At 43.2% G+C, this 54,755-nt stretch overlaps 1 protein-coding gene and 1 pseudogene across 3 annotated transcripts; one reads left to right on the top strand and one right to left on the bottom strand.

Moving 5' to 3' along the window:
• Positions 1–27,311: 27,311 nt before the first annotated feature.
• Positions 27,312–28,695, top strand: LOC101720188 (proteasomal ATPase-associated factor 1 pseudogene; annotated as a pseudogene).
• Positions 28,696–47,476: 18,781 nt separating this feature from the next.
• On the bottom strand, positions 47,477–54,276 carry Coprs (coordinator of PRMT5 and differentiation stimulator). 3 transcript variants are annotated; one of them, XM_087191506.1, is made up of 5 exons: positions 51,604–51,879; positions 51,390–51,460; positions 48,745–48,938; positions 48,031–48,226; positions 47,477–47,612 (listed from the first exon to the last, which is right to left on the bottom strand). In XM_087191506.1, exons 1-4 carry the CDS (start codon positions 51,742–51,744, stop codon positions 48,057–48,059), a joined length of 576 nt encoding a protein of 191 aa, XP_087047632.1. In that variant the 5' UTR covers positions 51,745–51,879; the 3' UTR covers positions 47,477–47,612; positions 48,031–48,056. The 3 variants fall into 3 exon arrangements, with proteins under 3 accessions (XP_087047632.1, XP_087047633.1, XP_087047631.1); XM_087191507.1 differs by lacking the exons at positions 47,477–47,612; positions 51,604–51,879 and adding an exon at positions 54,124–54,276 and having other exon boundaries at positions 47,795–48,226; XM_087191505.1 differs by lacking the exon at positions 47,477–47,612 and having other exon boundaries at positions 47,795–48,226; positions 51,604–51,877.
• Between the last annotated feature and the right edge of the window lie 479 nt (positions 54,277–54,755).

Genomic DNA, 54,755 nt, shown 5'->3' with positions numbered 1-54,755 from the left:
TTTCTTCAGGTTCTTGTCATGTGGAGTATTGTTTTCTACCTTTTAACTTTCAGTCTATGAGTTTCTTTTTGAATTGTGTTTCTTGTATACAGCATATTGTTGGATCTTGCTTCTTGACCCATTCTGCCAGTCTATTTCTTTTGACTGGTGAATTGAGACCATTAATATTGATGGTTATAACTGATACATATTGACTTATCATTGTCATGACTTTTTCTTTTTATTGGATTCTCCCCCTTTGCATTTAATTTCTTGTCGTGCCCAACGAACTCATTCTGCTGGGTTTCCTGGGGTTGTGATCCTCATTGTCTTTTCCTAGGATATTGTCTAAAATATTTTGGAGTGCTGGTTTGATATTCATGAAGTTCCTAAGGTGCTCTTTGTCATGAAAGTATCTTATTTCTCCATCAATTTTGAAACATAGCTTTGCAGGGTACATCAATCTGGGTTGGAGGCTGTTTTCCTTTAGGGTTTAAAAATACATCACTCCAAGATCTTCTTGCCTTGAGGGTTTCCGTTGAGAAGTCTGCTGTGATTCTGATGGGCTTTCCTTTGTATGCGATTTGTTTCTTTTCTCTAACTGCTTGTAGAATTTTGTTCTTCTGTTGGGTTTCTGGAATCTTAACAATTATATGCCTATGTGTAGATTTTTTTTGATCAAGGCTAGTTGGAGTCCTATGTGCCTCATTTATCTGTATGTCAAGCTCTTTTCCCCTACTTGGGAAGTTTTCTGCCATCATTTCTGTGAACAGTTTTTTTATGTTGTCTGCACTCTTTCCTGTTTCTTCATTGACTCCGATCAGTCTTATGTTATTCTTTGCATCGTCTAGCAGCTGCTGGACTGATTTCTCATGGTCCCTTACTATTTTAAACAATTTTTCTTTTCCTGGTCACTAACTGCAATCTTATCTTCTGTGCCTTAAATTCTGTCCTCACATTGGCTCATTCTCCTCCACACACTTCCAGTGGAGTTTTTAATCTCCTGGAAATCTGTTGGCATCTGTTTTATGGATTCCATTTGTTTCCTATGTTGGGATTTCATCATCAGCTCCTCTATTTTTTTTATCTGTGTTCTCTCTAGACTTATTAATCATGTCTTGCACTATGGGTGCAATCTCTGCTGTTATGTGAGAAATTATTTCTGATTTCATTTTTTCCAGATCCTCTTTTGTTGCCAGTTCAGGGAGTCCAGGTGGTTGAGTATCAGATTGTTCCATCTCATTCCCTTTGGAGTTGCTTTAGGTGATCTGGAAGTCTGGTTTTGACACTTGTTCAAGTGTCTTCTCATTTCCGGGGGCAGGGGGGATGTGTGCTGCTGGCACCTGCATGGCTCACCTCCTCAGCACTGGGGGGGGGGGGGTATGGCGCCCGGGAAGGTTCACCTCCTCTGCACTGGGGTCAGCTCTGCTCAAGCTACATTTTTTTAAATCTCAAAAATGTAGAAATAAAGTAGGCAACATTCTCTAGACACAAAAATAATGCCAATGGTTAAAATAAACATTAGCAACAACAAAAAAGGACATTGTCATTCAGGGACGTTAAACTCCTAAGTAATTCTTGGATTAAAAAAAAAAAAAGAAAGATGGACTTTTTGCTTCTAGGCAAGATGGAATAAGAGACCAGATTTATACTCTGGCCTGAAGCCACTAAAAAGCATACAAAGTATATGACACAAGAGTTTTTAGAATATTAGACACTTAACAAAAGATAATGTGTCCTGAGTTGTGGGAAACCAACAAGCCGGGCTGCCCACCTCAGGCTGGGTCTTCAGCCTTCAGCACGGCTTGGGGAGCCCAGCAGAGCCCTGGATGGAGGAGCCAGAGCCAAGGGTCCAGGAAGACCACAGCACACTGATTCCTAAAGAGGACAGAGCTGCACGGAGCGAGAACCCAGGGATCCTAACTGCTTCTGGACTCCATCTGCTTCTCCCCTTGCACTGCCTAAGCCCAGCCCCTCACCATCCCTGCAACATACACAGGAGACCTAACAACTCTGTGCCAATACACAGCTGAAGACTCTCCCCATTTCCAAACTGTTCAGGAGTGCCCCCTCTCATCAGCACAAATAATGACAGCACAGACTTCACACTTCAGCTTATAAGGCCTCTTATGATCTGACCTCTGCTTATTTATCCAGCTTCTTTCTTTTTTTTTTTTTTTTTTTTGGTACCGGGGATTGAACTTGGGTCCTTGCACTTGCACAGCAGGTGGTAAAAAAACTGAGCTAAATTCCCAGCCCTCCAGCTTCTTTCTTATTCCCACCTCATATCACATTTCACACTCCAGCCAGAGTAAATACTTGCAGTTCCTTGAATTCCCCTGCTCGGTCTTGCCTCGGGGCTTTCACAGATGCAGTTTATTCTACCTGTGTTCTCATCACTTCCCTCCTCCTCTTTGCCTGGCCATTTCTTTCAGATGTAGCCTTAAGTCCACTTCCTCAGGGAAATTTCCTCCACTGCACAAGACTGCACGGGGAACCAAGCTTGGTGGTGCCTATAATTCCAGCACCCTAAGGCAGGAGGATCACAAATTCAAGCCCAGCCTGGGCAAACTAAGAGACTTAGTAAGACTCTATCACAAAAGAAAACATTTTTTCTTTTAGAGTTGGGAATGTGTCTCAATGCAAAAGCCCTGGGTTCAACTCCCAGTAGAAAAAAAAAAAAAAAAGACTGCACCAGGTACCCTTCCTCCCTGCCTGCAGGAGAGAAGTATGTGTGCATCTTTCTACTGGCCAACATGCTCTCTGAGGCCAAGGACTTGATCTTATTCCCTGCTGGGTTCTCAGCACATAGTAGACTACCTTCAATTAACACTTACTGAATTATTGGCCTAAATAAATGACCACTGCCATCTGGCTCTCCTACAGCCATCAGCATAGATACCATCTGCATCCCAAACACACATCCTTGAGTTCCTCCCCAGCACTTGGGCAGGGCTGGAGAGATGGTACCCTTGGCCTGAGCAGACAGGTGCAGTCTGGGAGCTTACTAACAGGCCATGCTCATTGTTTTCTCAGGCAGCCTCCACTTTCATTCCCCTAACACATAGTTTCCAACCATGGCTGCACTTTGAAATCATTCAGAGACCTTTAAAAAACTACTGGTTCCTGGGCCAGGGATTTAGCTCAGTGGTATAGATGCCTGTCTCGCAAGCAAAAGGTCCCGAGCTCGATCCCCGGCACCAAAAAACAAAGAACAGTACTAAAAACTACTGGTTCCTGATCTCATCCCCAGAGGTTCTTATTTAATGGGCTGGAGCGTAGCCTGAGATCCTGAATGTGTTCTAACCATCAGGCATAGCTGATAACACTGGCTTCACCATGAGGAGGCCATGCTTCAGGTGCTACCCCCCTAACAATACATAAAGAAGTTTTGTATCTCTCAGATCAGCCCAGCTTCCCCAATGGTTAAAGATTTGCACCATAATTCCTATTCACCCTTTAAGACCCAGGCCAAAGTCACCTCCTTAGCAAAGCCTTTCCCAAAGCACAGCTGCTCTGTGCGTATCTCCCAATGTGGCACCTATCACACTTCAACTCTAACACCCAGCACATAGAAGGTACTCAACAGAGACTCAGCGAACAACGTGGGAATGAGCCAACTCCTAAATCAGATGCTCTGGCTGAGGTCCTGAATCCCGGTCAGAGGCTGGACATTAATGTGCAGTAAGCAGCAGTCCCTGGAAAGAGCCAGGGAGCCTGAGGTTCCCTCTACACCATGCCAGGCCAGCAGGATGCTGCACTCAGCAGAGACCCAAGAGGCGAGAGGTAATTGCTGCTCCCCCAGAAATGATGGAAACCAAGCCAAAGAGAGGCATGGCCATTAAGCAGCGTTATCTCCTTGGCACTTTCGAAGTGGGGCTGATGGATCTGCTAGGAAACATTGAATAAGTAATGAAATGATGGCTCAGAGAGGGCCTCCAGTGAGGAGGCTCTGCAGCTGTGTCTATTGGACCTGGCAGGTGCACTAAATCCTGACATGGCACTGGGGCTGTGGAGAAGGTTGCACTGAGGTGTCCCAATCTTGAGAAGGTGTCACCCCTCAAGACTCACTGGCCCAGTGCAGCTACACCCCACGGACCTCACCCCTGGCTATCAGTTAGAAAGGTTAAGAAAGTTTCTCCATGGTCCACACAGGTTCTAACTTAACTGGCCTGGGGGACTGGGTGTTAGGAGGTAAAACTCCTCAGGTGCCTGAGGCACAGCCAGCTGTGAGAAGCCCTCATGCACAGGGTGACTCAAAGCACTGGAAACGCCCAGACTGAACTCACCACTAGTCTCGGGGAGGGCTCAATCCAGGGAGCTGGAAGCCGTTCTCAGTCCAAAGTGCATCCCAGCATGACCAGGGAGCTTTTTAGCAACCCAGATACAGGGCCCTGCCCCAGACCGCTGTCACACTCATCAGCAACTCAAAGAGAAGCCAAGGTGGTGATGGCCAGACGACTTCAGGGCACCTCTGGGTGGGTTCCAGAACTATGGGTTTTTCATAAGCACCTAGATCATGCTTACCTCCTGCTAGTGGCCATCTCCAAATTTGCTTAATCATAAGGTTTTCTAGGATGTCAGAGATAGATTCTGGATGGGATCCCACCACAGACCCACTGAATCTGAATCTCTAGGAGCGGGACCCCAGAACCTGGGCTAATGCGCTCCACAGGTTATTCTAGGACATCACATAGATGGGGAAATGCAGCTAAGGTATTGTGAACCCTGAGAGGTCATCTAAAATTAGCCAAGAGATAAATGAGTCATTCTGGTTCCCCATCCTCACAGAGCAAAAAAAATCTTCATTCAGTTGGTTGCTCAGTCAGTCACTCAGTCAGTCAACAAACCTTTTCTTTACATCCTTGCTCCCCAGCAAGGATTGCTAATATCTGAAATACAGATTAATGAGATGCAAGCTCCTGGCTTTCTCTGTCACATGGGCCAGTCCACCTCACTAAGCAGACCACCTCCGGTGCCTAACCTAGAACCCTGGGCAACAACTCTCCTCATCCTCCAAGACCTGACTGGAGAGTAGAACTGGTCTCCACACCTTGTCCCACCACTGTCCTAGACACATATCTGCTGGCCCATTTACAACCCTGCCAGCAATGTCATAGTCTATGCCCAGCTCTTCTGGAAGACTGGGCTGTGGTTGGTTTCTCTTGTAATCCCAGTAGCTTGTACTGGTAGGCACTCAGTGTAGGCTTAGAGATGATCAGCACAGGAAGACCTATAAACAGGTACACAGAGCAAGATACCACACATAAAGAACAGAATGATTTAAATGGGCCAGCAGGTGGTACACACCTATCATCCCAGCACTCTGGGAGGCTGAGGCAGGAGGACCACAAGTTCAAGTCTAGCCTGGGCAATTTAGCAAGTTAGCAAGACTCTTTTATATTAAAATATATTTATAGGGCCGGGGATTTAGCTCAGTAGTTTCGCTGCCTGCTGCCCAAGCGCAAGGACCAAGTTCAATCCCCGGTACAAAAAAAAAATTTTATATTTAAAATATATTTATATTTAATTATATTAAAAAATATAAAAGAAGGATGTAATTCAGTGCAAAGGTTCTGAGTTTGAACCCCAGTACCATGAAAGAAAGAGAAAGAAAGAAAAGAAGAAAGAAAGAAAGAGAGAAAGAGAGAAAGAGGGCCAGACATAGAGGCACACATATGTAATCCCAACTACTCAGGAGGCTGAGACAGGAAGATTGCAAGTTTGAGGCCAGCTTGGGCAACTTAATCAGATCACATCTCACACAATAAATAAATAAAAAGGGCTGTAGCTCAGCTCTCCTTGAGTTCAATCCCCAGTACCACAAAAGGAAAGAAGGAAGGAAGGAAGGGAGGGAGGGAGGGAAGAAGGGAGAGAAGAAGGAAGGAAGGAAGGAAGGAAGGAAGGAAGGAAGGAAGGCCGGCCAGATACACAGAATAGGAACTACTGCGATAGAGGTAAGCCTTAACAAAAATGAAAATGCAGGCATGGGGCCAGGCACTGTGCCTGAGCCTAAGAGGACCCTCCAGGACACAGAGCAGTGGGTCCTGTACCTAGGGGAGGCTCCATCCCAGGGAGCAGGACAGCAACAACCCTTATTCAAGGCCAAAGGGGAGGAGGAGGCAGACACTAGGGAAGCAGAAACAAGGTGTCCCCAAAAGGGACACATCATTTCTGGTTATCAATCAGACTCCTTCAGGCAGTAGTGTTTGCACTTAGACTGAAGGGCAGGCCTTACATATAGTCATGCACCACGTCACAATGGGAACACCTTCTGAGAAATGTGTCACCAGCGAAGCCCACAGAGTGTGCTTACTTGCATATCAAGACAGTCCCAGGCAATACCACCTTGTGGGACCCCTGCATCCATGGTCCATCAGGGCCCAAGAGGCTGCTGTGCAGCCCCTGCCTGCATCTGAAGGAGCAGGTGTGGGCTGGAAAAGCATCCAGGAGAGGGAACACGCAAGCAGAGCCACAGAGGAGGGACACAGAAGTAGGACTGGGGGAGAGACATCATGGCCTGGAGTCCAAGAGCAGAGTGTCTGGGGATGGGAACATCACAGGCAGGAGTCTGAAGAGACCCCCATTCTCTTTCATTTTCATGGCTCCTCAGTGACCACCAATAGGCTGGCCTCCCTTTGCCTGTTATTTCCACATTCTGTAGATTTATATTTCTTAATTAATCCAAACATTCCCAGTATTTGCAACACTTCCCCTGGGCCTCCACAATTTGTCACATGAAAGTTGAGTTATCTGTGTTAAGCAGCAGTTTGACAGTGCTACACATGCAAGGTCAGGGGGTGGCGCGTGGACCCTGCATCTGTTTGTCCACAGGATGCCTTCAAAGCAGGTCACAGGCTCCTGACTGGAAGGGAGCTGCTGCTTTTCCTGCCCTTCTTGCCCAATCCCCAGGCTGAGGTCGACACCTTTCTTCCTGAACAAGCACCAGGTGAGCACCAGGTAACCTGGACCCACATGCCCAGGGCCCGGGATGAAGGCTGGTAGAGGCACTGAGGGACCATGAGGATAGGCAGCCCTGGACCAGAAGAGCTCCAGACGAGGGCCCGGAAGTTTGTTCTTGGAATCCTGGAACCAAGGGAGAAAGAGGCAAGAGCAATAACCAGGACCTGGAGCAGGGGTCAGAGATCTGAGAGTAGCTAATGACCATGGCAATGAGAAAGGACAAAGGTGTAAACAGGCGAGGGCAGGGGCCGGGGTGGTCATTAATGCAGATAAGATGCACATGGGGCATTCACCAGGGGGCTCCTTCCTGGGACTGCAGGGCAGGGACCAAGTCTCCCCCCCACCCCATGCCCTGAGCATGAGGTCCCTGCTCGTGAGCCTCGGAAGAGCTGGGCAGGCTCACAGAAAGCAGCCTGTTGAGGTGGGTGCTGGGCTCATACCTGCTCCATATCATCATCCAGCAGAAATAAAATGCAAGCAACTTACATAATTTTAATTTTTCTAGTAGCCACATTTAAAAAGGTAAAAAATAGCAGGTGAAGTTTATTTTTAAATATGTATTTTAGTTCAAGAAAAATTTAAAAATAAAAAAAAAGAACTAACCTGAAAAGCTCTCAGAAATGTGCTGCTACCTGTCCACAATGACACAGACATCTCTCAGCATCTGCGGGAGAGGAACTGGGCACAGGGGAGGAGTCCTGAGCCTTTTACGCTCCTTAGATTTAGTCTGAGTGTGCATATTACCTACTTAAGGAATAAATAACTAAATAAAACTAGTATGAAAATTTTTTAATGTATCTTAGTTAACTCAATATATCCAAAATAGTATTTCCATATGCTATCAGTATAAACAATATCAATAAGATGTTTGCTTCTTCCCTACCCAAGTCTTCATGTATTTTATATTCCCAGCACATCTCAGTTGGTTCAAGCCACATCTTGGGTACCCAACAGGCGCATGTGGCCCCTGATCCCATGTTGAACAGTACAGCTTTGGAGGGTCTGGTTTGTGGGGTAAATAACCCCTCCCGATCCACGGCTGGGGAGGAAGCGACTGTATGGCCAGCTAGTAAGGTGTCTGTCCCTTTCAGGCCTCACTGCTCCTTCGTGTCCCTTCTGAAGCTACACACGTGACCAAGATGCCCTCTCATTTGCAAGCCTCCAGGTCTGTACAATATTTACAGTATGGAGAAGGCTTTACACAGACAGCTAAAGGTGAGGATATGTTGGTTTGCTATGGCTGCCATTACAAAGTTCCACAGACCGGTACTTTGGGGACTTCAACAAAGATCTATCTCCTCACAGTTCTGAAGGGTGGAAGTCTAAGATCAAGGTGCCAGGCAGGGCTGTGTTCTCCTGAGGCCTCTCTCATTGGCTTGTGTATGACCGTCTTCTCCCTGTGTCTTGGGACTGTCATCCCTCTACCCAGGTCTGTGTCCTAACCCCCTCTTCTTATGAGGATGACAGTCACATTGGTTTAGGCCCATGCTAGTGACATTTGAACTCAATTACCTCTTTAAAGACCCTGTCTCCAAATACTGTCATGGGCTAAGGTACTGGGGTGTGGGACTGCAGTGTAAGAATGGGGTGGAGAGGGGCAGCATTCAGCCCACAGCAGAAGGGAAGTCCAGGAAACAGAGTTTAAACACTAACATAGTTCTTCCCCAGATCCCCAAAACCTTGACTGGCTGAAAATGAGAGGGAATTTGTATTTTCCAACCTCCAAGTTGAATTCACCTCTGAAAGCAGACAGCCTTTTACTTTAGAAAAAGTCCACTGTGTCTCTCTGTTGTGAAGATGTAAAGCAAATGCTCCTGTAGCTATGGATACTGTAGAGACAGCTGAGGCTCCTGGGAACCAAACGAGTGCAGGAGACGCCAAGAGGGGTGATCCATGTAAACATAAAATGCTGCTGTACTAGGCTGGGCTTGAATGGTGCCAGAAAATCATGCAGGAAGATGTGCAGTCTTAAGTAGGCAATGCTCAAGGGGACAAGAAATGGTAGCAGGCCTGGTCTTCACCTCGAGCTGAGAAGAGTCTATGGAAAGAACCTGGGCCAGACTTGGGTATAGCAACACCTACAACACATGGTTAATGTCCCATCAAGGTGATAAGCAGACTGAGGCTGCAGTGGCTGAAGCTGACCGTTGAGTTTGGGAAGAAAAAACATGTTGTGCCCTCAATGCTGAAATACACCAAGAAGGGGACAGGGTCATTCTTCTACAAGGAGTAGATGTCATCATTGTCAGCCTGAGAAAGGGTCACTCTGGAATGTAGACTGAGGCTGCAGGTATCACCTGAAAGGGAAAGAACTCCATCTGCCCTGTGAGTCTGCACAGACAGGAGACACACCAACTGGGCAGATGTTAGCAGGGCTCTGTGACATACCCACTGGCCTACATCCTACTCAGGATTCTGGGATGGCAAATGACAACCAGGACAGAACAGGTGAATGTGTAAGCTTCCCCTAAAGAGTCTCTGAAATAGAGAGAAAACATGCACCATGAGGCTTACAAGACTACAGTATGGATATTAAATCATAAAGTGATCCCTCAGTAGCCTTCAGCTGAGGCCTGAATATGCTTGCTTCTACTGGGCTATGAGTCCTTAAGGCCAAACTGCTTACTCATCTTTGACTCTCTAGGTGATCCTGGCACAGAAAAGGGCCCAATAGGGCTGGGGATTTAGCTCAGTGGTTTCTCCGCCTGCTACACAAGCGCAAAGACCCGAGTTTGATACCTGGTATCAAAATAAATAAATAAATTAATTAAAAAAAGAAAAGGGCCCAATAATCATGTGATGCCTATAATGGGAAGCAGCTCAACCCTGCACAGGAAAAAGTGAGGCACAAAAGGTATTCAGGCCAGTAACGAACCCTGGATAGTCAAGATTTTTTTTTTTTTTTTTTTTACAGGGCCAGGGATTTAGCTCAATGGCACCGTGGCTGCCTCACAAGTGCAAGGTCCTGAGTTCGATCCCCAGTATGAGGTGGGAAGGGGATTGGGGGGGGGGTCTTTCTTTGGTACCTTCAAAAGAAAGAGACCACTCCCTTCCCACCCCACCCCTCCCCCAACTGATCCTCAAATTCTGATTTGCCTACAAGAAAAACCATATTGAAAAACCAACAGAAAGATCTAAGAGAAGATAAACAGAAGCAGTGAGCAGTAAGCATTGTACCAAGCAAATACTCTGTAAATGAAGGAGGCAACAATCAGATGCAAACTCTTGGATAGGTTGACTCCCAGCCCCCTCTTTTCCCCAGCAGTGACCTGAAATCATTTCTGAAAATGATTACTCTCCCAGAACCCCAACAAGAGGGAGGAGCTAATAGCATTGTCCTCCCTGCCTGGGCGAATGTCATGGAATGACAAGGAAGGAGCTAGGGCCTGACCAGTCCATTAGAACAGAGCTCAAGAGAGAAGCCACTCTGTGCACAGCATCCAAAAGCAAGAAGATCCAGGCAAGCTTGGTCTATGCAGTTCTCTCAACAAAAAGGGTTAGTGTAATTCTAGTCCCTGGCTAGCTAGGCAAAAAAAAGAAATTTATTCAAGGACAAACTTGAGATGAAATATCCAAAGGGTAAACCCCATGGCCTAATAAGAAAACTGTCACCAAAGCTTTAAGTGCCAGGAGCATAGCTCATTTCATGTGTACATCAGGAACTTGACCTTGCTACCACAGGCAGCCACCAGCACCAAAAACTGGGAACTTGTTGCAAATGACCTGTTTCACCCTGTGGCTCCCATCTGAATGAGGTCTGCATGGATATATCTGAGTCCCAAGCCTGGTCCCAAGCCAGTGTCCCTGCCCCAGGGCAAGCTGGGAATATGAGTTCTGGCATCTTCATTGCAAAGACATAAGAGGAATTTCCCTGGATGCAGAAAGACAAATGAAAAAAGCAGTGCAAGATGAACAGAGTTCATGGTGTTCTTGGTAGCAAAGAAATGTGAATAGATTTAGTACCACTGAACTACACACTTAATAATTAAGATGATGTATTTTATGTTACGTTTATTTTAACACAAAATTTTATAGCCAAATATGGTAGCACATGCCTGTAATTCCAGCTACTCAAGAGTATGAGGCAGAAGGATTCCAAGTTCAAGGCCAGTCTGAGCAATTTAGTGGGACCCAGTCTCAAAATAAAATAAAAAGGACTGTATGGGGATATAGCTCAGTAGTAAATCACCCCTGGTTCAAGCCCAAATCTGTTTTAAAATAAATTTAACATTGTGGCATTAGGGTGGAGCTTCAACTTGATTGGCTCTAGAATCTCCCTGGGGGATTGATGGAGCGGCCTTCTGGGTATGTCTGGGCTGGTCACAGAGGTGTGGCTTTGAGGTCTATGGTCTTGTGCCCCTTCCTTTCTGGCCTATCCCTCTGTGCTCTGCTTCCCAAAGTCATGAAATAAGCAGCTCTCCTCCACCACACCTTTCTGCTATGTTTCTCCCTTGGAGCCTTCCCATCATGGACTGATTCCCCTGCAACCGTAAGCCCAATGAAACTCTCCTTTATGTGGGTGTCAGATATTGTGACTAAAGCTGACTAGTACAAAAAGTTCACTTAAAAAAAGAAAAAGCCACTAGGCAGCTATGAATAACAATGGCCTCTGCTGATCTCAATAAATGTTTGGTAAATAAATAAAGGTGCTAGGCAGGGATGCTGAACTCCTGGCAGGCAGTCATAGTAAGCAGTCCCTAAATATTTCTCAGCTTACTGAGCACTCTGCGTACTTTGAACTTCCTGCTATCCTAACTCACACCACACAGGATGACTGTTGTTTACATAATTATAGCTAATTTGTGTGTCTACAGTGTGCCTGGTGCTTACACTGGTTCTCTCGATTACTCTTCACTACAACCTGCAGGTAGGTGTTGGTGACCACACTTCTCAGAAAGAGAAGCTCACTGCACTGAATGAGGGGAGGCCATCACAGGAAGTCAAAGGAAATATAAAGTGAAGCTGGTGAATTCAAGATAAAGATCCAGAAAAAAACCTATGGAAAGGCCAGGTATAGTGGTGCATGCCTGTAATCCCAGCACTCAGGAGCCTGAGGCAGGAGGATCACCATGAGTTCAAGGCCAGCCTGAACTACATAGCAAGACCCTGTCTCAAAAAACCAAAAACCAAAATAAAACAGAAAACCTTTCGGAGAAAAAGAAAAGAAGAAGGAAACTAGAACATGTTTATGTTTTTATGACCATGAAAGTGAGGTGCCTGAAATAGATGGAAATTTAAGCAAATAGGGTTAGGACCAGTAAAGGCTAACACAGCATCACACCCTGCACCTGGTAGCCCCAGCAAAAGCCTCCTGCTTTGTAGTACGATATACCAAGAAAAACCATGAGCAAATAACATAGTCACTCCAGTTAGGGCCACATGGAGTCCATGTGGTTCCACCCTAGGGAAAGCTCTGGGGAGGATTTTCAGGGTAGTTTGTGGCACAATATAAGCTGAAGTCAGAGGAGATATCATCTGAAGTGTGTGTAATAAAGGATTAACCTGAACCTGCTCACTCAGGGGAATGTGTGCTTCAGTCAATACCTGTCACTTCTCCCACTGAAGCTGATCAAAGTCTGGATGCCTGCTAGACCACGCACTTGTTTACTCAGACTCACATTCTCCTCCCTGGACCAAATCCCAGCTTGGCAGTGAGTAGAAACTCACTCTTCCGGTTTGGGGTCAGGCAGCTCAACAGTGGCTAAGGACACTACTCTCCTGACCCCTACTACCACCTGAAGGAGCTTTGGAGAAAAAAGAGGATTCCTGGGGTTACCAGAGAGGAGAATGCAAAGTGGAGAGGTTATGTGCCATGCCCAGCACTACCTAGCTAGCAAGAGGTAGAGCTGGGATTTGAACTGTCTAATTCCAGAAGCCCATCAATCACCAAGTGTGACCCTAGCTAGTTACTTTACAGGGATATTAAGAGAATTAGAGATAATGAATTCAAGTCTTATCACAATGCTAGGCTCCAGTTTTGTTTTTGTTTTGTCTTGGGTTTTTTTTTATTTGTTTTGTTTTGTTTTTGAGACAGGGTCTCACTGTGTAGTCCAGCCTGCCTTGAACTCAGTATGCACTCAAGGGTGGCCTCAAACTCGTGGCAATCCTCCTGCCTCAGTTTCCCGAGTGCTGAGATTACACCATACCCAGCTAGGCTCCAGTTTTGAACGAAAGCGCTGTTCTCATTTTCAAACAGAAAGTCTCAGCCTCACAGGAGTTAATGAACATGGTCAGGGTCACGTGGCCATTTGTTATCAAACACAGAGCTTGATCCTGGTAGTTTTTTTACTCCACATCTCGTATCTTTGGCTCATTTGAGGGCTTAGGGGGTGGGACGTGTAGGGAGAATTAAATCTACTGGATCTACATAAGAAATCCTATTTTATTGTTATTGAGGATAAGCCTGTGTGCTTTCTGCTCCACAGAAATTCCTAGGCAGGCACTGAAGAAAGGAACAAGATGTGGATGACCCAAATCTGCCTTCAAGGGCTATGGTGTGGGCAGGGAAACGGGCCTCATGCAAGTCTGTGACAAGCGCTCCTTTCCTTCCTCTTCTTCTCAGGGAGATGGGTTTGGCTAAGCTGGAGGTGCTCATCCTTGGCTCATCACATTATCACCACTTGAGTCACATGAATGGGCTGCCAGGTGGAGAACTCCCAGGCTGGTCAGAGACAAAGTTCTTGGGCCAACAAGGGCATAAGCAGAGGAAAGAATATGACTTGGGACAGGGAAGTAAACGGAACTCCAAGGACAACGCACAGGGCTTTGGACTGTATAGTCCAAGACACATGCCCCGGGGAACTCATGACAGAGCAGCAAGGAGTCCCTGCCTCCCAGCACGGGCTGCACATGTCACAAGCAAGACCTGAGACACCAGGCTGCCAGCAGGATGAAGAGGCTTCCCTCAGCCTGAGTTGCCTGCTTCACTACCAGAACTAGGCCTACATGCAAAAGCAAAGGCTCCGGGGAACCCACGCCGGAGTAGAGCCAGAGTGGCTTCCCTGATCTGGCAAAGCAAGATGCATGGCCACCTGGAAACACATTATTGCCTTTTCGAACACAAAGTCGGATAAATAAAATGCATTATTATTTTATTAGCAGCTCTTAAAAACTCCTGCGGTGGTGTGAGTTACAGCAGACACAGCTACTTCCATATATTTATTTTATGTGTTTAGCACTTAATTCACACTAGCTTGCATTCCGAGACACTCAGCTGTAACACATTTTTACTGTCCTATGATCTTCCACATGAATCAGATTTTATTGATTACTCACAACCAGTATTTTTAAAGGGCATCATCTTGCTCCCAATAGTTCCTCTTCTTTTTCAGTGTTATCTGCCTGTCTCTGTAACTGCAATCCGGATGCTTGGATTGGTTTGTGTTGTAGCCTCTTTCACCTCCAATCTTTCATTAGGGTTTCTTCTTGGGTTTCTCACAGTTCTCTCATACTATTCTACCATTTTTGCACATCTTAAAACATTTTTACACTTGGTTAAGAAACACTCAAAGGAGTGAAGCTCAGCCGGTCCCAGCACCCGAAAGGAAGCTCCCCTGCTGCCATCCCAAGCTCCTAGGGCACAGAAGGTGAGCCACATGGGAACCAGAAGCAGACTCCCCACCCCGTGGAAATGAGAAGACACATAAACAATCCTCAAAAACAGACTTCCAGATCACCTACAGCAACCCCAAAGGGAAACGAGATGGAAGACTGTGATACTCAACCACCTGGACTCTCTGAACTGGCAACAAAAGAGGATCTGGGAAAAATGAAATCAGAAATAATTACTCAGAGAACAGCAAAGATTTTGCTCATGGTGCAAGACATGATTAATAAATCTAGAGAGGACACACTTAAAAAAATAGAGGATCTGAAGAACATGATGGAATCCCAACATAGGAAACAAATGGAATCCATAAAACAGATACAAACAGATTTCCAAGAGATTAAAAACTCCATTGAAAGTCTGCGCAGCAGAATGAACCAATGTGAGGATAGAATTTCACATATAGAAGATAAGATTGCAATTAGTGAGGAGGAAAAGAAAAATTGCTTTAAAATTGTAAGGGAACATGAGAAATCAATCCAGCAGCTGCTAGACGATGCAAAGAAGAATAACATAAGACTGATTGGAGTCAATGAAGAAAGAGGAGAGGGTGCAGATCACGTGAAAAAACTGTTCACAGAAGTGATGGCAGAAAACTTCCCAAAGAGGGGAAAAGAACTTGACATAGGGATAAGTGAGGCATATAGGACTCTAGCTAACCTTAATCAAAAAAAATCTACACATAGGCATATAATAGTTAGGATTCCAGAAATCCAACAGAAGAATAAAATTCTACAAGCAGTGAGAGAAAAGAAACAAATCACATACAAAGGAAAGCCCATCAGAATCACAGCAGACTTCTCAATGCAAACCCTCAAGGTAAGAAGAGCTTGGAGTGATGTATTTCAAGCCCTAAAGGAAAACAGCCTCCAACCCAGATTGATGTACCCTGCAAAACTATCTTTCAAAATTGATGGAGAAATAAGATGCTTTCATGATAAAGAGCACCTCAGGAACTTCATGAATACCAAACCAGCACTCCAAAAAACTTTTAGACAATACCCTAGGAAAAGACAATGAGGATCACAACCCCAGGAAACCCAGCAGAATGAATCCATTGGGTGTGACAAATTAAACGCAAAGGGGGAGAATCCAACAAAAAGAAAAAGTCATGACAAGGCTTTTAAAACTTTTGACTTCATCTCCCTAATGAGTGTATAATTCAATCTTATTATTGTACTGATTAGTATTTTTCTGATTCTAGAATTGCACACCATTCCTTGTGCTATACTGGCTATTTATCATCTTATGCCTACATTTTAATTGGGTTGTCTATTAATGAGCTCTAAGAATTCTTTATATATTCTGCTCATAGGTTATATGCATTGTAAATATGGTCTGTTTAAGGACTACTTTTCATTTTAATGATGTCATTTAAAGTTCTAAATTTTGATGGAATCTCATGAATTTTTTTTCTTTTATACATCATGGTTTTTGTATCCTAGGTAGTTCTTGCCTACCCTGAATTCATAAATATTTTCCCTTATAATTTCTTATTAAAGTTTTATACTTTTAGGCTTTCTTATTTAGGTTCATAGATCCCTTCACATTATTTTCATGTATGGAAAAAAAGGATTGAGGTTAATTTTTTATATACAGATACCAAGTGTTCTAGTGCCGTTTGCTGAAGACACTATCTCTTCCTCGGCTCTTGAATCGAGTTTATATTCTATAAAATGCTAATGTTAAATAATCTTTCAAAACTCAGTGGACCATTTATGTGTGGTTCTATTTCTAGATTCTCTGTTTTGTTCAAATGATCTATATGTCTTTCCTTACACCAACACTGCCTTGATTACTGTAGCTTTAGAAGAAGTCTTAAAATTGGGTGTTAAATGTTTTCCAACACTGTTTTGGTTTTTGTTTTTGGCTTTTCTGGGTCCTTCGTACTCCTACATAACTTTTAAATTTCAATATCCAGTTCTTCATTTATAGCAAGTATACACAGACCTGAATTTTTATATATGCCTTGTGTTTTCTAATCCTGCTAAATTCAAGTACAAGTTCTAGGGGTTCCTAGAGATTTCTTAGTATTTTCTCTGTAGATGATCATTTCATCTACATATAAAGATTTTGCTTCTGCCGTGCCAATCCTATCCTAGTTGTGTCATTTTACTGCCAGGCTATTTTGGTTTAGACCTATGTTTCAAAGTCTAATGGACAGATGAAGAGTAGGCATATCTGCCCTTGTTCCCCACTTTAGGGAGAAAGCATTGTATCGTCTCCATTCATAGAAGGAGTTTTTGTTGGAAGTATGGAGTACATGTCTTTGATCTGTTGAGAAGGTTCTGTTCTACTCCTAGTCTCCTGATAGCTTTTACCATGAACAGCTGTAGAATTTAGTCCAATACTCTTTCTCCAACTAGTGACAGGATCATATGGCTTTCTCCTTTCCTCTGTTAAAATGATGACTTTTGGGGGTGGATCTTCCAATGCTGAACCAACACTGCCATCCCTATAACAAAACCACTTTCTACATACTGCCAGATCTGACTTCTAAGAATTTGTTTTGTTAAACAAATTTCTATCTATGTTCATACTTTTTTCTTCTATTATCTTTATCCAGTTTTAGGATTAGCACAATGTTGATTTCCTGAAATGAGGGGAGAAGTGTTCCTTCTTTTTTCTGCTTTAATTGTTTGATATAATTTATCAGTTAAAATGTTTATGAGCCTGCTGTTGTCATATAGGTAGGTTTTCAAGCTAGGAATATACTTTCTTTAATAGGTGCTATTCAAATTTTATATTTCCTCCAGAGTTAGTTTCATTAATTTGTCTTCTAAGTTACTTCTTAGAAGTTGTCAAATTTATTTCAAAAAAGACTTTTGTAATATGCTTTCTATATCCTTTTAAATTCTGTAAAATCTGTGGTAATGTCTCCTAGATCTTAATATTATAATTTTAAAAATGTATAACTGATATTGTGTAACAGGAAGAAAAGGTCTAAAAGAGCAGGGGAATTGGGAGGGGTAGGGGAAGGGAAAAAAGGGAAAGGAAATAATATGAGAAGAGGAAAAAAATTGATACAAGGTCTTTGCAAATAGGGAAGGGTGGAGGGGGTGAAGGGAGGGCAAGGGAAGGGGAAAAAAAATAAGAACCAAGAGGCTCATGTAATGGTACAAGATCCCAATGATGAATGTAACTGTATTGTATACCTAAAATGTACCAATAAAGTTAATGGGGGGGGGAGAAACACTCAAAGACATAAAATTATCTGATTAAAATATTAAGAAAACACAATTCTTGCAAATATATTTATGCTTGGAATTGAATTCAAAATTGATGATATTACTGAACATTACTTGATGTAGAGATTCTAAGTTAAACTTCCCAAAGATTAAATAAAAACTCAGAAACGTGTAGATCTCATCAATTATCACTCCCTGTGTTGGTCTGAGTCCTCCAGGAAGCAGATGCTGAGCTGGAGTTAACAGTAAAATATTTGTGAGGAGAACACTAATTATAAAAGACAAAGGAGGAGGGACCAGAATGGGCAGACAAAGTTTTCTAAACACAATGGGGATCTGATCCTCTGAAAGAAAGTGGGAAGGAAGAAAAATAAGGCATGGAATGTCTCAGAGCATAAGGTAGATCATTTGGAATATGAATTCCAAGGGACTCGAGCAGATACTTATGAGTGGAGCAAAATCACCTGCTGGAGGAGTCCCATGGTGACCTGAAGCATCAGGTTCCTGTCCCCGCACCACACCCAGCCTCTGGTTTGGGAGCTGCCTTGGAAGGGACAGATCTTGGCTGAAAGGCTACTGCAGAAGCTCCCTAAGGCATTGCCACTGGAGAATGTAGCCTAACCACAGTCCTGGGTTCTGAATGCAAAGTCTTTCCCAGAGGGACATCCAAGCAACACTCCTCATGGCTTCCATGTCACCTCCCATCTCCTGTCAAGGTGGACCTTTGGAAATGAAAAGGCACAGCTTCTTAAGAGCACCAACTTCTAATCTGTTCTTGGCCTGAAGTGACCAACACCATGCCCAGCTAAAGTGTAGGAGAAATGCAATTAAACATTTTAAAGAGACAGATAAGTTTTTGTTTTTGAGACAAGAGCACTATGTAGCCCAGGCTGGCCTCAAACTCATGGCAATCCTCCTGCTTCAGTCTCCCAAGTGCTGGGACTACAGGTGTGCATCACCACACCTGGTGAAAGACAGATAATTGACCAACAATCAGTGGTAGAAATATGGATAATTTTTTAATTTTTGCTTTTCTTTATGTTCCAAATTTGAGGTGATGATTTATCTTTTTTACTGGAAAAGAATGTAAAATTAGTCTCAATAATCACACCTTTTTGATCCAAAATAGTATTCTCCAACAAATTGCTTCCAAGTAAGAGACAGAGAAACGGGCCAAGTTTAGGCTTTGAACTCACTAGACCTGAGCTTGAATCTTGGCCTCTGACTACTCCCCTGGCCATTGGGCAGCTCCTTTCCCCCTCTCAGTTTCTCATCTGGAAAGGAAGACATATACCCTCACTTCTTAGCATTGCTTTATGCACACATAAGCCCCTGAGTTCTATGCCAACACACAGTAAGAAACAAATCTATTTTGCCCATATCCAACATAGCTGCTAGAAATTTCTAAAAATCAAATCTACATTCAAAGGGCGGAGAGTGGTCACAGCTGAGGAAGTTCAAAATAATGACCTGGGCTGGATACATGACAGATACAGAAGGCTGAGGCAGGAAGATGGATAATTTGAGGCTAGCCTGGGAAACTTTGGGAGACCTTGTCTCAAAATTATTTTTTTAAATGGCTGAGGATGTATCTCAATGGTAGCATGTTCCTGGCTTCAGACCACAGTACCACAAAAATAAAATAATAATGACCTGGGAACGTCCCAAAAGTAAGTTCTAAGAAGCTCCTTGGCAGAGATTCCACTTTTAAGTATATTCCGAAAGCATTTAAAATTGAATTCCAACTTGGAATTTGAATTCTGAAGAATTGAAAACAGGGACTTAAACAGATATTTGCACACCAATTTTCTAGTACTGTTATTTACAGTGGTCAAAAGAAACAACCTAACTGGCCATCTATATATGACTAGAGAAAAACAAAATGTGATATATACACACAATAGAATATTATTCAGCCTTAAAAAGGTAATTGATTCAAACACACCCTACAACATGGATGAACCTTGGAGACAGTATGCTAAGAGAAATAAGCCAGAGACAAAGACAAATGGTGTATGCTTCCACTGACATGAGCCACTACAAGGTCAAATACATAGAGACAGAATGTTGGTTACGAGGACTGGGGAGGAGGGGAAGGACACGTACTGTCTAATGGGTAGAGTTTTGATGTGGGATGATGAGAGTTCTACATAGTGGTGATGGTTGCACTACAACGTGAATGCATTTCATGGCACTGAATTATACACTTTAAAATGTTCAAAATCAGGCCGGGGATTTAGCTCAGTGGTTTCGCCGCCTGCTGTGCAAGTGCAAGGACCCAAGTTCGATCCCCGGTACCAAAAAAACCACAAAAGTTCAAAATCATAAAATTTCACATGTAACAAAATTTTTAAAATAAAAATAATTTTGTAAAACCTCCTTGGCAGTGAATATTATTAGAAATACGTGCAGGAGGCAAAGCTGAGCTACCGGCAGGTGTTTCTCACATACAGAAGCAACATACAGCTTGTTCAATTCATTGCATTTTTCATAAATTTTAATTATAAAAGAAAACCATACTACAGAAAAATTTGAAAATAAAATACCTCATAGTCCCATGGTTTTTTTTAACAAGATTATTCTTAAGAGGGCTTGGGTATAGCTCAGAAGCTACCAGGTTTGATCATCAGCAATGCAGAATTTTACTGGGAATCGAACACAGGACCTTGCACTTCCAAGGCAGGCCTGGCACCACTGAGCTAAATCCCCGGCCCAGAATTTTTTTTAAACAGTGTTAGTCATACTGCGTAGATACCATGCATTCTGATGACAAGTCCTAAAATACGGCTTCTAGAAACCTCACTCGTGCTGCACAGGAACAAAATGGACACTATGATTCCTGAGGACACTCGGCTAGGTTTCCCAGGGTGGAAAGAATCCATATGTCTGGTAGATGTGATGGTAGGATTAGGGGGTTGTAATAGAGGGAAAGGAGCATGGGGCTGTTTCCTTTATGTCGGCACCAAGTTTTTGGCCCGCGCACATTCGAACACACAGTCCTCTTCATACTGAGGTTCTGTCACCTATCCGTGGCTCCACTTCCTGTTGGAGTGGGCAAGGAGAAAGAACTGGCTAGAGAGGCAGCCCCAGTCCCTGGGCATGAGAACCAACTGGCTGACAGCCAAGCCCCTCTGCAGGGAGCACAGGACCATGAACCCAGGGAAAATCAAGGCAGAGTTAGGGCCTCCAATTCCAATGCAGTTTGACTCCCACTAGGGCAACAGAGCACAAGTCCAGAGCTGGACACACTTAGGTTTGAGTCTTGGTGCAGCCATAAGCAAGTGACTTCATTTCTTGAGCCTGTTTCCCAAGCTACAAAATGGGAATTATATTCCCTACCTCTTGATGGTGGTATGAGGCGTGAGCGAGGATCCTCCACTAGGGGGAGGCTGTACCAGACACAGCCCTTGTAAGGCCCCGGGAGCAACTTCCTTGATCCAACCAATGAACAAATAGTGAAAACATTCCCACTGTGGGCCTGTTTGTGAACTCATGGGAAAAATGCATGGAAATTATTTTAACATTATGAAGAGACACCTGAAAGACTTAATATAAGGTTTACATAAGTATTTTCCCAAGCCAGATTACCAGTTATTCTCTAACAAATAAACTGACCTGGTTAAAAGAACAAAGTCTATACACTGTTTCTGGTTTTCTCATGAAACTATTATTTGGATTAGGAATTCATGTTTAGCCTCCAGCCCTAGCAAAGAAGGCTATATTAGAGGAACACTACTTGCTATGACGGACTCCAGGATATCAGTGTTTGAATACAATAGAAACTTCTGTCTCATTACCCTAATTTCAATACCCCTAGTAGATGGGCAGCTTTTCTCCCTGTGGGACCTCAGGAACATAGGTTCTTTCCTTGATGGACATAGATACAGACACAAACACTTTTTTTTTTTTTATACCAGGGATCAAACTCAGGACCTTACGAGGCAGGCGGCAGAACCACTGAGCTAAATCCCTGGCCCTGACAAACACTTTTTTAAAAACTGGCAGTGACCAAGTTGACCAAGTTGGAATTATCTCAGGAAGACAAGACTGTTTTAATGCCAGATAACTACTTAATTCATAAACAGATTAAAAGAGAAAAATCATGATATCTCAATAAGTAAACATTTAAAAATAAATCTGACCATTCATGATAAAATAATTATGAATATAAATCATTAGAAATCTAAAATAGAATCTCCTTTATCTCCAAAAGTGTATCAATAGCAAAAATCCCATTTCATGGTGAAATATTGAATGTTTTCCCTTTGAGGACAAAGAAAATAGTGCCTACTTATAGCATTTTCATTCATCATTGTATTAGATGAGAGAAATAAAAGTATAAGGATTGGAAAAGCACAATAAAACATTCATTATTCATATACACTATTGGCTTCATAAAAAACACAAAAATCTATAGAAAAATTATTAATTTTAATAAGAGTTTATTACTGAATTTAAAAAATAAATATACAAAGTCACTGAAGTTCTATAATCAGCAAAAAATTTTTAAAATTTTTTTAAAAAGATAATCATGCCAAAAATATAAATTGAAATAAACCTAACAAAATAGGTAATAACTTTATGAAGAAAATTAAATTTTCTCAAAAAAATTTTGAAAATGAAGAGTTTCATAGACACCTTTTAATTTTAATGTACTTTTTTTTATCAAGAATTAACTTTCTTGGTCCAGGGATTTAGCTCAGTGGTTCTGCCACCTGCCTCGAAAGCACAAGGTCCTGAGTTCGATCCCCGGTACCAAAAAAAAAAATTAACTTTCTGAAAATATATAAAAATTTAATTTTTAATTTTTGTTTTCATTGGTCAAACACTGCTGACCTATCCACAGAGCATCCAGACACATTTAATCATGTTAATCCATGATTAAATTTGGTCATATTTACTATTTTACCAATTTCCATAATAGGAATTATATAGCTTTACCCATTTTTTAAACTCTTGTCACATGAGGGCATATTTGCCAGGGTAGGAGGATGGGATGTTTTATTTAATACCTCATTAGCTTGATTCTTAAGTTTTACGTATTTGGGCAGAGGGCAATAGTGCTTCTCAGAAGCTTGGGGCCACCTGGTATCAGGCTATAGGGTCCTGGATGTGGGCAGGGAGCCATTTCTGGTGCTGCAGACTCCCAAACAGTAACCAGAACGGGAAAGTCAGGATGTCCCATGTGGAAATTCAACCCAACCCCATGAAGCTGGCCCCAGGGAAGAAGATGCTGGGCTCTAAGGACAAACCTAGGCAAGCTGCCAAGAGGGAAGCTTAACCATTTGAGACCACTCCCTATGCTGAGTGAGGGCTGGAAGATGAGCATATTTGGTAGAAAGTTCTAGAGAGGAGGGTAGAGATTGAAGGAGAAAGAAAAGCCATTGTTCCTTTCTTTCTGCACAAGTGACATCTTCAATTCAATCAACAAACACTTCCAGTGTGCTAATCATGATCATCATCATCAATATAGCTAAGATTTATTATGTCCTGGGGCCTGCTGGGGTGACATACATATAACCATACATGATACACATTATATGTGAGAGCCATATGAATTAGGTAGCAATATTTTCCCAATTTTACAGGTGAGAAAATTGAGGCTTGATATCAAGTGACTTGTCTAGGGTCAAATAATCTGCATGTGACAGAGCAGGATTAGAATCTGGAAAAGCTTCAGTGTATCTAGGTTCACATGTTAGACTGTGTGCCAGCATCTATGTTACAGAAGTGAGTCCGTCCTAGTCCTAGCAGGAGGGTCAAACATGCACACAGATATGTTTTGATAATGCAACGTGGATAAAACTTGATACTCAAGTGCTGAAGATTTAGCTCAGTGGTTCCACCGCCTGCCTTGCAAGCGCAAGGTCCTGATTTCAATCTCTGGTACAAAAACAAAACAAAACAAAACCTTGTTACTCAAAAAGGACATCTTGGTGAAGCTGGGCACAACAGGGCATATTCAAAAGGACAGTGAGGGACCTAGTGCACCCTAGAAAGAGGGGTGGGAGTAATCGTGTTAATGCTGGATTGTACAAGATTTCCAGTGCCTACCTAAGGGGTTTGAACTTTATCCTCCAGTTAATGTTAGGAGAAGGGGATGCCACTGCAACCCTGCTTTAGGTCTCATTCATCTCCTGGGTCCTGTGAATGGAGTGCACAAAATACTACTGGCAGGGGACCAGTGGACCAGAAAGGAAGTCCCTAACATGCAAAGATGTGGCCTCAAGGTAGGCCAGTGGGCATCAGAAAGGGAAGAAGCAGACTAGTGGAGTTGGCCAATCAGCCTCTAGTTCTATCAGTTCTTTCATTGCAATCTTCCTTGCAGTCATCACTTCCTCACCATTCCCACTGCCAGCAAGACTCAAGATAAATACAAGACTCAGATAAATACAATAAAGAGCTTTCCCTTCTCGTCTCTGGCTTTGTACTTCCAGACTTGCTTCTCACATTCCCAGCAACCAATTCTTACCTTGCCTCATCCTATCATCTCAAACACCTGAAACGTTTGAAACTGACAATTTATATTTTCTTCTAGTACCAACCCTGACTCCTTCTTCCTAGAACTCTGTGCTCATCTCTTAGACATAAGATCTCAGGCCTCACCAGGGGCACAAGAGCTTTCCCACTGTAAATGCAAACAGAATCCCATTCCAACCCACGCTCAGATGGCTGGTGTGAAGACTGGCATGCGCCCCTCCTTAGTTCCATATTCCCAGCTTTCTATTGCAGGTAGCTTTTTCCACAGGAAGGGACTAAGAATGACAAACAGCTATAAACCTAAATCATCCCAGTGTACCAACCTTCACGGAAATACAGCGAAGATGTCAAATATCCCCGAATTCATGTGTCCAACCCAGGAAGGACCTAGCTGGTAATATTTGGGTCAAGTCCCCACTTGTGAATCAATCACCCTAGCCAAGAGGCAAGGCAAAGCCATGATGCAGTAATTGGCAAGGAGAGAGAAGGCCCTAATACCAGAAGAGGAGAGTGATGTCATGCAGGGAAAAACAAATGTCTTCTCTTTCTTTCTTTTTTTTTTTTTGTACCAGGGATCAAACTCAGGATCTTGTGCTGGTAAGGCAGGCTTTGGAACCACTGAGCTAAATCCCTGGCCCTAAATATCTTCTCTTTCTGGTAACATCTGTTCTGACCCAGCCTAGCACGCAGGACTCCTCCCCGGGGTCTCCTTTACCGATGCTGCCACACCCCAGCAAGTGAATCAGATGGCCCCTTCCTAGGCAGAGCCCAACACCTGTGTGGCCCCACCCGTCCATGGTGATGGGTAACCTTTTCCAATCTGTAATCCAGTAGAGGAGCACTGTAACACTTCTTGGAACAATGGTAATGTTTTTCTTCCATAATGATTCATGCAAACTTGACTGAGGTTTTACAAAGAAAGGAAAAGAGATATTGACGCTGTCAGTGAAGAACTGTAAGGTCTTCTAGAATAAAGTGGGACCTAAATTTGACAGGAAGGCTTTGGTTTACAATAAAAAGGGGAAGCATCTCCTGGCGTTAAAGGTTAGGTTAACACTGGATTAGTGCCCATAATAAATCTACAGAAGTTGCATCCTAGGAGATTTTTTAAATATGGTAAGCCACTGCTGGCAATGGAAAATGAACTGAACACATTTGTATATTGTTGGTGGGGATATAAACTAGTATAAGCCTTCCCAAGAGCAATTTGGCATCATGTCTCTAAAAATATCCTCTGATCTACAAAATCCATTTCCAAGAATCTTTCTAAGCAAACAATCCAAAAAACAAGATTTATGTGTTTTGTTTTTGTTTTTGGTACCAGGGATCGAACTCAGGACCTTGCACTTGTGAGGCAGGCACTGGAACCACTGAGCTAAATCCCCGGCCCCAAAACTGAAGACTTATGCAAAAGATGTTCACTATGGTATTACTAATAGTGAAAATTTAGAGACAGCATAAAAGAATTATTAAATACATTTTAATAAATCCTCTCCGTGGTGGATTTTTCAGCAATTAAAAATTATGCCTAGTTCTTTCCACAGAAAATAAAATTTAAGAGGCTTTGAAAGGTCATCCAGGCTTACTTATAAGAAAAAACTTACTTTAAAACAAAACTAGAGTATCGTTCTTACTTTTCAGTTTGTCAAAGATCAAGTTGATTGTTGAAACTGTTGGCGACAGTTATCATTTGGTTGAGTTTAAATCAGTACAACTTAGGGCTGGGGTTATAGTTCAGTAGCACAGTGCTCACCTAGCATGAACAAGGCCCTGGGTTCAATACGAGCACCTCCCAAAAAAATTAGTACAACTGATAGTGGCTATTGAAATATAAAGTGTACATTTTAAGATCCATCTGCTGACTAGCAAAATATCACTGCTGGAAACAATCCTACAGATATTACTTACATACCCATGAAGGGTAAGACCGTTGCCTGCAACATTGTCTACAGAAACAAAAGCAAGGAACCAATTCTCTTCAATAGGAGTCTGGGTAAGGCATTATGATACAACCATGCAGTATGGACTATTAGCTGTTAAAAAAGGAAGACTAAGGGCCGGGGATTTAGCTCAGCGGTTTCCCCACCTGCAGTGCAAGCACAAGGACCCGAGTTCGAGCCCTGGTACCAAAAAAATTTAATTAATTAATTAATCTAAAAACATAAAAAAGGAAGACTATGCTAAAACCATATGGGCTGTTGTAGGATTTCCAAGACATACTAAGTGAAAAAGACAAAAAAAGAAAAAGGTGTAAAGCAATATATATGGTATTCTATTATTTGTGTAGAAAACCTCTCATGTTTTTATGTCCATAGTATATCTCTGGAAGTACAAGGAAATGATGATGGTGGCCCAAAGGAGGATAATTGAGGTTAAGGGTGGGAAAGAGACTTTGCATTGGACACCCTAAACTATGAGAATTCTTTCCTTTTCCAAAAAACAAAGTCAATAAAAATACATAGGCTAGGGCCAGAGATTTAGCTCAGTGGTTCTGCCACGTGCCCTGCAAGCTCAAGGAACTGAGTTCAATCCCCGGTACCAAAAAAAAAAAAAAAATACATAGGCTATGAAAAGGTTACCTACATATTCTTATAATCATATAAGTACCTATATTTTCTATAATCTTATAGAAAATATCCTATATTCTTATAATTATATAAGAATATATTTTACTATATGTTAAGCAAAAAATTTGAAGATTATCATACAATATTGTATAGCTGCAGTTGTACAAAAGGAGAAAAAATATGGAAAAAAAATTGGAAGAAAATGAAGAAATGAACAAAAATGGGATGACTGTGAATGATTGCTTTTCCCATAGTTTCCAGTTTCCAACATGTTTTTGGTACTGGGGATTAAACCCAGGCCTTCACACTGAGCTGTATCTCCAGCCATTTCTTTTTTTTTTTTTTTCTTTGAGACAGGGTCTCACTAAATTGCTAAATTGTCTAGGCTGGGCTTGAACCTTTGATCCTCATGCCTTAGTCTCCCATAGTGCTGGGGTTATAGGAGTGTATCACCGTATTGGGCTTCTACTCTTACAATAAAAAATAAATTTAAAAATTATGTTAAGAAACTGGGGGGGTTGGGGGGGGCTGGTGGAGGCAGGGTCAAGATGGCAGCGCCTTTGAGGATTCAGAGCAACTGGGCCCAAACCCTCAGGAAAGATGAAGGGGAGGCCTGGCTGAGCTGTCACCCCTCAGGGAAACCATCTTTATATGGCAGCCTAACTTGTCAAGGAATTGGACTAGGTGGCATCCCAGAGGTTTGAGCTTCAGAAGGATTTATTTTGAATGAAATATAAGAAAAGCATTCATATTTCATGTCCAAAGGAAAACGCATCTTCTAAGTTTTTGGCACCATACACAACTTTTTCCAGAGTTCATACAAAGAGTATAACATGCCTGGACATTTCCAGTGGAGGAGGCCTTGGTGTGTCTTCTAGTTCTGATGGGAGCATGAAGATCTGGCAGGCTTCCGATGGAGAACTCAGAAGAGTGTTGGAAGGACATGTATTTGATGTGAATTGTTGTAGGTTTTTCCCATCAGGCCTTGTGGTTCTGAGTGGGGGAATGGATGCTCAGCTGAAGATCTGGTCAGCCGAAGATGCTAGCTGTGTGGCAACCTTCAAAGGCTTGCACAGAGGAGGTATCCTGGATACAGCCATTGTCAACCAAGGGCAGAATGTAGTGTCTGGCTCTTGAGATGGAACAGCCCAACTTTGGGATTGTGGGTGCTCGGCCTGCTTGGGAGTCATTGCAGACTGTGGTTCTTCCATTAATGGAGTGGCAGTAGGTGCTGCTGACAACTCCATCAACCTTGGCTCCCCGGAGCAGATTCCCAGTGAGCGGAAGGTTGGAACAGAAGCGAAAATGTTGCTGGTGGCCCAGGAAGATAAGAAGCTTCAGTGCCTGGGACTACAGAGCAGGCAGCTGGTCTTCCTCTTTATTGGCTCAGATGCCTTCAACTGCTGTACTTTTCTCTCTGGCTTCTTGGTATTGGCTGGAACAAGATGGAAACATTTATCAGCTGGATGTGAGGAGTCCGAGAGCTCCAGTACAAGTCCTCCACAGATCAGGAGCACCAGTTCTGTCCCTGCTGAATTTCAGAGATGGATTCATTGCTAGCCAAGGTGATGGAAGCTGTTTCATTGTTCAACAAGATTTAGACTATGCCATTGAGCTCAGTGGGGCTGACTGTGACCCTGTATACAAGGTAGCCATGTGGGAGAAGCAAATCTACACATGCTGTCGAGATGGTCTCTTGAGACGCTATCAGCTTTCTGACCTCTGACCTCTTGGAAAGTTACTGAAAAGCACTGATCCTGATTTACAATGAGTAGAAATATCATCAGTCCTTCCCAAAGTCTATGGCTCCTTAGTGTCATAGGCACTCCTTGGAAGTCACAGCAAGTGAGCTGAACTGGCCCAGAAGATCTAGCATCTCAAGACCTAATTTGAACTGAGGAAGAAGCACATGTGTACCCGGGCATGGTGCCACTTGCCTGTAATCTCAGCACTGTGGGAGGCTGAGGGAGGATAGTAAGTTTAGTCCTACCCTGGGCAATTTAAAGGCTTAGCAAGACCCTATTTCAAAATAAACAGAATTTTTAAAGAGCTGGAGATGTTGCTCAGTCCAGAGGTTCAATTCCCAGTACCACCAAAAAAAGCAAAACAAAAAAGGAACAAGATGCAGCAGCAGCAGTAGCTACTGCTCGTGTATGCTCACTGCCTTTGCTCTGTCTTCTCCTTATGTAGACCCACCCCACAACATAGGGTAAACATCTGGATGCTTGCAGTTTGTTCTCACACCAAATTGTGTTACATGTTTACAAGGAATAGAGGACTAAAGCCTATTCCCTGGAGAAAATAAATATGTTTGGAAAAACCTGAAAAAAAAAAAAAAAGAAACTGGGAGGGGGTAGCACAGTGGTAGAGGACATGTCGGGGATGCTCGAGGCCCTGGTTCAATTCCCTGCATCACTAAAAATATAAATAAATAAATTATAGTATCTGTCCATTTTTATAGTCCAAATGCAGAAGGTAAGATCTGGGAAAAAAGAAGTAAATACACTGATTAAGGTCTTTTTCAACTTCACCACTCAGCATAATGAAGTTTGTTGTAGGGCCAGGGATTTACCTCAGTGGTTTCACTGCCTGCTGCTCAAGCACAAAGGACCCGAGTTCGATCCCCGGTACCAAAAAAAAAAAAAAGTTTGTTGTGGTTTCTTAACTCCTTTTTCCTTTTTCTGGCTTGGCAACTGCTGCTAATAAAGATGAGACATAGTTCATACATTAGCCCAAAGAAAACTGTATCCATAATACCCAATGTCAACAAATACACAATGCAATGAGCATTATCAGACATGATTGCATTGTGAATTGATACCTCCTTTTTGGAAAACAATTTGCCTATATGAATCCAAAACTACAAAAAGTATGTATACCTTCTGACTCAGTAATTTGACTTCTGGAATCCTTACGAAAAAATGAAAAGTACTGAAGACATTTATGCAGCAAGGTCTTAATTAAGAAAGGTATGCAGCCATAAAAACAAGTAATGACATGAGAAAATGTTTATGAAACAGCATTAAGAGAGAACAAATATAAAACTGTATATGTCCTATAATTATGATCACTTAATAAAATGCATGCAAAAACCCCTGGAAGGAAGTTCATCAACAGGCTGAAGGTGCTTATATTCAGGTGGTGGGATCACAAGACATTTTCTTTTCCTTTTCTCTTTTTCAAAGTGCTTACAATATTTTTATGATTTTTTTAAACATGCTTATGACTATTCAAAAATATGAAGGCTAGCTGGGGATTTAGCTCAGTGGTGTTGCCACCTGCCTCGTAAGCACAAGGTCCCAAGTTTGATCCCCGGTACCAAAAAAAGAAAAAGGCTATTCCATGGGAAATGATTCTCCTCTATGTTAGTTTCTCTCTATTTCTCCTTTTTTTTGGTACCGGGGATCGAACTTGGGTCCTTGTGCTTGCAAGGCAGGCAGTGGAACCACTGAGCTAAATCCCCAGCCCTCCCTCTATTTCTTTTTAGAGAAAATAATGCTTCTGTATCTCATATACCAGTCACTAATATTTATCAAGCAAGTACTTTTTGCCCTTTAGATATTTTAGTTCAATGATCCAAATGAAGTAGAAATATTTATTACCATTTTCCAAATAGAGAAAATCAAGTCTCAGGCTAAATGACACAACTAAGAGGTGACAGTATCAGGATGGAAACCCTGTTATTTCCATGACATCACCATAACCACCCAAAGAATACTTGATGCCCCCCATGCACCAGAAATAATGCTAACACTTTACACACATTGTCTCACTGCATAACCCAGTCAGTGTAGACAGTGTCCAAATGAGGAAAGAGCAGCTAAGGAAGGCCAAGTAAGTAGTAGTATCAGATACTAAAGTTGGGAAGAGGTAGAATTAGGATCCCAAGCTAGGTGCTGGTAGCCATTATGCTACTGTGGTTACCAGGAAAAGGAAAGCCCAGAAACTCTGAGTCCGGGACACATAGTGCCACCTTTGGTGCAGCCACCATCAAAACAAGAAGTGTCTGGCAGGATAGTCCAGTTAACAGGAGGGGCTCAGGCTGTCCTGAACTGGGCAGGGCCAGGCTCTGCACACTGGCACCTGAGGCCTCAGGCTGGATGAGCTGGTGCTGTGTATGCTGACGTCTATGTGGCCTGGCCTAGGGCCAGCACAGATGTCGTGTCCTCCTGCCAGCACTGACAGTACCAGGTCTAACTTGCCAAAAGGCCTCAAGAAAAGCCATTAAAGCTCTCCTAAGGATTCCTGGTTCTCAGGATAGCAGAAGGCAGGGCAGGAATGCAGGTGGGAGGGCACACACACGTCTCCTCTATGGTGGAAAATTTCAATGCCACCTTGGCTTGGCATGAGAAAGTGATGCCTGGCTTCTCTGATCCCCTTAGAGCCACATGGCCATACTGGGACCCAGAATCCAGAGCCAAGACTGGAGCTCTGTGCTGGCATCCAGAGCCCAAACCAACAATACAACCAAAGGCTCAAACTCTTAGAGAAGCTGGAAGTCCAGGTCAACCTGGTATAACCAAACCAGAGCTACTCAGCCCACAGGCCAAGTAAGGCCTGGATATGGCCAAGGGCCTCCAAGATGTGGACACAGCTGAGGTGGCACCCAGAGCAGTAGCAGAGAGCATTGAGGATATGGAGTGTGAGGAATCCTCACACACTGCTGGCGGGAGTCCAGATGGACCATTAGAGGTACACACTCTGTGATCCAGTAATTCTTTCTTCATAATATACCTAGAGAAACTCTCACTCCACATAGGCTCAGGCTGTTCATAAAAATAAATGACTGAAAACAGCCCAAACATGAGAATGGATTAAAAATATAAACCATATTCACACAATAGAATATTATATAGCAATGAAGATGAAATGAATAAGCTACAATTGCATGAATGGATCCCGTAAGTATAATACTGAATGAAAAAAGCAAATCACAAGATAATATATACAGTGTGATTTCATTTTATAGAAGTCCAAAAAATTCTCCAGACTGAAAAACATATTGACATATGAGACATATGCTTATGTGTGAAACTATAAAGAAAAACAAGAGAGCAACACAATTCAGGATAGTGATTATCTACAATGGGTGAGTGAAAGACCTAGATCTGAGAGAGCACACAGGGGTTTCTAGTATTAAAAACATTGTAGGGCCGGGGATTTAGCCCAGTGGTTCCGTCGTCTGCCTTGCAAGCACAAGGACCCAAGTTCGATCCCCGGTACCAAAAAAAACCCCCAAAAAACCAAAAACATTGTGTTTGCTAACTTAGGTGCCAGGTACATGGTTTTTTGTTGTTGTTTTGTTTTTGTTTTGAGTGGCTTTGGGGGTTGTTTTGTTTTGATGTGGGGCTTTTTTGGAGAAATACTGTAGATTGAATCCACACAACACTGATTACAGTCCCACTCCTTTTTATTTTTTATTCTGAGACAGGGTCTCTCTAAATTGCCCAGGCTGGACTCAAACTTAAATCCTCCTGCCACATCTTTCCAAGTAGCTGTATATACTACAGGTATGTGCCACCATGCCAGCCTATATTTATTTTTGCTATTCTTTAACTTACTTCATGTATTACATATACTCATGTACATGTGTACAGGGTTTTAAACTAAAATTTTAAGTGAGGAGCTGGTATTTGTTATATGGAGTGGCCCAGCACCTGGCAGCCTGCCTGGCCCTGGCCCTGACAAAACTCCAGTGATAGTGAATGACCCATGGGGGCTGGGGATTTAGCCCAGTTGTTCCATCGTCTGCCTCACAAGCACAAGGACCTGAGTTCAATCCCCGGTACCAAAAAAAAAAAAGACTTTGCCGGGGATTTAGATCAGTGGTTCTGGCCCCTGCCTCGCAAGTACAAGGTCCTGCGTTCAATCCCTGGTACCAAAAAAAAAAAAATGAATGTGATAGTGAATGGCCCAAGAAGAAGGTAGAGACACAGGCTCTGGGCGGTCTAGTTAAAAAGAGTGTGTAATATTTGTAGAATTGTGTAGAATATTTGTAGATTGTGTGATATTTGTAGAAATTTTGACTTTCTGTTTGTTGGTTGGTTGGTTGGTTTTGGTACTGGGGACTGAACCCAGAGGTGCTCTACGACTGTGCTACATCACATAGTTTATTCTGAGACAGCCTTGAATTTAACAATCCTCCTGCTTCACTCTCCCAAGTAGCTAGGATTACAGGCATGTGTCACTGTGCTTAGCAACAAATATTTATTTATATAAGCCTAAAACTGATTCTTTGAGGTGAGCAGCAGAACCACTGAGCTAAATCCCTGGGCCTATAAAACTGATTCTTTGAAAACTTTGATCAACAGATAACACAAAAATACTGGAACTTGAACGCTACCATATGTGAAATAATACATTTCGGAGTCATGAGTGTTTTTAAGGTTAAGTCCTATTAAACTTCAGTCAAATTAACCAGACCCGGCACTGGCAATGTAGCTATAATTTTCTGACAAAATTGAAATTAAAACACGCCAAGGATTTGATATATTTGTCATTAAGATACTAATGAAAACACTTCTAAACACTGACATGAGTATCCACATTCTCAGTTTGTCTGAATTTTGTTTAGTTAGGTGTTTGGTTTTGGTTTGGCATATTTACATCTTCAAACATGTGGTTATCTCTGTGTACTGCTATAATCAGTGAATTTTACACTCAGTTTCATCAGCTAGCAATATTCTCAGTAAATAAGAAAAGATTGAATTTGCTGAATGTAAACACTGAGCCTCAGGCCATTAGCACTGCATGTGCCGTATTTATTCTGATTTTATTAAACTAAAAATTTGAACACAGGCCTGGGATTTAGCTCAGTGGTTCCATGCCTGCCTTGCAAGCACAAGGTCCTGAGTTCGATCCCCGGTACCAGGGAAAAAAAAGGGGGGATTTTGTTTGGGCCAGGGATTTAGCTCAGTGGTTCCGGTGCCTGCTTAGCAAGTACAAAGTCCTGAGTTCAATCCCCAGTATTAAAAAATATATATATATATTTGAACACAGTTTCTACAAAACAAGCCAAAAGTATGTGGGGAAGAAGGGGCCTAAAGGGTAAGCTCAAATTCCATCTTCCCTTTACTGGCTGCTGACCTGAGCAAGTAACTGAAACCTCTGAGATCCAATGTCCTCATCCATAAAATAACCACAGGCTTTACTATGAATCCCCAGCACTCAGCACCTCATTAGGCCTATAGCAGTGATGGCAAATCATTTAGAGACCGAGTACTCAAACTGTAACCCATAACCCAGTTATTTATCAGAAAGTGCCAATACTGCAATTAAACCTGAATATTGAGGTTTTAGTTTAGAAAAAAACAACTGTTATCCAATGCTCTACCTCTGGGGCGACTTGGTTTGCATGCTGACAGAGATGGCTCTGTGTGTCCAGTGTGGCACACATGCCACAGGTTCCCCTATAGCAATAAATATACATTTTATATGAAAAACAAATTCCAATAGTGGAATATCCTACAAAATACCTGATCAGCACTCCTCAAAACTGTCAGGGTTGGGCCGGGGATTTAGCTCAGTGGTGCCGACGCCTGCCTCGCAAGTGCAAAGTCCTGAGTTTGAAGCCCAGTACCAAAAAAAAAAAAAAAAAAAAAGAATAATCATAGGTCAAAAAAGAAGGGAAAGAGGAACTCACTCACAGAGGATGTGGAAGCCGGCTTTCTCCCTGAAGCAATGTGCCAGTGCCAAGTGATCTTGACCTTCAGCATCTGAGGCCTCAGAGCGCATGCAAGTGGAGACAAACCCCTGCCAGGCAAGGTGGAGAGTCCATCAGGAGAACCCTCATATAAAGCTGGGCCACATCTTCAGTGCTAGAAAATAATGCATCTCCTCCCACCAAAAAAAAAAAAAAAAAAAAATAGAACAAGGAAAATGGACCATGTCAATTTTGAAAGCAAAGAAAAGAAAAACTTTCTTACCCTTATGTAGACCACGAGCCAGCCCTTATTGATACTAGGCAAAAAATTCTTACAACAGGTAAGCATGGCTTTAGGGAACAAGAGAGTAAGCTATAAAATATCTGAGTGAAGAGAATTCCAGGCAGGCAGCAGAATAGCCACACCAAAGGCCCTAAGGCAGGGTCCTACCTGGCTTATTCCAGGAACAGGAGAAGGCTTCGGTATAGCATGGAGAGAACCAAGAAGTAGGCAATGGAAGAAGTCATATAAATAAATGAACATGAAGTTGTACAAAGCCCAGTGTGCCACTGTGAAAACTTAAGGCTCTTCCTCTCAGATGTGGAGTCAATGGAGAAGTCTGAGCAGGGGAATAAAATGCCCTGGCGTCTGTGCTAAAAATGTGTGACTAGAAACAGAAAGACCAGATAGGAAACTATTCCAGTAATCCAGGTGGAAAATAATGGTGGTTTCAGCTAGGATGGTAGAACAGATGACACCATATTTTGAACGTGCTTTAGTATACAGCCAACTAGGTTCCTGACAGTAAGTACAAAGTATGACTGAGGAAGATCATGATGACTCCAAGGTTTCTGGCCTGAGAAACTAAAAGGAAAGAGTTTCCTTTGACTGAGATAGGAAACAGGCTTGGAGGAGAACATACGTTTTGAACTTGCTGAGTTTGAGACATCTATTAAATATTCAAGGGAAAGATCAAGTTGACAGTTAGGTATATGGAATTCAGCAGAGAAGCACAGGCTACAGATATAAATGTGGGAGGTGTCAGCAAAGGAATCGTGTTAAAGTCATGAGGCTGGATGAGATCAGCAAAAGAGTGAGTGTAGAGAAAGAGAATCAAGTACTGAGCACTGAGGCATACCCAACAGGCAGAGGTCAGAGGAAAAAGAAATCCAGGTGGCTGAGATGGTGCAGCCAGAGGCATTGAAAGAAGACCAAGAGGGTAGGGCCCTGGAAACCACACTGAGAAAGGTATCTGGAGGAGGGTGTGCCAATCTGTCAAAAGCTGCAGGTTGATCAGTGAGACAGGACTGAGCACTGGCCATTGGAAGAGGAGTCCTGGTGGAATGGATGAGGTGAGAGCTTACCTTGAATCAAACTTAAGAGCAAATTAGCATGCACTAGAAAAGCTAATACCAAAAAAAGACAGAAATACTAAGTTTTGGCAAAGATGTATAGCAAATGAAACTTTGCACACTCCTTGTGGGAGTGAAAATTGGTACAGTTTGGGGAATATCTACTAAAGGTAACCTGGGTACAATCTGTGACCCAGCAATTCACCTCCAGGCATGTATCTAAAAATAACCCAAAGGTGTTTAGCATGAACACATGAACAAGAACGTTCATACCGGGATTAGTATAGGAACATAACACCATATCTAATCTACAGCCCATTAACACCTCATCAGATAAATGGTGACCTAGTCACATAATGACATATTATCCAGCAATGAAAATGAGCAAATTGTTGTATGCCACAACACAGACAAGTCTCACATTATAGAATATTGATAAAGTCAGACAAAAAATACAAACCATGTGACTGATTTAAAGTCTAAAAATATGATCCCCAGTACCAAAAAATATAAATAAAGTCTAAAAACAGATAAAACTGGTGTTCAGACAAAAAACTCATACATTAATGTTCATAGCATCACTAATCACAATACCAAAGGCAGAAGTTCATAAATGGATGAAAGAATTAACAAAATGTGGTATAGACATACAACTGGATACTATTCAGCCATAATAAGGAATAAAATACTTATACATTCTACAACATAAAAAATATTAATCAGAGTGAAAGAAACCAGATGCAAAAGGCCATATATTATATGGTTCCATTTATATAAAATATCCAGAATAGAGAAATCCATAGAGATAAAAAACAGACTAGTGGAGGGCCAGGGATTTACCTCAGCAGCGCCCTGCCTGCCTCGCAAGCACAAGGGCCTGAGTTTGATCCCTGGTACTAAAAAAAAAGGAGCGGGGGCCTAGTGGGTACTAACTTTCCTTTTGAAGCATGAAAACGTTCTGAAAGTAGGAGTCGGAGTAGCGATGGTAACACAACACTGTGAATGTACTAATCACCACTAAACTGTACATTTTAAAGTACTGAAATGGTAAATTTTCTGTTATGTGTATTTTACAAAAAGAAGCAAAACTGGGTGTGGTGGTGCATTCCTGTAATCCCAGCACTCTGGGAGGCTGAGCCAGGAGGATCACAAGTTTGAGCACAGCCTGAATAATTTAATGAGATCTTGTCTCAAAAAATTATTTTAGGGGCTGGGGATTTAGCTCAATGGTTCTGCTGCCCGCCCCAAAAGCGCAAGGACCCAAGTTCAATCCCCAGTACCAAAAAAAAAAAAAAATTATTTTAAAAAGCTGGGGATATGGCTCAGTGCAGAAGTCCTGGGTTCCATTACCAGTATCACACACACCAAAAAATCCGGGTGGTAAGTTGCCTGGGTGTGCTTATTTTGTAAGATTCATTGAGCTAGAAAAGACAATGAACACAAAATTCTTTCAAGTTTTGCTGCAGGGGTTTTACTGAGAGGGAAAAGTAGTACTAAAGGAAATGCATTTTAAGATGGAGAAATCGTAATAATTTTATATACCTGAGAAAAATCTAGCAAAGCGAGGGGGAAATAAGATATAGTAAAGATAAGAGAGGATCACATAAGCAGTCCTTGAGTGAGAGAAAAATGAGGCCTCATGCCTGAGTGTGGAGACCCACAGTCAGTCATCCACAGTAACAAGCAGGAAGCAGAGTCAATAGGTGACCCAGCTAGTGGGTAGGTAGAGCAGTAATTAGTCGCCGGAAGTTCATTTCTGGTTTATTACCAGGTTTATTACCCCCAATTTACTAACGAGCAATCTCAGACTCGGAGGAAAAGGATTTGCTCAGGGTCCCACAGCTGGCGCCAGAAGCGGAACTGAGGTCTCCCTGGCTCCATGTGCACCGCATCAAGCTGCCCGATTTCACCTTTCTTTCCACCCTGGAAAATAGCACTTTCTACTGTTCGCCCTCAAACAGCTTCTCCAAATTTCAGAATTACCTCTTTAAACTTCGGAAAATTCTGGGATGAGCAAATCTGTCCTGCCTTGTCTGTATGCCGGATCATGTGGAGAAGGGCTCTAATTATACTCCCTCCTCAGCCCATCTTCCCAGGGTGGAGAATTGTGGAGCCTGTCCTCATGGTAAAAGCCCTTCATCACTCCAGTGTCTGGCCCTTTTCCAGTTCTATTACATCTTTCTTGGAATTCAGAGGCTGTAACAAAAGGAGCCACGCTGGCCTCCATTTTGAAGAGCCTTTTCCAAGGACAAGGGCCCATTTATATTCAAACCAATGGTTAGCAAAGCTGTGGCTTGCCCAAGGTCACGCAGAGTGTCAACAACAGAGTCCACCAAGAAATCCAGCTGGCACTGTCTCTCCACCACACCCAACAGCCTTGATGAGGGACTTCAGATGAGCCGTGTGTGTCAGTCGGGGCACATTCAGCAGCTAGTGATGGGCAGGTGGGGCATGTACCAGGAGGAGGATCTATTGAATTATATCACTGAAAGTTCACAAGCAGGCAGTCTTCTAGATTGACTGGCAGAGTATCAATAATGTCATCATGGTCACAATTTTGTTTTGTCTTGCCACCCACAGGGGCTATAGTGGGTTGGATGGTAGCCCCCCTAAAATTATGCCTCCCTTCTAACCCATGGAACTTGTGGATGTGACTTTATTTGGAAAAAAATATATTTTCAGATGTAATTAAAGATCTTGAGAGGAGACCACCCTGGATTACCGTAGTGCTAAATCCAATCACAAGTATACTTTCTTTTTTTGTACCAGGGATCAAACTGAGGACCTTGTGCTTGTTAGGCAGGCACGGTATCACTGAGCTTCATCCCCAGCCCACAAATATACTTTTAAGAGAAGACAAGACAAAAAAAAGAAGGAAAAAAAAAAAAGGGAGAAGACAAGACAGACACAGAGGGGAAAGCCATGTGAAGCCAGTGACTTGAATGAGCAGCCACAACCCAGAGAATATGAGCAGACATCAGAACCAGACTTTGCTACCTTTGGAGAGAACACTGCCCTGCCTATACCCTGATTTTAGGCCTTTGCCCTGCAGAACTGAAAGGGAACAAATTTCTGTTGTCTGAAGCTGCTAACTTCTTGGTAATTTGCTTTGGTAAGCCAAGGAAAATGCAATTATGAAGGTTACCATAGGCCTGCGCCCTTTACCCTGCCCCCTTGCCAGTTGGAGGGATATCTTTCCCCCACAAGGCCTTATGGGAAAGGTATGGTCACTCAGAGAAAGGGAAGAGATATAAAGGAGGCAACCAGAGTATCCATGCCAGGCACCCTGTACAGGAAAGACACCATTCCAAGTAACTGCTAAGAGAAATGAGACACGGGAACACGGACAGCACCCTGGAGACATGACCTTCACATGCTCAAAGTGCAGGGCCACGCTTTCCTGAGACCTCCAAACCCTGGGGACACAGTTGTATGTCTGGGACATGGAGCACCTACTCTTGAAACAATGACTTAGGAATGATAAAGATCATTCACTTTTTTTTTTGGTATTAAATTCTTTTATTGGTACATTGTAGGTATACAACACAATTACATTTCTCATTGGGAGTTGTACCTTTACACAATGCATCTTGGTTCTTATTTTTTCCCCATTCCTAGCCCTCCCTTCACACCCTCCACCCTTCCCTATTTACACAGACTTTATTTCCATTTTTTCCATTTCTCATCATTTTTCCTTTCCCTTCTTTCCTTTCCCCTGCCCCTCCCACCACCCCTACCCCTTTGGACCTTTTCCTCCTATTTTGCATTATCGATTATTCATTCTAATCATTGGTACATTTTAGGTATACAATATAATGACATTCATCATTGGAAATTTGCACCTTTACATAGTCTCTCTTGGTTCTTATTTTTCACCGTTGCCCAGCCCTCCCTTCAACCCCTCCAGTCCTATTTACAAAGATTTTTTTCCTATTTTTCCATTTTCTCATGTTAATCCCATTCCCTTCTATCCTTTCCCCTAGCCCTCCCACTTCCTTCCCCTTTGCCCCTTTTCTTCCTATTTCAAGATCGTTCACTTTTAAGAGACTATTTCATCCACCTGGTTGCCCAAGTCAGGACCTCGGCTCATCCTATGTTCTCCTCTCCCTTGCCTTCCCCTCACAGGCAATCTGTCCCCACTCCTGGTAGCCCTGTCTTCTATAAAAGGTCCCATTCTGTCCACCTCTCTCCACCTCCATAGCTGTTACCCTAGTTTAGGACATCATTCTCTCTTGCCTGGCCTCCCTGCCTTCAGCCTCCTCCTGCCATGCTCCACCAGGAACCAGAAGAAGCTTCCAAAAATTGAAAATCTGCCCGTGTCACAGTCCTGCATAAAAAAAACCCTTCAAGCTGTTGGCGTAACTGCCAAGATTCCTTGCTTCATCCCTCACCGTATTCCTCATTAGTTCCCTTCTCATACCAGGTCTTTGTACACACAGCTCCCTAGGCCTGGACAACACCCCCATTCCTACTTTCCTGACCCAACCCTCACAGTCTCAGCTTAGAGGCTGTCTCCTCTGAAGGGATTTTTAATCTCCCACCCTTCTTGTGGGTCCCCCTCACATCCCGGGTTTTCTCTTCTCAAAGTTTTTCTGTATTCGTAAGGGTCAATTTGTGTGCCATCACCTCCTGCTACCCAGTCTGAGCTCCCCAAAATCAGGAATGAGGCCCTCCACCTCTTCATCCTGAGAGCACAGTATACAGCAAGTGTTCAGAAATAAAGATACTAATTAATGAATAAAGATGAAACCTACACTGGATTTCCTTTGTTTTGTCTGAAACAAAACTCACCCTAGACTTTTGCTGAATTTAAACATTTCTCACTTCAGTAGAGAAAGTACACAAATCCCAAAAACCTGGAAGACTTGAGTCACCTTCTGTCTTTGTGACCTTTGGCCAGCTATTTCACCTCCCCAAGGCTCAGTTTCTCTTTCTATGAAGAGGGAATTTTAAACTCTACTTCCTAAGAACATGTTGCACATAATCTATCAAAAGAATACATTTTACCTTTCTTTACTGTATACTCACACTCTGATGTCAGGAAGCATATGTTAAGCACCATGTGGCAGATTTGAAGTTGTGTTGGCAGCTAACAATGACAACCCTTAGCATAGATTTCACAGTAACCCTTTCTGAGAAAACTCATCTATAAAATCTGGAATAAATCCTGAGAACACACAGGTGAGTTTGTCAACCAGTTTTAAGTCATCTAACAGGAAAGCAACCCTGAGCCAGGCTTGGCATCTCCAGAGCCCCTGAATTTCCCTGTGGCTCACACTGGAGATTGTGAAGTGAATGAGTCTTTACTGCCACCTGCTGGAAGAGTGGAATAAAGCCGTAAACTGCAGCAAGGAGAAATTCAGGAGCCTCCCTAGAGTTGCCAAACACGTGGCTCTAACTTATATTTGCCAAGTTTGTTCAACAGCTAAGGGAAAATTGTGAGAAATTTGCTTTTTAAATCAAAACCAAATCACTGGAAAAAATATAAAGAAAAAAATAACCTTGCAATGATCAGAAAATAGAAGTGTGCCTCCTGAGATAATTTCTCAATCAAAGAAGGACCAGAGTAGCCTGTGAAGTGGAAGGATCTGTCTTCTTTAGAAACCACAGGTGTATTTTTATCCCCCAGGCTACTATCAAGTATAATCCTGGAGGAGTTCTCCAAATCCTGGCCTCCTGGAGCCCAACTGACCAGTTCTCCTGCCCATACATAAGGCAGAATCTAGCTCAGTCTGGGAACTAACTCCATAAAACTGCCAGAAGCAGGGAAGCCATTCTTTCCAAAGGCCTTGGCTTTGCAGCCAGACTTGCTAAGTCAACAAAGTGGGAGCCAGCCCTGCCTTCTGCCTTCCTGTTACACCCTCCAACAACTTCTCCCTCCAGCCTGGTAGTTCTCCTTGACCTACCACACTCACACACACGTGAGTCCACACAAGTGCACACACATACAGAATCATCCAGATCCATCATTCCCATTTGTTTTGGTGGGGAATCTGCTCTGGGAAATCTGGGAGGAAGAATCCAGCTGGGCTGCAGCCAGGGTTATTTTTTCTCTTTCTCCATATTCTAACCATCCTGTAAAAAGCTGTAAGAATGCAAACTCCGGAAAACCACGGGCAGTGCAGCGCCGAGGTATTTACTTAGCCAATGAGTTGGCTTCGGTCCCCAGGGAGGCAGGCTCAGATTTCCTCAGGCAGCAGGATGGGCTGAGTCCAGCCTGTTGCTTCAGACATGAAGAGCGGTCTCTATACCCTCTACAGTCAGGTTCTCAAAAGGGGAAAACCCATTCAGGAAGGGTCCCTGGTGACCCAGGCACACTGGTGTCTGGGAGGGAAGCTGGGGAATGCTCTACCTTCTGTAGCCTCCTGGGGTCTCATGAAGACCAGACTACCATTGTAAATGTGGCACCAAACCAAGGTAGGAGGTAAAGAGATATATTCCCCAGAATATCCCAAAGACAAGAAAGCCACAGAGTAGAAACAAATGGGAGCCTCAGAAATATACAGAACTACCTGTACAAACAGTAAACAGCTAAGGCTGGAGTGTAGCTCTGTGGTAGAGTACATGCTTAACATGAGCAAGGCCCTGAGTTCCATCCCCAGCACCTTCCCCTGTTCCTGGCCCCCCCCCAAAAAAATTAGTGAACAGCACAATTCTGTTTACTCCATCCTGGCATAAAAATTGCAATTTGTTCATCAAGATAAAAAATAGAAACAAAAAGTTATTGGCACTCTGGTATTAATCAACTGATGATACTTCCAACATATCATCTCTACCTAGCTGATGAACTGTCCCCAGGTCCCTGGCAATAATTTCTTCACATCCAGACTTCTGTAACTTTCTGTCAAAGGGTTCAAGAAGCAAGTCATCACTCTCTTTAGCCATCCTCGTTTCCGATGCTGCACTCTTCACTTCCTCGGGGTTATACCTGGGCCACATGCAGTGAGACACAGTGAGTGGGCATCAGGTTTTCCTACGTCCATCTTCAAAGGTAAACCTATCCCAAGGCAAGCTGAGCCCATCAAGTTCTTGGAATACTGGAGGCATGAGGACCGATGGCAGGACAGTCCTGACCTTCAGAGAGGCACAATGTCTAGCACCGAGGATCTAACTCTCCAGGAACCCTCCAGGAAGCTGGGCTCATGTCCATCTGTGCTTAGCAGCCCTCATCTCTCACACATCCCAAGGGCTGTCTTCTTTTTTCTTTCTTTTTTGGCCTGGGGAAAATACTTTCCTCCAAATTTCTTCAAGACACACAAAACTCCCTTGCCTCTTTAACAAAATTAAACAAATCACTTTTCATAAAAAGCAAGCCAAAAAAGATTTCTTGGTGTTCTGAGCCATGCTGAATGCCTCCACCAAGGCAAGCAGCAGAGAGCCAACTTGTGCAGGGAGAGAGGTGAGTGAGAGAAAACAAACATGTGCATCTCATCTATGTCACTCAGACACACTTGATGAACATATGTTGACTCTCCCTTCCATCACCAGGGCTGTGGTCAGTGGTGGTTTCCTTCTTGGTAAATGACATTGTTTAAAAGACACATCAGAATAAAAATTTCTCATTTCTTCCTGTCAGTCCCTTAGCACATGTACATCTCAGCAGCCTCTGTGTACTTTTGTCCTCTCCATTCCCTCCATTTCTCTTGCCAGCCTGCCTTACACATCCAGAGAAGTCACTGTCCCAGTCAAGAGAAACAACAGTACCAAAGGAGAGGGGCAGGTGGTCCTGCAAATGCCCCTGACCCAGGTCCCAGTCATAAGATCGTGTGAACGCTTAGTCCCACATCTGGAGGCACCTTTCAGCCTTCCTCTTACTTGGCCTCTCTTTATAAAAAATGGCTACTCCCTCTTCCTTAAGAATTGCCCTTTTTTTTTGGTACTGGGGATCGAACTCGGGTCCTTGCGCTTGCGCAGCAGGCAGTGAAACCACTGAGCTAAATCCCCGGCACAAGAATTCCCCTTCTTGTTGATGTGGTTTGAGTTGCAACTATACTCACCTGGTTTTCCCCTTCTGCTGCCACAGCCCGTCTTTGTCATCAGAGCCTTCCATCTCCCATCTCAGCTCTCTTCTTACTACATGCCCAGCCTCACCAAACAATCTCCACCCCACTCAATGCGGCAGCATCTATTGAAACTTCTCAAATCCACACATTTGCACCTCCAGCATCTCCCCATCTCCCACATAAAGTGAGATCAAAAACTAAGATGAATGCTTAAGGTTACTTTGCCAATTAATCTCAAAATACTCCCCCTCACTTTGAACACAATTATCCCATTGTTCTTGCTGCTTTCTGATGTCTTTATTTGCATTGTTGTGACTACCTCAATGTTCTGAATCAATCCAAAATACTAATCTTTCATGATCATTTTAACTTTGGGAAACAGCCAGAAGTCACACGGTACCAGATCCAGTGAATAAGGTGGATTCCTGCTGTCCTGTTGGAGGGCACTTGGCAGCAGCATTCATTGTTATTTTTCATCACATCTCCTAAAGACATGAAAGAGAACTTCCAAAACTGCTTCAGGAAGTGGCAAGAATGATGAGATTAAGTGTGTTCGCAGTGAGGGGGAGTATTTTGATAGGGATTAATAGTAATGTGTCTTTTATTGTTTTTAAAGCATTCACCATGTATTTCAAACACACCTTGTATATGCACCTGCCTGTTGACTACTGAGTCTAGAAACCAAACATCCAGAAAGAAGATAAGATTGCTAGTTTCCAATATTTGAAAGAGTGTCAGGACCACAGAGCAGACTTGGGCCAAATGGGTAGACTGTAACTCAATACAAGGAAGACTTTTCTAACAAACAGCCCTAGTCAGCAAGGGGTGGCTCCTTCTTATAAGGTAGTGAGCGTCCTGCTATTGAAGTAAGCAGAGAGGATTTGCAAATAGCATAAGCCCAAACTAAGCAACATCCATGCTCTTCCCCAGTCTGAGATTGAGACGTCTCAGCTTCAGAGAGATTCAGATAAGATTTTTTTTTTCATTTTTGTTGAGTACGTAAAATTACAATTCCTTATTATAGGACACTGGTTAGAAATCATTGTAATATTACCTTTCATTCTTTTCATTATTATTATTCTTTTTCGGAGAGAGGGAGGAAGGGAAGGAGGGAGCAAGCCTGGGGAGGGATACAGGGGCTTATACATGCTACTGCTCAGGTACACTTCCAGCCCAATTATTTTTTAAATAATCATGAGGTATTGGCACATGCCTGTACTCCCAGCACTTGGAAGGCTGAGGCAGGAGTATCACTGTGAATTCGAAATCACCTTGGGCTACATACTGAGTTCAAGGTCAGCCTGAACTACATAGCGAAACCCTGTCTCAAAAAAATCAAAAATAAATAACCATGACTTGATCAAATAAACAATCTACATTACAACCTCATTTGTCTTGTCATATTTACACTAGTTTTTAGAGAAAAAATGTACTTGGTTTGAATATAAGGCTTGCACGTTAAAGCAGAGTTATAAACTCACTTGTGAATGTTTCTCTTTTCTATTCTCATATATTGTTTTTAAAAATAGTGAATTTGGGCCGGGGATTTAGCTCAGTGGTTTCACTGCCTGCTGCGCAAGCGCAAGGACCCGAGTTCGATCTCCAGTACCAAAAATAAATAAATAAATAATAAAAATAGCATATTAGTAAAGAATTCTAACTAAATCTTTAGCATTAAACACAAAGACATTTTAAAATCCAATTTTTTAATTTTTTTTTTGGTACCGGGGATCGAACTCGGGTCCTCACACTTGCGCAGCAGGCGGCAAAACCACTGAGCTAAATCCCTGGCCCACACAAAGACATTTTAAAGGCTCTTCAATTACTTTTTTATCACCAGTCTGGGATACATACTACCAGAGAGCCCTAATTCAGACAAGGCAAATTCGTGCACCATTACTGAAGACAACTGAATTTATGCCAATATTTACTGAACATTCTCATGCTGAGCCTGTGGTAGGAAGCAGAGATGCTGAGGAGTCATAGTCCTGCCCTCAAAGAGCTCTCAGCCTAAAGACGGAACAGACCATAAACCAACGATTTCACCAGAGCAGGGTGAGTGCTGTGATGTTTGTCAGAACAGGGAAGAGCAAAGGGCACACTCTACTTCAGAACAGCATCATGTCTCTTTTTTAAATACCTAATTGTAAAATCTACACTAACAAAAATCTATATAACAAAAAGCAAGGGCTGGGGTAGCTTATATAAAGTATAAATATAAATATATATGGAAAATAAATAAATAAATAAATAAATATGGAAAACTGCCTACATTTCTATCACCTAATCAAGTTACTGTTCCATTTATCCATTACCTACTAAACCTTGTCACTTACATATGTGATTTTCTATATATGCAGTATTATCAGAGTAGTTTCACAGCCTACATTTTCACTGATTATGTCATTAGTATTTTTTCATTTCATTATATTTTGTTTTCCACACTCCTACCTGGCCCACTTCGGATTACTGATGTTCTCTGTATCTTTCTCTATCCAATGGAGGAGATACCAGAACTGACCAGCTCCCTCTCCCCTTTTCCTGATTCCTGACATACCTGCATTTCAGCCAGAAAGCCATTCTAGGGCTGTGGACATGGCTCAGCGACTGGTAGAGCACTTGCCTAGCACATGTGAGACCCTAAGTTCAATCCCCAGGACAATATTAAAAAAAAAAATCTGATGTTTTTTTTAATTTTAAGAAAATATTATTTTCTACCCACTTGCTCCCATAGACTTTTTCTCCTACCTGCTTTGCTGAAATAACTAGAAGGGAGAACTGCAAGGATTAACTTCCAAACAGCAAGAGAATCCTAGATCCACAAATCTCCCATGGATCACAGCAGGGGAAACTTGTGGGTATTCTTCGCTCAGCTACTTATGCACATATGTGTCACATCCAGCTTTTTCTTCCCTCCACTGCACATGTATATAGTGTGCATATATGATCTCCACACCATGATTTCTGCTTTCACTCAGTTTCAGCTGCCTCATAACTTCAGCTTACACATGAGCCGACATAACCCTTCAACATAACCTTTGTTTCACCAGTTCTGCCAATCACAAGTACCCAATACTTCTTGGCTCAGTTTTTTGTCTCTCTTGTTTTATTTTTTTTGTTTCAAGACAGGGTCTCACTATGTAATCCAGGCTGGTCTCAAACTTGCCAATCTGCTGAGTACAAGTATATATCACCACTCTAGGCTGTGGCTCGGTTTATCTTTTCATGCCATGCACACTCATGACCTTATCAACTATGACTCTGGGAGGAGGAGGAAAGGGTTGTGGTGATATGGTTTACAACTGCCCCTGCAGTAAAGACGGTGGAAGGGACACTTTCTCTCCCTAGGACTACCTGGGCCATGAGGCCTCTCACAGCCAAAGCTGCCGCCTCCCCTCATATGGCTCTGCCTTGTTCACACATTTTGCAAGGCCTTTGAAAAATAAATGGTTAAATGCTCAATTAATTCCTATGGAATTCATTAAGATTTTGTATTTGAAACCTTTTCTTGATTCAGCTCTGATGAGGAGGGAGGGAAGGAGGCAAACAGTTCCTCAGCCGGTCAAACAGGCCATGGTGACTTACTCTGGTAGACCAAGGTGTGGCCCCCAAATCCTGCTGCTATGCTGCCACACATGCGGGCCAATGAAGAGAACAGCTTGTGTGCACTTAGGTCCCTCTTCTATCACTTACTGTGTGATTTTAGAGAGGTCTTACATTCTTCATCTCTAGAATGAAGTAATTTTTTTTCTTAAGTGATTTCAGGGGCCGGGGATTTACCTCAGTGGTTCTGCTGCATGCCTCGAAGGCGCAAGGTCCTGAGTTCGATCCCTGGCTCCGAAAATAAAAAAATTTTTTTTAATTTTAAAAAGTTAAAAAGTGATTTCATATATCTCTCGTTTAATCTAAATACTTTAATCCTCAAAATGTAATTCAGGTACTTTAAATGAAGGAGTAAGGCTTTCCTCTGAATCACCTAATTAAAAGCAAGAAAAGTAGACAAAGACTATTGATCGCTTTTTCCTATTTTTATTTATAAAGAATACAACCCCTCCTGACCCAGGCACAAATACTCATACATCCCAAGGAGGAGTTCATTAAAACAACAACAACAGAACTAGGGGAAACAGTAAGACCTTATTTAACACAGATCTGTGCAACCCAGACTCTGGAATTACTGAGAACATTGTCTCAAATAGGACATCTCACTTCAAAGACAGGAAGAGAGACTTTAACCTGCAGGACCCACCTACTATAAAGCAGAAAGCTCTGCATTCAATCTTCAGCATCATCAAACTGTCCTGTTTCAAAGACCATCTTGGAATAATGGGGAATCAGTGGAGGAGGGTGGTGCCAACTGGGGTCATAGATCATGTCTCCTTGTGGGGCACAGCACACCCAAGGTTTGATCTCTTGATAAATGCTCCCCTGAATGTCATCAGCATCTGTAGGCAGTTTCAAAAGACACATTAGTGGAAGGAATAAAGGTGAAAACAGATTGCAAAAACAAAAAAATATGTCTAGGGAGCAGATACTCTATTTTGTTTAATAACACAAATGTGTAGACAAACATACACAAACAGTGCTTTTTTCCTAAAGAATTGCAAACACAGTCATTCTGAACCCATTTGTGCTTCTCAAAGGTCTTAGCAGTGGAGAGGAAGCAAGTGGAAAACAGAGCACTTCTGTCTGCAGCTGCTCGATTCAGACAAAGATTTTTGGAGAGACATTTTTTTCCATGTTAAAACAAAGTGACACATTATGGAGTCAACTGCAAACTTTGCAGTTTTTGTTTTGCTTTTTGTTGTTAAATACAAAAAAGAAGCTGTCACGGAAACTTCAGACCTGTAGTGATTATGAGGCTAAACTCATATGTGGACCCCTCTTCCAAACTGCCTTCAAGTTATTCTGGAAAGAGGGTCTGAAAAGGTCTGGCTCGGGACCCCAGAAACTTCACACCTACCATAAGGATTCCCTTGGTCTGCTTTCAACTCCAAATCCCAGTCCTCATTAAAAAGATCAGCAGTCTGTTCCTTGAGTGGACACCGTGTTCCTTCTGACAGCTCCCAGGTATTCTTTTCCACAGCAAAGCCTTCCTCTTTACAATGTGTGTCCTCGCCATGGGTAGGAATGTTATTAGGGATGCTCTGTGCTCCACTGGCTAAGAAATCGATAACAGGAAGGTCTTAAAACTGAAAAACCAGAGAAGGCCTGCTTATGTGCTTGGAAAACATGTGGCAGACTTATTAATAGGGCAGTAACACAGATGTACAGAGCTCTTTAGTCACCTAGGCACTTAGTTTATGTTTCTAGAAGTAGTGTTGGTCATTTCTTTTTGATAAGATGTTTTGTCTTAAACAAGGTCATTGATTGCCATGTCCCACAGTTTACAGAGGGAGTGAAGCCCAGTTTACATTTTCAGGTAATTTGCATATCATTAAGCCAAAGGTCTCTGGCAAACAACACGTTTTCACACAATAAAAGTCTGTGTTAAATTTTACTCTTCAATTCCTCCCTTCAGCCTCGAAGAGCATGTTAGAGGTGAATGTAGGTTTGAAGGAGAGCAGAGGAAATGCAGGCAGAAGAGCATGGCCTGTCTAGTCACAACATGCAGCCTCTGAGTTCCTCTTTCTGACAGAGAGGAAGCTGAAAGATCCATTTTCAAAAGATCTCACAATGGAAAAATGTCTGAGGAAGGACAGGCAGCATGTAGTGCTATGGTACTGCCAGGTCTGTGCTGGGAATGGAATCAGCCTAAAGCAGCTGTTAACACTCTAATAACAGTTATAGCAATTATATCATAGTTTAGAGCAAGAGGCCTAAAACCAGACTGGCTGGGCCCAGCTCTGGTCTGTCAATTACTAAATGTGTAAATGAGCAGAAATTGTAGTTAACTGATTCCTCAGTAACTTAAACTCAGAATTACTATATGAGCCAGCAATTCCACTCCTAAATATATACACAAAGGAACTAAACACAGGCATTAGCAAAACAAGAATGTTCACAGCAGCACCATTCACAATCTCCAAAAGGGGGACAACACCCCAAATGTCTACCCATGGATGGATGGTAAACAAAATGTGACACATTCATGTGTGGAAGTATTCAGCCATTAAAAGGAATGGAGGGCCGGGGATTTAGCTCAGTGGTTCTGCTGCCTGCCTCGCAAGTGCAAGGTCCTGAGTTCCATCCCCAGTACCAAAAAAAAAAAAAGGAATGGAGTGCTGATACATGCTGCAACATGAATGAACCCTGAAAAGAACATGCTGAGTTGAAAGAAGCCAGTCACAAAAAGACTACATATTGTATGATTCTATTTATAGTCAACTCACATTTGCCTATCCAGAATATGTAAGTTAACAGAGACAGGAAGCAGATTGGCAAGAAAGAGAAGAATGGAGAGTGACTACTTAATAGGTGTGCAGGATTTCCTTTTGGAATGATGAAAATGTCCTAGACCTAGTGGTGATGGTTGTACAACAGTCATTGTGCTAAATGGCACTGATCCGTATGTTTTAAATTACATGGTAAATTTATGTATCTTTTACCACAATTTAACATTTTTTTACTTCATGCCTCAGTCTCATCTGTATTATAGCATTGTTGTGAGTTTATTTAAAGAAAGAGAGGGATACTTTAGAGCTGTGCCTGGCATACACTGAACACTCAGTAAGTGCTAGCTGCTGTGACTACACCTATTAGGTGCTTGATCTAGACCAGCACCGTCCACTGGGTCTCTCTTCAATGATGGAAACGCTCTATATTCTGCGCTGTTCAACAGTGCAAGCCAAAAGTGACTATGGAGCACATGAAATATGCCCAGTGTAACTAAGGAACTAAATTTCTCATTTTATTTTATAATAATTAAATTTATCTAGCATCAGTGGCTAGCGGCAACTGTACTGGAAAGTACAGTTCTAGATCCTCCTCTCAATCCTCAGAAAGCCCTAGGACAATGATGGTGAACCTGTTAGTTATCAATGACACAAACAGCCCGCTGCGGCACTCATGCCATAGGTTCACCACCACTGCCATAAGAGACAGGTATAATCAGCCCCGTTTTAAAGGTGAAGAAAGGCTAAGTGACGTATTTAAGGGCAAAGATACTCCGACCTGGGACTGAAACTGAACACAATTTTGTTTGCCTCCAAAGCCTATATTCTTTTCACTGTTCCAAGCTGTTTCTCTCTATCAAAGGGGTGGTTATGGAAGCACAGGATGTCCCTTAAGGAAGCTCCAGTGGCCTTTCCAAACAAGGGCACTACTAAAACACTGGGCAGAGAAGGCAATTCAGCAGCAAAAAGGATCACCTTCAGCACTTAGAAGGCTGAGGCTGGAGGATTGCTGTGAGATCGAGGTCAACCTGGGCTACATAGTGAGTTCAAGGCCAGCCTGAACTACATAGCAAGACCCTGTCTTAAAAGAGGACTGGCTTGGGGCTAGGAATTTAGCTCAGTGGTTCCGCTGCCTGCCTCACAAGCACAAGGACCCGAGTTCGATCTCCCGTACCAAAAAAAAGGACCAGCTAGAAAGGTAAACAAGACACAGGGACTGTCCTCTCAACTTTCCTCTATCTCTCCCAACAGCCACCCAAGTCTTGCCATCTACTTGCCTAGTCGATCCATGGCCGTCTCAGTCTCTCTCTCTGGACCAGAATGGTCAGCTGTGGCAAGGCCAACCTGCAGAAAAAGTAATCATCAAAAACTTGGGAATCTGGGATATGCCTGCACAGGATTCCCTGTGCAGCTGCAGAGCCCCTCCATACTTCCCTTCATAGCACAGGGCTGAGATCCTGCAACCCCCATTTCGCTTTGCCCCTTACACTGAGCAAGGCTGGAGGGAGAAAGGTCTTGCTCCTTCCATCCCAGCAACTCTTCTTCACCCTTGGCAGTAGGAGTGCTTTCCTGTCACAGTTGATGAATGCCGCTGCAGGTTTTGCCAGCACTTGCAGAGCCAGCTTCATCGGTGGGCCGCCTCTTCTGGGGCCTGGGCCTCAGGAACTCTCCTCCAAGCTCTGAGAACCCAATGCCATCTGGGGCAATAACCTATCCCAAAAGGTTGAAACTTCAACTCTGTGAAGCCTTTCCTCTAAGCTTATATATTTTAATCATTCCAACTTCATCCCTCTGTTTCCTCAGCCATAGCATTGGTAGCTATTTGTTGAAGGTGCTACCTGCTTATATACTTTTACCTTTTCAGTAATATAACAACTTTATGCTGGGAGTGGTGGTCACACATCTGTAATCCCAATACTCCGAGGGCTGAGGCACCAGGATCCATAACTCAAGGCCAGCCTAAACTAAATATAGCAAGAGCTTGTCTCAAAAACCAAAACAATACAGGGCCGGGGATTTAGCTCAGTGGCACCGTGCCTGTCTCACAAGCACAAGGTCCTGAGTACGATCCCCAGTATTGCAAAAAAAAAAAAAAAATATATATATATATATATATATATATATATAGAGAGAGAGAGAGAGAGAGAGAGAGACAAAACAACTCCTTCTGTCTCACTAATATATGGAAGGTACAGAGCTTTAGTTCCTCTGCAAATGCTAAGCACTGAAAGGAATATTTTTAATCCCCCATCATCAACCAGATACTTCTCTGGCCTCATCACTTGAAAGTTCCTGAGACCTGGAACTTTCTCAATGGTCCTGAGACCATGGAGGCACATGCCTATAATCCCAGTTGCTCAGGAGGGTGAGGCAGGAGGATTCCAAGTTTGAGGCCAACCTGAGCAACTTAGTGAGACTCTACCTTAAAATTTAAAAATAAAATAAAAAGGGCTAGGAACATAGCTCAGTGGTGGAATGCTTGCCTAACATGCACAAAGCTCTGGGTTTAATCCCCACTACCACCAATAAATAAGCTGGGCACGGTGATTCATGCCTGTAACCACAGCACTCAAAAGCTTGAGGCAGGAGGATAACTAGGACTATATACATACACACATACATAAAAAGTTCCTGAAGCCCTATCATCTCCAAGATCTCTATGATTACACAAGAAATGTTCACTGCCTGGAATGATTACACTGAATTTGATCCTAGCTTTCTCATTCACTCAGTGTGAGCTCCCCTGGAAATCAGAGATGACCGCTCTTACCTTGCAAGGGGCTTATGATGAAGTAACATTTAAGGAAACTCCTAGCATGTTGCAGGAATGTGATATTTCTTGAATTTAGATTAATCTTTTATCCTACATCTAATCTGTACTTTTGGCACTTGCCCCAATTAGCATTATCTACTCATGCAAGGGTTTAACAATGATTCAACTCCACCTTCTGTGGTCAGTGACAACCACTGGTAACTGCTGCCTACCAAGGGGCTGGGCTTTTCACCTAAACCACTGCCACAGCCTTCTAACCACCTCCCCACCCTCTAGCCTTGCAGTGGTAATCACTAATCTGCTCAAAACCTTCAACAGCCCTCCATGTCTCAGTACAAGATTAGCCGCGGCATTCACGCTCCCCCTCACTGCCCGTCGACTTGTTGAACATATTTCTTTGCATGCTCTAGAACTCAAACTCCAAGCCATCCGCTCTGCACACTCATCTCCGTGAGTACCACTTCTCATCTTGGGAGAGAAGGTGCACATCCTTTCCTACTTTGACATAATCTTATCCTATTCTTCAAACTAATTTTCTCCCTAAGTCTATAGCTACATTTTTCATATCCTGGGTTAAGCACCACCTTTGATGCATAAGCAAGCGTTCCATCCAGCCATTCAGTCAATAGGCGTATGTAATGTCCCAGGCACAACGCTAGGCGCTGGGTAAACAGCCCTAAACAGAGTTTGTACTGTCAGGGAGCTCACGAGGGATTAACTGTAAACATGGACAGGTGATGGCTGTAAGAAAGGTCTTGGAAAAAACAGCTGTCTGGTCTGCACATGAAAACAAGTTTCTGGAAAACCTGCGTCAAACTGGGCCTTTTGGTCTCATTAAACAGAAAAGGGGACGACGCATGTGTCATCCTCTGGCGCTCAGGGTTAAACCGGCGCCCCACCGACCGACCCGGCTCTTCGAGTTAGCCCCGGTATCTCCAGCCGCCCTCCCGTGCCCCGCCTCAGGCCCTTCGCAGCGGGTCCCAGCTTCCCCTCTTCAGCATCGCCTCCCTTCACTGAGGACCCCAGGAAGCCCCCGGGCCTGCAGCCTCCCCGCCCACGCCCCGGGATGCCGGGGCCCTGGCCTTCGGCTTTCGCCATCATCCCCGCCGGCCTGAGCGCGCCCCCGACGGCGCTCGGCATCCGAGCGGCCTCGCCCGACACCGCCCCCAACCCGCGACTTCCCTGCCCTGCCCGGCCGCAGGTGGTGGCTGCCCCGCCCCCGCGCGGCGCTCACCTCCGGGCTGCGGGGCGCCTCCCGCGTGCTCAACAGCGAGGGACCCCGAGGCGGCCCCGCAGCCTCCGGCGCCTGGGCCCCAGCCACCTGAGTGTCCATGCCTGCTGCCCGCCCGCTGCTCGGCGCCCAGGACGTTGCGCGGCCACGTGACGCGCCGGCCCGGCCGCCAGCTGGAGTCGCCAATCAGCCCGGGGTGCTCGCGGCCGGGGGGCGGGGCGCGGGTCACGGGGGAGCCTGGGCGGGGTCAGGCGCACTCGAGGTAGCCGCTACCGAAGGCTGGGCCACGTGGGTCCGAAAAGACCTGTTACCCTACCCAACAACGGGCTGTTTCAGCTTCAACACCTCGATTCCCGTTAGAGAATTAAATGTCCCGAACCTACCGGACAGGATATAAAGCCCAGCTGTCAAAACTGTTAATACTATTGAGGCTCCATGCACTTTCTACTTTCTCCCTTGCAGATTTCTCTAAATTCAGACTGGAATTGGGCTATAACTCATTCTTCAGTGATTCCCTGGCTCAAGTTAAAGATAGTCTTTAAAGTTAATCCACTAGAACTGAGGATAGATGATCAGAACAACAAACTGCTACAATGCATGGGCACAATAGGTCAGGACACTCTGAATGTTCTGTG

This window comes from Heterocephalus glaber, unplaced genomic scaffold (genome assembly GCF_053883595.1).
Source record: "Heterocephalus glaber isolate CG9 unplaced genomic scaffold, H.glaber_assembly_v1.0 deba00001564, whole genome shotgun sequence".
In the NCBI taxonomy this organism is placed as follows: Eukaryota; Metazoa; Chordata; class Mammalia; order Rodentia; family Bathyergidae; genus Heterocephalus; species Heterocephalus glaber.
The sequence above is the reverse complement of the archived record's forward strand: the minus strand, read 5'-3'. Positions and strand labels throughout refer to the sequence as shown.

Coding starts and splice junctions, on each gene's coding strand:
- Coprs (XM_087191506.1), bottom strand. CDS start 51,744: ATGAAGCTGGCTCTGCAAGTGCTGGCAAAACCTGCAGCGGCATTCATC. Junction 51,461..51,603: donor TCCCTCCAGCCTTGCTCAGT/GTAAGGGGCAAA, acceptor CTTTTTCTGCAG/GTTGGCCTTGCCACAGCTGA. Junction 48,939..51,389: donor GCCATGGATCGACTAGGCAA/GTAGATGGCAAG, acceptor TTTCTTAGCCAG/TGGAGCACAGAGCATCCCTA.